Genomic DNA, 72,089 nt, shown 5'->3' with positions numbered 1-72,089 from the left:
TCACTGTGACATATTTGAAAAACTGCTTAGGTTCTATCAATCACCTAAACTGTATACAACGCGAAAGAAAACACAAAGAAATGACACAAGACGTGCTTTAGTGTCAGGTTCCTGTCATCAAAATGGGAAAACAATGTTTAGTTAAATTGGGCTGTAATGTGCATGCCTTAAGAGCTATGAGCACTTGTTCATCTTCTATGCTATGAGAGGCATCTCTTCTATTTGAAGTTCTTTGCGTTCCATATTTGTGGATGAGATACTATGGCCCAACACAAGAAAAAAGTCTAGTAAACATGGGCCCTGAAATGTGTACCCAAGGAGCTAGCAGCACTAGTTCAGTAGAAGAGATGCGTTTCACACTACCGAAGAGAGACAAGTGCTCATACCTGTTGAAGTTTGAAGCGTATGCCCAACGTTTACTGGATTTTTTCTTGGTTTGGTCCACACTACCTTCTCCCAAAATTTGGAAAGCGAAGTCCTTACAGTAGCAGAGGTCCGTTTCATAGTATCGAAGATGAACAAGTGTTTATAGTTTTTATAGTACGCAATTTCCTGCCCACTTTCCCTCGATTCTTTTTTCTTGTTGTGCTGTAAGGGAATTGCCCCAAAAGCTTTACGTCCTCTTTTGGGACACCCTTTATACTTATAGTGTTGGGAAAATGAGAGCACATATTTCTATTGAAGATTGAAGACAGTGTGCTGAACGACATTACATCAGTATTTACTTCGTTTGCTGCCTAATAATTATAGCTATTACAGTAGCAAGCTTTTAGGTTGGTTAGTACCAATATGAGACTGCTGATGACAGGAAGCAAGTTGCCTAGACGTGTCGAATGGACGGACATGTCCGGGTATGGAGACAACCTCATGAATCCATAGACCCGGCATGCCGGCAGGGGATTGTTCAGGCTGGTAGAGGCTCTGTAATAGTGTGGGGCGTGTGTACACGGAGTGATACGGGAACCCTGAATTGTCTAGATGCGACTCAGACAGGTTACACGTACATAAGCACTGTTTCTGATCAACTGCATCCATTAATGTACATTGTTCATTAGGACGGACTTGGCCAATTACAGCAAAACAATGTGACCATACACACGTCCAGAATTGCTACAAAGTTGCTCCAGAAACACTCTTCTGAGCTTAAACACTTCCCCCTGTCACCAAACTCCCAAGATATGAACATCGTATCTAGGATGCCTTGCAATGTGCTTTTCAGAAGAGGCCTCTTCGTACTCTTTATGGACAGCCCTGCATGGTTCATGGTATTAGACAGGTGTATCAGTTTCCTTGGCACTGCATAGTATAAATTTACGCTAGCATAAGCAGCAAGACTGTATAATAATACTCAGCTGTTCAGAATATTACATTGCCATTAATGAACAGGATAATAAGAATGCCAACACAGCTTTCACAAAAGGAACTCTGAAGTACAGCAAGATCAAGGTAAACAGTGTCACCAAAAATATATGCGAACTACTGGTAAAGTTATTGATTGATCTCTTGATACATCAGGACTAGGAGACTCTTCAGGTGCTTGGACAGTAGTGAATGATGCCAAAATATCTCAGAAAGATCCGGAACTGCTGAACGATACAGCGTGACCTAGTTTCAAGTTCAGCGACCGAACAGAGGACCACGCAGACTCGCCCGCTTCGTAGTCAAGTTCCGTTCGACCGGCCACGAAAAACCCAACAGGGAAGGAAATGCATAGGGAAAGTTTGTCACTCGATGCGCAACAACTAATTGGGGTTAAGACTAATGTAATAGTGGAGTGGCTACGTGGCATACAATAAAACATCGGTTCACTGAAATAAGGTTAAAGATAGCGTACAGAGATCAGATGTAATGAACTTGAACTCCCTAAACGATTTATCATAGAATGCCGCAATTTAGTTAATCGTGATTCACTCACTTACAACTGATCACATTTTCAACCCCAAACCTGAGAAACAATATGTGCTAACACACGAACACACAAAAACCATATCATAATTCGTAATAACGCCTACTTTCGCGATAATGCGAACGGATTAAAATATTAAATATAATATCAGGTGAGACTACCTAACTTAGTATAGTAAAAATTAGCTATCATTTTAGAACACAATTGTAAATTTTAAACCAAACTCTGAAAACACATAAATGACCATATTTGATTATTATCCTGGTTTACTGTAGAGCCACACGACTGTCAAGAGTGATGAAGTTAAAGGAATTCAAAGCATACCTCACTAAATCTGTTGTATTGAATGTCACAAACGATAATCGCCCATAAGAGGAGAGACCATAATCAAATATTTTAAGCTTCTGAGCAGAAGAAACAGATTAGCAAATATGTCACCTGCTTCCCGGTCGACAAAATAGCTGAAACAGACTAAAAGTATAACATAAAAATGGCAGCACATGACAAGTAGAAACTTAATAGCGAGATAAATCACTTGACGCCACTATTCGGGAACAGGCAACATATGGTTAACAACCTACTACAAATGTTGCGATTATGTTAGAGGTAAGTTCACTGCGGTTGTTAAGTACAGAGGCGAGGACATTTGTCGCTAGATACAGAGGCAATCACCATCACCAATACGAGTGACTTATGCTCCACATGTGGCAGTCTTATTGAAATCAACGATAGTTCTTCAGTAAAGTAAGGTACCACCCGCACAGCCTGCACTGCTGCATTCACGGCAGATAAGCAGCCGCCCTTTCTCTCTGTCCTCTCTCAACCATGGAGCGATCGGCCTCCCATCAGTGCCGACTGACAACTCTCTTCTTCATCGCGACCGGGTCTAACTTCTAGCTTCACCCCAATCGCCGCCAGACCGCGCCATCATCCGTCCACCATGCCCTCGTGAACAAACCATGTACTTAGGTGAACAACTGATAACCAGAGAGCCCCAATGGATCAATGCAACTAACTGAGCACATGAAGAAACTGTTCTGCCTACGACACTTATCAACCCGCATGGTGGCGCTAGGCGTATTGTCAAAAAAATGTGAGATGATCCAGACGTCATCATTCACATTATGCATCGACATAAATTCCATGTTTATCCTTTGTCAGTGCATCATCCACTCCAAGAACATAACTTCGAACTTGTCAGTTTGCTCTACAGCGCCGGGGATAAGTTTCTTTCTTTCTTTTTTTCTGAACGTGTGCCAGTTATCGACGGGACAACGTCAACGAACAACAGCAATGGAAATTTAGGCAACATGCACTATTGGGTAGTGGAAAATCCACGTTGCTTTCATGAGGTACAACACCAACGATCCAGCAGCTTACACATATGGTATGTCATTGGAAATTCGGTTGTGAAACCCTAATTCGACCTAGGGAAGATAAATAGATGACTTATTCAAACTATCTTAGCAAATTTCTAGACGTTCTTCTAGAATAAGTACCACTGGATAAGACACAGTGTACGTGTGGTTCCAACAAAACTGCTACCCAGCTCATGCTTCACGTGTTGCAACACAAATACTAAATGAAAAGCGTTCTCACCGTTGGATACGACGGAATGCTGCACTACAATGTGCGGAAGAGTCCCGTGATTTGACTCCATTTCTTTCTGTGGTGAGCACAACAAGATGCATGCTATTATTAAATCCCAACCGAACGAGACGATAATAGCCGTGAGACCGCCACAGAAAGCAACGGCATATAATCCAATATATTTTCAGCTGTTCATCTATCTCTCGAATGGCGATTGCAAATGTGTCTGGTAGTTGATGGTAAACAATTTTTGCACATGCCTAAGTAAAGCGTAAAGCTACGTTCGTTAAGTAAAGTAATCGTTTTAGGTGATATACCGTCAGTCATTCTGAATAAAATATTAACTGGTAGTTTATTCAAAGTGTATTCCGTGTAATTTTGATTTCGAGTGTATATCCAGACACATTTGCTCTACAGCAGCTGTTTTACCTTTAAGAAGCATTCACGTGTCTCCAGCCAAAGATAGGTCATTTATTACCTTGTTTTTCTTTTCAAATCTGAGAAAGTAAAGGTTTCCCGTACACGGGGCTTATGAAGTGTTAACGACCGATGTTTCTATTTATACTCTGATAAGTAAGCAGCAGCGGGGAGGATTTTGTGTTAGCAACCCCCTGACGTAAATCTAACTCTGTGCACAAAAACTTGGAAACGTACACACATTTCAAGCAGTTTTCCTAAGCCCTACCCTATACGCCAGAAACTGGCATATGCCGTAGTTCCATATGCCAAAATCTTAGCTGACCCTGTATCTATGTCGTATAGAATATGAAGTTTTATGATAGTAACGTAGGCCCGTCTTGCTGCATGTAAAACCATAAAGACGGAGCCTTGTATGAGAGCTTACAGGTAGTGTTTACACCGCAGTAGCCGACTCTGGACGCACCGCGTTCTAATTTTAGCGCATTTCTCCTCTGCTTTTGCGAAAAATTTCAACGTCAATACTAAGAATCACTATATCGCTATAATTTTCTTCTGAAAAGCTTTTGAAAACAGTTACTCACTTGCCACGATCAAGTCAGAAGAACGTTCTGACTTATTACGAATGATACTGATGTATCGGTATAATTTTCTTCCCAAGAGCTATTGAATACAGTTACTCGCTTGCCACGATCGAGTCAGAAGAACGTTCTGACTGATTACGAATGATACTGATGTTTTGCAGAGCCAATTTCTGTACATTTGCAAGCGGAGATGTGGTGTTTCAACTGGGTGTGACCATCTATCCTCAGATCATTCTCCGAAAATTCTGGACATTTTTGGTAGCACGCGATGCAAGTCGTTGACATGTATGTCCATGAGATATAGAGTACGCCTAAAGGATGACACTTGTTCAACGTATATTCTTTTCTCTGAAGCTTGTCCACGTTCCGGTGCCTTAATGAAGTACGCTCAATACACTCTTCCAGTACATTCCAGGTTTATTGTTACCTGTTAGTAAAACATTGTATGAAACTCCTTTCCTGCGGCTAGTCAGAAACAGGTGCTGCTTTTGCTGTTATGGTCATGATCTCAACGGGCAACGACTATTTTGGTCGATACTGCTTAAATGTACATATTATGGCTAGATAATTTGTTTCGGCCGTAACTGATGCGCAAGTATCTTTGACATGAACCATGATGGTACATTATTTTGTAAGCTGATGTTAAGAACAAAATCTCTCCATGCATCTGATACCCAGTTAGCGGATTCTGGGGCTGTAATTCAGTGGTGACTACCATAACAATTTCGTTAGCGTGTATGTTCTTACAGGCAATTACCTTTTTCACTATATGGTCAAAGGACTGTTTCATTGAATAATATCCAACAAGTGCCAGCGTGCAAGTATATACCCTCAAAGAATTCCTCAAAGTCATACTTCAGGTACCAGGTAAGGAATATGCAAAAAGAGTAGTAGTCAACATGCAACCTTGTGTAACAATTGGAGAACTTATGAAACTTCCCGCCAGATTAAAGCTGTGTGCCCGACTGAGACTCGAACTCGGGACCTTTGCCTTACGCGGTCAAGTGCTCTACCAACTGAGCTACCGAAGCACGACTCACGCACCGTACTCACAGCTTTACTTCTGCCAGTACCTTGTCTCCTACCTCCCAAACTTTACAGACGCTCTCCTGCGAACCTTGCAGAACTAGCACTCCTGAAAGAAAGGATATTGCGGAGACATGGCTTAGCCACAGCCTGGTGGATGTTTCCAGAATGAGATTTTCACTCTGCAGCGGAGTGTGGGCTGATATGAAACTTCCTGGCAGATTAAAACTGTGTGCCCGACCGAGACTCGAACTCGGGACCTTTGCCTGTCGCGGGCAAGTGCTCTACCAACTTTTTTTATTTTTTTATTTTTTTTTTATTTTTAAAAGCCTAATGCTCTACCGACTAAGCTATCTTTCTTTTTTTTTTTTTAATGAAAGAAAATTAGCTCTTCCACTTCAGGCTTTGGCCCCTGTCACCCATACTACCCCCAAAAACCTATGTAGCCTAAAAACAAAAACAAAGCTAGTGCCACCGCCACTTTCATCCTAAAGGTAACTAGGACGGCCGATCGCCACCACTTCAGGTTCCGCCAACGAACAAAAATTAAATATGCCTCTGAACTTTGTATAAAAAAATAAAATAAAAGGAGAAAGGAAAGGGGATAATACTTTATTATACTTTATTTGTTGTTAATTTTGTTCTTATTTTGTTCTTGTTTATTTATTTGGATTCGAACGCAGGTCTCCTGCCCACTTTTTTTCTTTAATCGTTTTTTTCTATTTATATAGATATCGATGTGCGAACAGTCATAGTTAATCGAGCCTGGAAAACTAAAACAGAATGAAGACGCCATCGAAGATATGAAACATAAATAACGTGAAAAGAAAGCTACCATAGTGAGGCTTCCCAGCGACTGCGCCCACTGATACGATTGTTCAATATATGCTCGTTTGCAGTTCGTTCTGACCTCATCTGCCACTGGCTGGAACATTCCAGCTGCACGGCGGGCTGTGAAAGGCACTCCATAGGTAGTTTGCGAAGCACTGTCGATATCTGGTATGCCCGGAAATAGCATGATGTCTTTCTTGCAAATAGAGCCAGAAGTCAAGGAAATTCTTGTGTCCGTCACGACAGAGGTAATGGACTGCATGTCCACGTGTCCAGGTGACAGAGTTGGTTCGGGTCTTGGGGTAAAATGTCTCATCCGGAAACAATAACGTGCGTGAAGGTATATGCTCAGGCCTAACTCGCAAGAGATAAGCCAGCATATGGCGCACTAGGTGCCAAACCGGTTCCGTCTCTCCACAGCTGAGGCGGTGCTCGTCAGAATCTACTGTTATTGATTGGCGACTCCATAGTGTCCTGTGCACTACGACCAGATAATGGGTATACTTGAAAGGAGAGACAGCATTGGTCGTATATTTTTGTTTATTATCGCAAAATCGATTTTCGGTCACTTAGTGACCATCTTCAGTGCTATAAGTTAAAAATTTTTTCACATTACGATCAGAGAGTATAAAACAGAAAATCACAATTACGTCTGCATATGAACATAACACTTGTTAGGAACATACCTGTAATATATAACTTAAATTAGTAAGCACTGGTGTCAATAAGCTTACGGCGATCACATGGACTGAGGTCGCTGTTTACATGCACTTGTTCAGCAGACCTCGGTGTGACGGGGCTTGACACGCTCTCTATGTGACATGTGTCACGTGAAGACATAGTATTACTGGTTTTGCGAGATATTACCACTAAATACCTCTTGTGCATTTGTGAATCGTGCAGTAATTCAAATTTAAAATGTACGTACAACACATAACAGACGAAGGGGGAAGGAAATATCTAAAATACATTGGCGTACTGCTTTTTTTTAAAAAAAAAAAACAAACTTATAAAACATAAAACAGATCGATGATAAGTTGTCAGAGTGCAGGACATATAAAAGAGCAAAAGATAATGAAAAATAATAATAAATGAATAACATGAAATGAGGTGTAACACAGGTTTTTAAAAAACATAATATCCACCATCTGGCGTGGGAAGTTAGAAGTACAACGTTCGTGATTTACGTAAAATGTTACGTTAAGACTAAGGAGTCAAATATATAAAAAATAATAACAGTACGAAACTGCCATTACTTAATAATTAAAATGCCGCGAAACACAATGTTCATTACAAAAATGTTTGTAGGTGTGGATAAACAATTTTGTTATCATATTTAACCGACATGCTGATGTACGTCTCGTTTGTCCCTTTTGGGCAAGCTAGCAGTGTTATAACAATGATTATAGGCTTCCGCATAAGCACTGGGTCAGAACCCATACATACATGAGATCAAATATACACGGTTGCTTACTGTAAAACATAGCCCCATCATTTGGCATGGGAGGTTAGAAGTACATCGTTCTTGATTTACGTAAATACTACGTTAAAACTGAGAAGTCAAATATATAAAATAGTAATAGTCCGAAAAAGCCACTAAGTAACAAGTATTACTATTTCATATATTTGACTACCGTAGGTTGCAATCCAGTCCAAAGCCGCGGCCATGTCGTCAGCTCCACGTATGACGATCATCAAATTATCCACATGTGCGGTGCAACGATAGATGGAGCCGCCGAACTGTATCCCAGTGAGCTTGTCTCGGAGACCACACAACAAAGGTTCTAAGGCCAATGCAAATAACAATGTTGATAATGGACATCCCTGTCGTACTGATCGGCGGATCGGCATGGGTGCCGTCGGTCTTCCATTAACAAGAACTCGAGAAGTTGCACCATGTAGTAGGCATGTCAACACTGTGATAAAGGGGTCGGGATATTCCATGCGCCGTAGAACGGCCGTGGCGAAAGTGTGGCCCACACGGTCAAAAGCCTGGCTAAAGTCGATAGACGCGAGGGCTGCCAGCAATCGTTTCACCCGTGCAAGGGAGATGAGATCTCTACAACGACATAACTCAGTTCTGATGTTGTTGAGTCCCCCCAAGGACGTCTGATCGCCGGACAAGACGTGCAATAGTGTGCCGCGAATACGTTCTGATAGCAGCCACGAAAAGATCTTGAAGTCGCTGTTCAATAACGTTAAGGGACGATAATCGCGGACATGATTCCATCCCTTCGGCTTATGGATGGGGACAATGAGACCTTCCAAAAATGGTGCAGGCAATGTTATATCCGGGGACATCAATTCCTGGCAAATTTCAATCAAACGCGGTAGCAACAGTTGTTTAAAGGCTCGGTAGAACACCAATGGTAATCCGTCGATTCCTGGTGATTTATGGGGAGCACCACCAATGGCGTCGAGCACTTCCTCTGCTGTCACTTCTCCCAGTAAAGTCGGGACCATGTCTGGCGGAACTGTACCGTGGACATGTGCTGAAACGGTGTCTACCGTCGCCATATCAGGGAGCACTGCAGAATAAAGTTGAGCGTAATGCCCATAGAAGGCTTCTGCTATATCTGCTTGTTCTACCACGTGTCGACCGTCGTCCGTTATCATGTCGGTTACCAGTGCCCTACGGCGACTCTTGCGTTCTAGGAGCACGTGGTGCATAGATGGCCTTTCAGATTGTATCATGTATGGAGCACGCGACCGTATAACAGCGCCTTGTAAATGATGGCGTGCTAAGGAACGATCTGCGCTTTCGCGCGATTGACTATGATCTGCCTGTCAGGCGAGGGCGCCATAGCGAGACATTCCCGTAGGACGGTGTAATAAAAGTTTTCCGTGCTCCTCCTCCATGCCGCTGCTTCCTGGCCGTAAGCCATGAAGGTGCGTCTAAGAGCAGGCTTCGCACATTCACTCCACCAACTGAGGGTCGATCGGTAACGACCACGACGCTGTAAGGACGCGTTCCACGACTCTTCGACTGCACCTTTACATGCCGGCTCGTCCAGATGGGCGACGTTCAGTTTCCAGGGGGGCCTACTGCGCCACACACGTGCAGGTTGGAGGGCAATGGTACAAATATAGGCTGTGTGGTCGGTGAATGCAGTGGGCCAGAGCTCTGCTCCTCTCGTCGCCGTCGAAATGGTGCTTGTGACGTAAATCCTGTATAACCGACTTGATGAATGGCTTGTATAATGGGTGTAACCAGGAGCTGGGCCATGGACGTGGTGCCACGTGTCAATCAGGTGGAGGTCACGCACTAGCATTTCCAATTCCGCACACGGGACGTGATGTGGCTGCTGATCAGACGGAGATAATGTACAGTTAAAATCTCCTCCGATCACCATATCGTCTATGTGGCCCATAAATAGATGCGTAATATCTTCCGAAAAAAAGCGGGCCCGATCTCTCCGTCTCCCTGATCCTGAAGGGCATATGCATTGATGAGTCGTACACCGTTGACAGTTACTGCCATGGCTCTTGCACTCGGTAAGTACAGTACGTCCGTAGCCGCCAAACCGTCCCGTAGCAGAACAGCCACACCACAATCGGTAGAAGAGGCGTGGGAGATGTGGGCGGTATATCCGTAGAAGTCAGGGAAACTAGCGACACATACTTCCTGTAAGAGGGCCACGTCGATTTCCGCCGCATCAAGCATGCGTTGTAGCATTGTCAGTTTGTGTGGTGCCCTTATCGCGTTGATATTGATTGTGGCAAGGCGAAAGGTGTGCTGCCTAGCCTCTTCACCTAGGGTAGACGCCATGGCAATCAAAGCTAACCGCAAGAGATGCCGGACCCACCAAACCCGTTACAAATTATGAGTCTTTCACGCTAGGAGTGGCATCCCCAATGCCGCCCCCTCCCATGTCACCCGTGCCCTCTTCAGGAAGTTCCTCAACATCGTCCGACCACAGAGGGTGCAACACGTAGCTGCGTAGCTGATCGGCACCTAAATCTCTCTCACGTACGTCGTCTTTGGCAGAGGTAGACGGAGCGCCATTCATCGATGCGACCTGCCGCGTTTGTGGTGCAAGAAGTAACTGGGCACTCGTAGTATGGGCAAGTGAACCGTCTACACCACTTAGATCCTCAGCAGGCGCAGCATCCATGCCGTCTGATGAGATGTCACCTTCTTGACCGGCCGTGTGTAGGAGGCAATCGTCAGAAGGGGTCCGCCGACGTCACTTGCGTCGTCGAGGCGAACGTTGCTTTCGAACGTGGACATCCGTATCCGAATGTGGGAGGCAATCCAGCGTCGTATCACCTTCCGCTAGAAAAGTCGCGGTCGGGACAATGTTCGCGTCCACGTCCACAGCGTTCTGAATGTTGTGTTGCGTCTGGAGTCCGTGGGACTGTTGCTGCTGTTGTTGCTGTGGAGGGGGCGACGTATGGTTTGGCACCGAGGATCCTTTCTGTTCCTTCCTTGGTACTTCTGACGTCGATGGACGTGTCTGATCGCCCATTTCGTCCTCAACTATGGTGCGCATCGTCGTCTGAGCGTACGTAAGGGGCAGGATTGTCGTCCCCGTCGGGGAAACGAAGTCCACCACTGGTATTTGCGTAATTCTACGTTGTAAGCAGCTCGATCGAACATGGCCTTCCTGCCCACACCCGGAACAGGTACGCGGTTGACCGTCGTACATGATGATTGCACGACAGCCACGGATGTTCTAATTGGACGGCACATGTTTCTTGAACTCAAGTTTAATTTGGCGCACACCGTTGTAGACCTCATACGTCGAGAAAGTTTGCCACTTTTCTGCAACGTGGCTGATAACATTGCCATATGGTCGGAAGGCGTCCTTGACAACTTCCTCTGGGACCTCGAAGGGGAGCTCAAAAACCATTACAGTCCTTAGGCCCATGCCTGGATGATCCACCGTCACTGCACCGATATGACCGTCAGAATGTTTGAATCTGAGAGAGTTCGAGTACTTAGAAACCGCTGTCGCGCAGACCTCGGCACTGGTCATTTTAACATAAACCACGCTTGCCTTTATAGAAAAATGTATTCCGACGACAGTCGCCGGATCTAAACGTAGATCGTCGCGTATGAACTGTTCTATTTCATAGGCTCGAGGACGCGCGTGCTTTGGTTGGAAAGTAATTTTGATCGTATCGAGGCGCCATGTGTGTGCCATAGTCACACTGAACTTGGAACAAATACAACTCGCGCCGCGAGAAGGTAAACACAAGCAAGCGCTCACGGTCGCGCACGGCGGGGCGCACCGGACGTCCTCGCCCCACCGCAGCAGAAAGCAGACTGAACTGAAAGAAAGGATATTGCGGAGACATGGCTTAGCCACAGCCTGGGGGATGTTTCCAGAATGAGATTTTCACTCTGCAGCGGAGTGTGCGCTGATATGAAACTTCCTGGCAGATTAAAACTGTGTGTAAATATAGAGAGAATTTCCTTTGTAGTTGTAGTTTTTCATTGTGGTACAGTAAATCAATTGTTGCATGAATGTAGATTTGCACCAAGTATTCGCAAATGCGCTTGCAATTAACTATATACTATTTTCAGTGCTATGTTAATGTGTTTTCTTATTTTGCTCTTCAAATTCTGCTTTTCTGTGTTGTCGTGTTAAATATTGTGACAATAATGGCGTGTGAAAAAAGTATTACTAGGCTCCAAAGTAAACTGACAAATAACAGTGAAGGCGAAAGCAGTGTGTTAGCGCCACCGTGTAATGTATTAACTAATTTTCAAACTAGTAATTTGGTAGTTGTGCATAAGGAAATGGAGCGGGCGGCAAATAATGGTGTAGACAGTGAAATAATTAGTGAACAGGGAAGCATTATCGATCGATCGGTAAGCAACAGCTTGCCTCAGGAATCCGAAATGACAGAACACAATATTGCAAATTCTGTAGACTCAGGTTTTGGGTCCTCACCGTTTTCTCAAATAAGTCAAGACACATTTTCCGCTCGTCAAAATGTGAATGTTGCCGGTGCAAATGCACTGCCGAAAAGCATACAGGAATAGATTCCAAACACTAATACATTATTATTGCAATTAATGCAACAAGTGAAACAAAATGAGACACAAACACAGCAACAAATGGAACAAAATCAGGAACAAATTAAAGAAACACTTCAACAAACACGTGAAGATTTAACTACTGAGTTACATAAAATCGAATCGAAATGTCAAAAAGTCTCTAATGACGTAAAAACACAAACTTGTGAGCATTTCCAACCTATTTTTTCGCGGCATGAAAATACATTACAGAATCACGAAGCAGCCATAAAATAACTGCAAACTATTGTTCATGAAAATCATGAGATCTTGCAAGCTAAGATTGACCCAGTTGCATCTACCGATTCGGTTACGCAACATGCAAAAACTCAAGAAAACTTAAAGTACACATTAGATACGATTTCAACACAAATGGACACTCTGAAACTTGGTTCAGAAAAACTCACTGAGGAAATAAGTTCACTATCGGCGAAAGTAGCCGAACTTTCGGATCAGTTCACTAACTTATCTACAGAGGTGGATGATAATCTAAATGACACAAAACCGGTAGTCTTTAATGACACAGAAGAGTGCGAACAAATTAGGAAATCCAAACAAAATCAGAATCAAATTAACACGCAACGCCAAAGAGAAATCCGGAAGGACAAGATCAGTTGACACAGGTAATACAAGAATTACATATTTCAGAGGACACTCGCGCTCCAATACGGGAAGAGGGACATAGAAATACTGAAAAGCCACAAAATAATAACACAGGGCACTTCGGAAATTATGAAAGAAATTGGCAAGGTACTCCGAATTTTGAGATGGAACCGCCGAAACGACTTAATAATGACCGACATGCGACTCGCCGACATGATGATTTTGACTATAAGCTGTTTATTACTACACGTAAATTCAAAACATTTAAGAATCTGGCAACGACATTCATCCAAAAGCGTGGCTTCATCAATTCTCTCATTGTTTTCTCCCAACTGGTCATTGGAGCACAGATTAGAATTTATGTGTGGCTACTTAGAGAATGAACCAGCTGTAAGAATGCGATCGGTCATTCACGATTGCCACAGTGAAGGAGAATTTTACCATGCCTTCCTCTCAACATATTAGTCTCAAGCCACACAAGACCGAGTAAAACATAGCATCATAATGATGAAACATTTCGAACAATCTGAATTTTCCAGTCTTGTGAAATATTTTGAAGACATGTTGCACAAGAATCAGTACCTGTCAAACCCATACAGCCCCTCAGAACTCATCCGCATTTGTTTAATCAAATTGGCTGAACATTTACGACATATTAATTTGGCAGGACGTTGCAAAGACGACATTGCAGCTTTTCAGGGATTCTTACAAGAATTAGAAATTAACACTGGCAATCGCGGAACGCGAAAACGGGAGCACAACAATTACAGGTCACATCCATCACAATTCCGCGATGACAGAAATAATAGATGGACACGACAAGGCTATTCTTACAACGTAAATCGTGACCAAAACAGACACCACCCGTTTGACAACCGTTAGCAGAGTACTAATAATTACAGCGAAAGATCACCTCTCCGCGGTAATGAGTATCACAGAGACAAACAGAGAAACAGACAATATGGGAACCAAAATAATTATTATGAAAGGAGACAGAATAACTTCAGACGCAACGGTCCAGCGCGCAGTTACGATTCAGGGAGAAATTCTCCACCACGTGACCGACAAGAAAGAAACGATGGAATCTACCGACAAGACGACAGACGATATGATCGTAACGACAGACCTGAATTGCATCAGAACTGGCGGGATTCAAACTAGGGTGGGGCCCTCTCGACAAGGTGAATTTGTAGAAGTTAGGTCTCAAATCCCAATAACGACGAGCGCCAAAAAAAAGACAAACAATGACTTGCACCACAGGCAGCCACGTGCGCCGGCTGGCTCAGAGGAAAATAACATAGACGCTAACCCTGAGAAAAATTTTAGCATTCCTTACCGACGTATACAACATGATAATTGCGTTGAAGCTGAAACTCTGCGTACTAGGAAGCGTAAAGGTTGACACCACATTTCACATGTAAAACCGTTTATTGAAAGATAATCTGCAATGTTTGAAGTTAAATATCCAGAAAAGAACCAAGAGAACTTATTTAAACAGAAATTACGAATGCATTGTTATAATGAACAGACGACACAGTGTTGTTATTTGTACATTCTTGCTTGTTCGTTGCACGATCACGTAACGACTATAATGCTCACATACTTATAACATATACCGGCACTGCTAATGAGATTTTCATGCAACATTTTGGTTTCCTTGAAAAGACACTCTTTATTTGAAGTACTTTCTGTGGGATAAAAGATGACTTAGTATTTGGTTTCTTTGACAGCTACACAATTATATGACGGCGCTACAAATGTGTAACACAATTTACATTGTTGCTTCTGTGCTGTATCTGTTATATATCCGCACCGTTTTTCTGAATTCTTCTGGAAAGTAAAACATGTTTTAATAGTAACTTTTGTGGTATAGCTACGATGAGACAGCCTTTTTCGTAGCACAACAATACATTACATTATAGTATTTTCTTGATCACGGTTGTTGTTTTGTGGTCTTCAGTCCTAAGACTGGTTTGATGCAGCTCTCCATGCTACTCTATCCTGTGCAAGCTTCTTCATTTCCCAGTTCCTACTGCAACCTACATCCTTCTGAATCTGCTTAGTGTATTCATCTCTTGGTCTCCCTCTACGATAATTACCCTCCACGCTGCCCTCCAATGCTAAATTTGTGTTCCCTTGATGCCTCAAAACATGTCCTACCAACCGATCCCTTCTTCTATTCAAGTTGTGCCACAAACTTCTCTTCTCCCCAATCCTATTCAATACCTCCTTATTAGTTACATGATCTCCCCACCTTATCTTCAGCATTCTTCTGTAGCACCACATTTCGAAAGCTTCTATTCTCTTCTTGTCCATACTAGTTATCGTCCATGTTTCACTTCCATACATGGCTACACTCCATACAAATACTTTCAGAAACGACTTCCTGACACTTAAATCTATACTCGATATTAACAAATTTCTCTTCTTCAGAAACGATTTCCTTGCCATTGCCAGTCTACATTTTATATCCTCTCTACTTCGACCATCATCAGTTATTTTACTCCCCAAATAGCAAAACTCATTTACTACTTTAAGTGTCTCATTTCCTAATCTAATTCCCTCAGCATCATCCGATTTAATTTGACTACATTCCATTATCCTCGTTTTTCTTTTGTTGATGTTCATCTTATATCCTCCTTTCAAGACACTGTCCTTTCCGTTCAACTGCCCCTCCAAGTCCTTTGCTGTCTCTGACAGAATTACAATGTCATCGGCGAACCTCAACATTTTTATTTCTTCTCCATGAATTTTAATACCTATTCCGAATTTTGCTTTTGTTTCCTTTACTGCTTGCTCAATATACAGATTGAATAACATCGGAGAGAGGCTACAACCCTGTCTCAGTCCTTTCCCAACCACTGCTTCTCTTTCATGCCCCTCGACTCTTATAACTGCCATCTGGTTTCTGTACAAATTGTAAATAGCCTTTCGCTCCCTGTATTTTACCCCTGCCACCTTCAGAATGTGAAAGAGAGTATTCCAGTCAACATTGTCAAAAGCTTTCTCTAAGTCTACAAATGCTAGAAACGTAGATTTGCCTTTCCTTAATCTTTCTTCTAAGATGAGTCGTAAGGTTAGTATTGCCTCACGTGTTCCAACATTTCTACGGAATCCAAACTGATCTTCCCCGAGGTCCGCTTCTACCAGTTTTTCCATTCTTCTGTAAAGAATTCGTGTTAGTATTTTGCAGCTGTGACCTATTAAACAGATAGTTTGGTAATTTTCACATCTGTCAACACCTGCTTTCTTTGGGATTGGAATTATTATATTCTTAGGTCTTTCAGTGCTCTGTCAAACTCTTCACTTAGTATCGTATCTCCCATTTCATCTTCATCTACATCCTCTTCCATTTCCATAATATTGTCCTCAAGTACATCGCCCTTGTATAAATCCTCTATATACTCCTTCCACCTTTCTGCCTTCCCTTCTTTGCTTAGAACTGGGTTGCCATCTGAGCTCTTGATATTCATACAAGTGGTTCTCTTCTCTCCAAAGGTCTCTTTAATTATTCTGTAGGCAGTACCTATCTTACCCCTAGTGTGACAAGCCTCTACATCCTTACATATGTCCTCTAGCCATCCCCGCTTAGCCATTTGGCACTTCCTGTCGATCTCATTTTTGAGACCTTTGTATTCCTTTTTGCCTGCTTCATTTTCTACATTTTTATATTTTCTCCTTTCATCGATTAAATTCAATATTTCTTCTGTTACCCAAGGATTTCTATTAGCCCTCGTCTTTTTACCTACTTATTCGTCTGCTGCTTTCACTACTTCATCCCTCAGAGCTACCCATTCTTCTTCTACTGTATTTCTTTCCCCCATTCCTGTCAATTGTTCCCTTATACTCTCCCTGAAACTCTCTACAACCTCTCGTTCTTTCAGTTTATCCAGGTCCCATCTCCTTAAATTCCCACCTTTTTGCAATTTCTTCAGTTTCAACCTGCAGTTCATAACCAAGAGATTGTGGTCAGAATCCATATCTGCCCCTGGAAATGTCTTACAATTTAAAACCTTGTTCCTAAATCTCTGTCTTACCTATATATAATCTATCTCAAATCTGTCTGTATCTCTAGGATTCTTCCGGGTATACAACCTTCTTTTATGATTCTTGAACCAAGTGTTAGCCATGATTAAGATATGCTCTGTGCAAAATTCTACAAGGCGGCTTCCTCTTTCATTTCTTCCCCCCAATCCATATTCACCTACTATGTTTCCTTCTCTCCCTTTTCCTACTGACGAATTCCAGTCACCCATGACTATTAAATTTTCGTCTGCCTTCACTACCTGAATATTTTCTTTTATCTCGTCATACATTTCATCAATTTCTTCATCATCTGCAGAGCTAGTTGGCATATAAACTTGTACTACTGTAGTAGGCATGGACTTTGTGTCTATCTTGGCCACAATAATGCGTTCACTATGCTATTTGTAGTAGGTAACTCGCACTCCTATTTTTTTTATTCATTATTAAACCTACTCCTGCATTACCTCTATTTGATTTTGTATTTATAACCCTGTAATCACCTGACCAAAAGTCTTGTTCTTCCTGCCACCGAACTTCACTAATTCCCACTATATCTAACTTTAACCTATCCATTTCCCTTTTTAAATTTTGTAACCTAAATGCCCGATTAAGGGATCTGACATTCCACGCTCCGATCCGTAGAACGCCAGTTTTCTTTCTCCTGATAACGACGTCCTCTTGAGTAGTCCCCGCCCGGAGATCCGAATGGGGGACTATTTTACCTCCGGAATATTTTACCCAAGAGGACGCCATCATCATTTACTCATACAGCAAAGCTGCATGTCCTCGGGAAAAATTACGGCTGTAGTTTCCCCTTCCTTTCAGCCGTTCGCAGTACCAGCACAGCAAGGCCGTTTTGGTTAATGTTACAAGGCCAGATCAGTCAATCATCCAGACTGTTGCCCCTGCAACTACTGAAAAGGCTGCTGCCCCTCTTCAGGATCCACATGTTTTTGTCTGGCCTCTCAACAGATACCCCTCCGTTGTGGTTGCGCCTACGGTACGGCCATCTGTATCGCTGAGGCATGCAGGCCTCCCCACCAACGGCAAGGTCCATGGTTCATGGGGGGGTTGATCATGGTAAGGTACGTAATAACTACGATATCTATACGCAAAGCATTTCACTTTCGTTTATGATGTTGTGAGTACATTGACTTCAGCAGAACTTTGCTTACAGAGGACGATAACTACGACACATCTACAGAATTATCTTACAGCAAGACGCACTTTTAGCGCTACAGGACACGCATTTGAGTGATTAATTTTGTACTTAAACAATTTATTTTTCAAGATTTTCGAATTACAACGATACAAAGGTTTTCCGTGATACGTTTCATTCCATTGGCGTAATCTGTAACACCTGAGGGTATAATTACATAAATCCTCAGGGGGTACACGCCTACTTTGTGTACCATGTGTTTGGCAAGCATAAGGAGCCCTAGCTAATATGGTATTTGCTTATACAACTTTACTACATCGGTACCATATTTCTCTAACACATAATCACACAGCTATCTGATCATTTAACAGAGAAACAAAATTTTTTACTACGTCAGTGACACATGTTTACGCAATTACACAGTTGGATAACTTCATACTTATAAAATTGGTTTTCGTCTGTACTTTGTGAACTGTTCATATTTTTTCGGAACCATTGTGATACTGTGAGAGCTTTGAATGATGTATTTGGTAAAGCATCATGATTTTTGAAGTACGTTTGAGGTAGATGACTTTATTGAAGGTCTTGAAATTATTGAAAGAAGCTGCAACGATTCTGAGAGGTGATTGATCTGTTATGATGTTATTATTATGATGATGATGTGTATTACGCTGTTGAGGTATGTTTATGATCAATAAGCTGAGAATCGTACTTTAAGAGTTATGAAATGTGTGTAAATGCGTGAATGTATCACAATGCCGGCGAAAATTTTTTGGACACTGTTATATTTATAGGATTTTGTTTCTACACATTTGTAACCCAAATTCTTGACCTGTGAAATTTTTATATGAGACTGTCACTGTAGTGCAAACTGCTGTCCTAAATATTTCTGTAAGAAAGGTAAGTGACCTTGACGTAATGTGTTTCGGGCGCCCAGCTTAGAGATAGTCGTCTGACAAAAGAAAGCCATCAGGTGGGGAAAAAAAGTGGCGTTTGTGTCCGCTATTGACATTCCTTTGTAGAAAGCATCGCAAATACGACACGCTGAAATTTGAATACATATGATTACATTGTGGAGCTCCTAATTTATGATATTTACTAAAATGCCTAATGAAATGATGAGAAACATTTTACATCTATTGTCGCTCTAGTTGAGAGATTGCTCATTTTGTGTAATATCTAGTTTCTAGCTGCACTGCAGCATTGGTTAAAATAAAATTTAATACATGTACTAATATCACTATCTTCTGTCTACAGTCCCAGTAAAGAATAATTTTATGATCTACTTCCAAAAAAAAAAAAACGACATTTTCACATCGCAGGAATTGCATACATAATTTTTGTCAGTGACTTGGTAACTTGTCTGCTAGAGTAAGTTACAGTGATGCATCACTCTAGTGTTAAGATGTGACATAGGTATTTAACATGGCCATTTTTACTGTAATATTTTTTCTGCTTGAGCTTTGTCATGATTAGATATAAGTTATAGCATTTGCTGCTGCTGTTTGCCAGGCATAGTGTTACTGAATTTGACTTTGTATTACTCTGTTAAGCCAGTTTTACTAAGGATTTATTTTTCTTGTTTGCTGCACAGTGCCTTATATTAGTTGTAATATTGCAATTGCTTTGACAATTTCCGTTTTTTTTCATTGCTGTTTGTGTTAATTGTTTTGTGCTGCTGCATTGCATTGTCCCTTAGTTTATGCATCTGGTCTCAGTAGATTTAAGTTAGCTTAAGATGGGGTAGGCTATATAAGAGAACGAGTTGTGATGAATTGGAAGAAATGCATTGAGAAGCTATAAGAAAATGGTTTGGCCAAAAAAGTAGTGTACAGTGGAAAAAAAACTATTTTTGAAAGAGGATGTGAAAAGAATACAGGAAGCATGCTTGGGTAGGATTTTTTTGGTGGAAACAAATGTTGAAATAAGAGGAAAGATCTACGGAATGAAGTTTTGGGTTGGACTGCAGTACCAAATGTCACAATGAAAACAAACCCTGTCCTGTACTTCTGTGTTATTATGCTATGTGAATTTGTGTTATCCCTGTCTTTATGTGTTTAGCTAATATGAGTTATGTTGTAGAATTTTTCTAATAATATGTTATTTACTTTGTAGAGATGTTTAGACATCATTAATTCTCTTCTGTTTCAATACTGATGTATGCAATTAAAGTTTCCATAACTATTCTCATTATTTTATTTATTTACTTATGTCATAAATCCTGTAACACTTTTGTATATGTCTATTTCTATTCTTTTGTAAAGCCTGTATTACTACAAATGTTATCTGTACTATTATGTTCTTTAATGATGTATTTTTTACCTTTGTAATTGTATTCTTATGTTGCAAATTTATAATTGTGTAGACACCAGTTCTTCAAATTAAGTTACATTTCACTGCACACGTTTCTGTTGGTCATAGTAATGCACAATATGTGAGAAGTTGGGACTGTTAGTGTTTGCACGTGTGTTGATAATTCAGCAAGGGACTGATTAACAGCACTGCTGGCTCTAAGGGCAATTCCAAAAACTTTGTGAGTGCACAAGTGGTGCTTTATGGAGTTGCTATATTGTCAGCAACAAATGGCTGCTGGCCATCCCTACAAGGACTACAGTGGGTCTGCATCTTTGATGGCCCACCAATACCATTATTTCTACAAGGACTACAGTGGGTCTGCACGTTTGATGGCCCACCAATACCATTATCTGTACAAGGACTATAGTGGGTCTGCGTCTTTGATGGCCAACCAATACCGTAATCTCTACCAGGACTACAGTGGGTCTACTCTGTGATGACCTAATTACCAATATTCTTCAAAACTTCGACTGACTCTGCGGTGGGTTTGCTCTGTTGTGACCCAATACCTGTCTGCATGTCAAGAGTCAGCACTGTCTTTCTGTTGGAAGGACAACACTACTTCTTCAAGACTGCATTGAGATCCACTACTTCCGTGTGCATTGTCTTTTACTGCTCAGACTTTGAGAAACAAAATGCAATTTTACTGTGATGAATGATCAGGACTGTCTTTATGGACTGTGAGAAAATTTTAGATTTTGACCAACATTGTATCAATAAGTGTGTACATGTGATTTCTTTGTTATTGTAACTTTGAAAATTTTTTTAACAAATATGTATTGTCAGTGCACAAAACAATTTGTAAAATTTTTTGTGGAGAGCATGGGGGCTATGTAAGTAGGCTGTTTAGGTTTTCTTATTGGTAACGCCATGTAGCGCTCTGTATGAAAATCACTGGCTGTGCTGTGTGCAGTCTGTGGCTAGTTTGCATTGTTATCTGCCATTGTAGTGTTGGGCAGCTGGATGTTAACAGCGCGTAGCGTTGCGCAGTTGGAGGTGAGCAGCCAGCACTGGTGGATGTGGGGAAGTGAGATGGCGGATTTTTGATAGTGGGTGATCTGGACGTGTGTCCATCAGAAACAGTACATTTGTAAGAAGGGATGTCATGAACTGCTATATATATATATATTATGACTTTTGAACACTATTAAGGTAAATACATTGTTTGTTCTCTATCAAAATCTTTCATTTGCTAACTATGCCTATCAGTAGTTAGTGCCTTCAGTAGTTTGAATCTTTTATTTAGCTGACAGTAGTGGCGCTCGCTGTATTGCAGTAGTTCGAGTAGCGAAGATTTTTGTGAGGTAAGTGATTTATGAAACGTATGGGTTAATGTTAGTCAGGGCCATTCTTCTGTAGGGATTTTTGAAAGTCAGACTGCGTTGCGCTAAAATTATTGTGTGTCATTTTAAGCACAATCATGTATAACTGTTCAAAGGGGACGTTTCAGTGTATAATGAGCATACACCACTAATCGACAGTTGAGCTGAAGAACGATGAAAGTAATAAGGAGTAGCAGAAAAGACATCAGTGATAGAGGAAGTAAAATAATACTGCTAACTTGTAAGAAAACTAGCACTTTACAGGTGAAGCAAAGAAAACTAGCACAGGCAAAGAGGGAAAGAGGGCGCCCCTGGAGAAATTAAGCTTACTATTATCAAACACCAGATGGAACTCGAGGAAGAAGTTTCTGAGAGTGTACATTTGTTTTACTGCTTTCCATGGAAGTGAATCATTGACTGTGGCAAAAGGATGTTTAAATTGTCTGAATTATGAAATGTGGATATTTCCATAGGATTGGTGAGAGGATGAAGGTGTGAAACACATTAGCTAGAAGGGGCAGGATGATAAGACGTGTTGTAAGATATCATTGAATAAATTCCATGCTGCTAAAGGACGCTGTAGAGCGTAAATACTGCAGTGAAAGAAGAGATTGAAATATCTCAAACAAATATTTGAGAACACTGGGCACAAGTGCTACACTGAGATGAAGAGTTTGGCACAGGAGATTAATGCGACTGGTGATCTAAGAAAAATGAAGTGATGAGCTATTCTAGTAGACGTGTTTACTGACCCAATGCGTCAACATTAGAACTATTTTCAAACGGAGCAGAACATGAGTGACCTATGAATTCAGAAATTTGGCCGCAAGAGTCTCGGAGAATTTAGATGTGTCCAGTTCCAAAGGGATCTATGTGTTTGAATAGTACAAGCTTCAGAGCAGAGAAGGCCCAATATTCGCTCTATTAACTGGTAGGAGCTTTAAGTCTGTGTGTAGTACAAGACGAGCTAGTTCTGAAATATCCCTATGCACTAACTTCTAATGTAGCTCTAGTACAAACGTCCGAGATTGCGAAATCCATAGGGACGCAGTACGATTCAATATACATGGGTTTTGCTTCAACTGATCACAAGACAAAAGAAGCTATATTCGTGAAATTGTTGTGAGAAAAGGGTTACTGATCAGTGTGATAGTAAAGTAGGGTTTATAAGCACGATTGTCAGACTTTATTCGTATCTACACCAAAAGTCTCCAAGACAACTTTACCCTGTCTCTCCTTTTAGCTCTGTGCTGACGAAACTGAGATTATGTTGTGATGTTGACCTAGACGTATTTTTACAAGCTGAAGTTCCGTTTATTATTTCCTAGATTTCATGAAAATGTGCTTTCCACTCAGTTTAAGAAATTTTCTAGACTTGGGTGGTATAGCTATTTCACCTCTATCAACAAAGTCGGTCAAAGTGAAATTAGCTGCCAGCCGTTGTGGCCGAGCGGTTCTAGGCACTTCAGTTTGGAACCGCGCGACCGCTACGGTCGCAGGTTCGAATCCTGCCTCTGGGCATGGGTGTGTGTAATGTCCTAAATCACCTGATACCACTTCATAACTACTTAACCCGGAGCAATGAGCATGCAGTTTTTTTCTGAAAGCTGTAACTGACACGGAGTGGAAAGGTTTTGAGGGTTATAATTTGTGATCTCTCTGTTACCGTTGTCGTTCTTAGTCACACCGGAAACTGGTGGCGCGTTGTTATCAAACGTTTCTGCAGGCTATCAGTCACTCTAGTATGTTTTTTTGTTATTCGGATCCGTTCCTAATAGTTTTATAAAGATTTCCTCAAATTTTAGCCCACGTTTGAACGAAATGATGGAAGCAAGATTTAGGAAAACTTCATTTTGGATAATCAGTGCTCTGAAGAATACCTTGTAAGTTTCTGTTAGATCAGCCTGAACAAATTTACGCGTAAATGTAAATTCTACAGAACATATACTGAATAAATTAGATCTTCGCGTGCGTCCAACATCAGTTGACAAAGCGCAGAAAACCACTTTTAATGACGATACAGGAATAAAGGAAATAAATACCGCCTCCCTTGTACCAGAACTTAAGTGAATATCTTACTTGTAATAAAACTTTTACCTGAACTATGTTACAAAATTCCGCTGTGATCCTCGTACACGCTTTTAAGGAAGCTTTTCGCTACGCTAATTATATGTTGTGTGTATTCATATTAATTAAATTATTCTCTATGTATGTTCGTTTTGATTTTATGTAATGATAATTACGTTAAAAATATCCTCATGAATTTAATCTGTATTCATTAATACGATTTTTGCTACAATGTAATTACATTTCCACCGAACAAATAGTTATTTCTCAATGTATACGAGTATGCCTTCGCACCTTCATCTGACAAACAGGGAATTGCATATGAGCGTTTCAGCTTTCCCTTCTAAAAACAATGAGACATTAGGGTTTTATGACGTAGTACTGTGTGAGCAACGTTCGTTTAGCGGCTTACACGCCAGTTGCTTGTTAAAACGTATTTCCCTTTCCACAGACGTTTTTTTATTTCTCTGTAATTCCAAGGTCCATAAACTGCAGTTCTTCCACATCGTTAATTTGCATACATACATATGTATTCATTACGGTCGTTAAGCTTGGCAAGAGTTTCTTTATACGTTGCATATTCGATTTCGATAACTCTGAAGTAATTATATAGTACATCAATTTCAAATTCACTGTTATCTAATTTCAATGTATGTGGTATAAACCATTTAAAGGATGTAAGTTTTATTAGCTATTACGGTTGAAAAATGTGTAAAGGTTTTTCTATCGCTACTTTGCTTGAGTAGATAACAGGTACTGTTTTATACGGAATTCTCATAACTAATCGCTGCGTAAGTTAACGGGTCTTTGAGATTTTGATTCTATGACTTTATTGGTTACATTAGAGACGAATGTACAATTACTATGATTTTCACATTTCAAGAAGGTGTTGCATTATCACTAATATAGGACATGTGGTTATTAAGTGGGTTTAGCCATTTATTAATTTATTAATAAATAATGAAGGAAATTCTCAAAACCTATCGATGGGGAACAGAGGTGTTTGGGTGAGGTTCCTGTTGATTATTTTATGTCCCAGTGTCCTCAAATGAATTCTAAATCTCTCTATAACATTTTCACTGAGGGATGTGCCAGGCTTTGTTGACGGTACAAGCATTGGACAGGAACATTACGTTTCGACCATTTGATAGTGCAGTGTACGATGGTGGAGAAACAGTGTTCCATCGAATTCTTCCATAAGAGATTTACTATTTTCAGAGTGTTGTGCTACCTGTTATAAAACTGACATTTGTTATTTACAAATTCTACATTTACACAAGTTGTTTCAAGAGTGAGGGTCAAAAATTCACACATGCAGAGCACAGGCCAGAAGTAGCTAAATGACGCCAATTAGCAAGGGTCTGCAATTCAGCCGTTGCCCTGGTATCGCCTTGATACGTGTAGGTAACCAGTTGTAACCCCCAACCCCAGCTTTGAGATTGACTATCTGTTCGTTTAGGCATGCGCAACCACTACCCTTTTCTCCTCCGTACTCTGTGATGGGCGGGACTCACTGCCAGTTATTAACATGAAGGCACTTTGGACAGAGGTTAAATCAATCAAGAGTACATTGACATGCACTTCACGTGTCTAAAAGCGAATGGCAGTGCCCCTGAAGCTTCACGATTATGTGAAGACGCTATTCTCTCCGCAGGCAGCCCGACAGGCGATCATTTAGCCGGTTACATCAGCACCTTAGAGAAACATTGAGATTTGCACACCGTGTACGAGAAGGTCAACCCTTATCCACAACAGCCGATGTTGAGGAAAGGGTGTTGCGCATTGTACACGAACGTCTGAGTACTTGAGCAAGGTGAATTGGTACACAAGAACATGTCCTAGATCAAAGCAATGTGTAAAGGATTATACGTTGGCAAGTACTGTGTCCATATCCTCTCCAGCGATTGAGAGCCATCAACAATAAAGACATCTGTCTAAGATAGGATTTCTGCCAGTGGCTGCAACAACAGCATACCCTGAACTCGCTGTTTGTAAGCAGGATACTTTTCAAGGATAAGGCTGCATTTAACTGTAAAGGTAGTTTTGACTACGATAACTGTCACATATGGGGCGATGTCAATCCTAATGCAGTACACGTATCTAGAAATCAGCAGTTTTATTCGTTGAAGGTCTGGGCGGTGCTCCGGACCACACTACCACAGAGACGAACCAAAAACAAAATGTTCAAATGTGTGTGAAATCTTATGGAACTTATCTGCTAAGGTCATCAGTCCCTAAGTTTACACACTACTTAACCTAAATTATCCTAAGGACAAACACACATACCCATGCCCCGAGGGAGGACTCGAACCTCCGCCGGGACGAGCCGCACAGTCCATGACTGCAGCACCCCAGACCGCTCGGCTAATCCCGTGCGGCAGAGACGAACCGTCCAGCAGTTTATGCGAGTTCTGTGGGCTGTACTTCTAGATATACATGATGATATCCCAATGAACCAACACCTGAGCATGTGGTTCATGCATGGCGGTGCTTCAGCTCATATTCATTTACGAGTACGACGGCTTCTGACTCGCACGTATGGTCAACATTGGATAGGTACAGGAAGGCCTGTGGAATAGCCTTCAGGGTCTCCGGATTTAAAACACACGTATTTCTGTGTGTGGGGTCTACGTTACCAAGTTCAACTCTCCTGAGGAATTGCGTTGGCGGATTGAAGCACCCTTCCAGCATTTATAGAATTCCCCACGACTGCCTGAGGGTATTCGCAGAGAGCGAGTTCTGTGTTCCTTTCAGACGCACGGACAACATTTCGAACACCTACTTTGTTTTTAGAGATGCCATATGTTCCTAGACAATGATAATACGCAACGGAAAATGTGGTGTTTCTCGACAGCCGTTGATTTCTGAACCCACGTTTATTGGAGCTTTTTAGCTACTTTTGGCCTGTTCTTTCCATGGGTGAATTATTGACCACCACTTCTGAAACACCGTGTATAAAGCTTTTGTCACGGATTAGATATGCTAGCTGCATGCATGTAATTAACTTACTTCGTTACTGCACTGTATTTCCAAATAAATTATAGGTTTAGGACTAGAGATAATAATAAAATTACTTTATACGTTACTCTCCAGCACGAACAAAATTTAAAAACAATGATATGCTTACAGTATTGCTGATAACCCTTAAGGCAGTTTCAGTCTGTTAATTATTAATGACGCTTGAACTGTAGACGTAGTCTGGAAGGTTTCCAAGCAGGAATGTTACTGCATTTTATCTGTAGGGAAAATGTATCGATCAATGCCTGAACTAATTACGACTGGTGGTATCTATGCTTAACGTATAAGTAAAAACTTTTCCAGCATGTGTCAATATGAATAAGCAAGTTCTCTTGAGTTCGATATTATGTCTAAAATACTCTTCACGAATATAGTCGTCTTCCTAATACACGCAATTATCCGGTGATATAAGCTATAATTCTTGAAAGGAGATACTCAACGTACTAAAATATAACATAATCAGTGATCCGCAGTGATGGTTCTTATACGAATAATTAACTTAATTTCAGAACCTCAGTCATGTGCACAGTACGAAATCGTTAACAGTAACTTTCAAAATCAGTAGTTAGCGCGTTTTTCCTGCTTGCATCGCATATTGAAAGCCTCACCGTCACTGCAGCTGACGCTATCATTCATGTCTTACCATAATTTGTCATAACCTATCACCTCGAAAAGTGGCTACAGCATTTTCTGTACATGAATAAGACAATAAATCTTCTGAAATGCACAAGCTGTCGACGGTGGTGGCTCAGCAGACATTAACTGCTGAGGGATTGTGCTCATAGATATCTTCTAAAAGTGCACAATATCGGTTCCGGAGCAATATTGCAGTAACGTATGAACGTATAAATACGGAGAAACCATTATGTCTCAGACACCGCCACAATTCCATCATATTTATGGCCTGAAAATAGGGCGATAATAGATCCCCATTGTGTGACTCAGACCGATATTTCTAGAAAACCGCGGAAATCTTAAGCATCCGAGGATTATTGGACTGTCAGCGCTTCGGTATATTCCCGTTTTAAAGCGCACAGACTACGAAGACCGAACTGTGAACCGTATGTAAACGTTTAATATCATCTCTTCCACTGTTTTCATAGGTCTGTCCCTTCTGCCTGAGCCTAAAAGCTGAAGGTATGTTAATAAAGATAATGCTGAATGTCTATCATCCTGCTGTTGTTAGATTAGTATCCCAAATGACTATCATCACACTGACATGGAACAAAATGAAATGTACACCCACTTTTACAGTCGGTAAGTTGCCTTGCGGTGTGTGGTGGAGAATATTTTAGTACCACAATTATTTCTTCCCACTTGTGTTCCTTTAGTGGATGATTCCTGGAATGGCTGCCGATAAGATGGAGAGTTAGCCCTCACTTGTTTTCTCATCACGCCCATTTCACGAGAAGCATATGGGATGAGGTAACATGTTTCGTGACTCTTGACGGAAGGTGTCGTGTCGAAAGTGTAACTATAAAACTCGTCACAATGTTTATCGAGTCTCTCGATGGGTCTGACAACGGATTTCGATGAATATACCTATCAGGCTGTAGAGCTTACTATACGATGTACTGATGAATTACGTTTGTCTGCTTTATTACTCCTACCTGGTAAGATTCGCAGGTGGACAATACTCAGGAATCATTCGTGCCTGTGTTTTGCAAGTTACTTCCTTCAATGAACAACCAGTTACATGTGGTTTGCTTCAGTTAAGGTGTCTCCAGATAGTTGTTTCTAGATACTTTACTTTTTTGGTTCTGTGTGGAGTTACAGCCTCTAGAAGTTTTAAGAAGGAAAACAAGGTCCGTAGTAGGCTGTGTTTTTCTTTTTATTTTTTTAAATTAGATGTGATATCGGCCAATTTCTACTGTCGCGTCATTATCAAGCGCATGTGGATTAGCATCACATGTCTAATCGCGTAAGATGTGTCACCTCATTAAAATTCCTGTACCTCACTTGACACCCCATTTTACGTACTCCACATCCATTATAACACGTGACTGAAAGCATGTCTTTGCTTCTGCGTGAACATGTGACAGTATATGTACGCTTATACGTACTGATATGTGTTCATGAAAATGTAATGACATACTTTCATCGCTTGCTGGTTCACACACATTTTCGTTTTCATGTCACTTGATTCTTGTTTTGAAGAGTGCGCGTAATTTCATATATCCAAATGTGTGTGAATTTCTAGGGGCCAGACTTATGAGGTCATCGGTCCCTAGACTTCCACACTACTTACACTAACTTAAACTAATTTTTGCTAAGAACAACACACACACTCATGCCCGAGGGAGGACTCGAACCTCCACCATTTTATACCTGAAAAGCTATTTGTCCGTTTGCAACGTTTACTTTTATCGTCTCTTTGCACTGTATGCTGTCACAGTAATTGATCACATATGCCTGCTGTGTGTTTTATAATGAAACACATTTCATTCAGTCGGTATATGGGATGATACTATCGTCTATATAATAAATGCACCGCTGTTATAGCCCACTTTACGACAGGTATACATGGTACAGTATTGTGTGTAGCGCCTATACTTCACAGTCACTTATAAGGGCAGCAAAATGAAAACGAGACGAACGGAAAAAATTAAATAGTCTACTTCTTATTTCATTAATAATAAGCTTATCCCGCTGAGACAAACCCGTCAGTGCCTTCACCAAAAGATTTTGCGGTTGCCTACGGAATCATGATTGTATACATGTGTACATCTATTAGTCTGAAGCAAATCAATGGCCACAAACGTCTTTCTTCAGTGCACCAATATTATGGAAATCGCATGCCAAGAGATCGGGACTGAATGGAGGATGTGTAAGGGATTCCCAGTAAAACATCGGCATCGTAACTGAATCAGCCTCGGCAGCATGTGGGAACGCCCAGATATTGCTAAGTTTATTCTGATTACACTGCGGAAGTGTCGGTAGGTAGTCCTAACTGATCCCCCATACAGTCCCGATCTCTCTCCAAGCGTTTTCCATACTTTTGGTACCCAAGGACGTCGATATAATGCGCGCCTGAATACAATATTACGATTTCGTAGGCACCACAAACATTTTTTCAAAGGAGTGATTGACTGTGTTGTCTCACAGTGGGATAAACGTATTAACTACTCTGACGATAAATTTTTAAATAACAAGAAGTTTATTTACTTTATTGTCGTGTCATCCATAGATCGCGATGTCAAACCAAAGTCGGCAACGGACATTGATACAATAGACGTTAGCCAGGTCTCGCTGCAACCCACATCGATGAATGGGAGAGGCTGAAGAAGTCACGTCCTCTCTCTCTATGAGCAGCACACTCACACAGAGGCCAATATAGAGCCGAGCACGGTAACACTCCACCTAGCTACTCCGTCATTATCATCGACTAGGATCAGTCTTACTCAAACCTCAGATGGACACGTACCTTTGTGAATGCTGAATATTGAACTTCAAGAGAGCAATTTGTTAATTAGTGCATTAAGTGTTGGTTTAGTAGTTAATGACAGATGTAAATTATCAAGCACTACTATGGCAAAGGACTGTATCGAGTTACGTGAATCGTTGTCATTCATGTAAGAAACTGAACTCATATTTCATGTGTCGTAGCGCAGATGAACCATCTCCCAGCGATCCATCTCCAAGCGGAATGAAAGACTCCATAGTTAAGGCTGGACGATTCATAACAGTTACAGCGATTACTTTTGAGATAATAGTTAGTTTATCTACTTTTTTTGTCCTGACTCTCTTTCATTTGATTTCCCCTTATACTTACAGGAAATATGAGCGAGGTAACAGAACTTACATTTTTTTTTTTGCTTTGAATTACCGTACAATTCACCAATGAAACCCAAGATGCAGATGTATGCCACACAGTGGGTTGCTAAAAGTCATGCGAAGGCACTGGCCACGCGTAAGTCGTCCGCCTCTGACGTCTATGTGACGCATTTGTCTCCATACAGTCGTTCTAGATATGCGTTCCCCGCATCCCATGTGCATACTGGCGGCGGTCTGACCTGCAGCAGACCGGTAACCACTCCATACGGCTCTGCAGAGGCGACCTGAAGTCAGTTTGTCCCAAACTTTTAATGTTAATAATTGGCAATCAATGCTGTACAATCGCAATAAAGTCATAAGATGTTCAATTGACTCTTTTATTAGAAGATGTTGCCCGTTTCGGGATTACACCCATTTTCAGACATCCCGAAACGCGTAATATGTTCTAACAAAGGAGTCAATTGAACATCTCATGACTTTATTGCGACTGTACAGCATTGGTTGCCAATTTTTAACATACAAATGATAGCATGCCTCAGCCGGGATTTTATGTCTTGTATATCACCCACACTTAAGTTTGTCCTGTGTGGCGATTTATGCGGTTTGGGACGTTTTTAATTCACATATGTCTTAAATACATTTGGTACATATACTACAAAAAACCGGATTCTAGTCTACTCAGCCATTATCAGAGCTAGATTTAGAGGATATATCTTCAAAACGAATAATTTTCTCCATTGTGACGTAGAAGCTTGAAATTTGGTTCAAAGTTAGGTGCCCTGCGACCACTCTTGAAACAGGTGTCAGTACATGTTGAAAAAAAGACACAAGCTCCGAAATTCATATGAAGATGTCACATTGTCACCAAATTTCACCACAATTTTACCTAACGCCACCATGGATGTGTCACATGATGGGAAGGGTGTCAAACCCCACCTTTCCCATATTTCGCCTCTTATGTTGATGCATCTGCGATAGAGGTCAGAACGACACCCAGCATTGAAACTGTTGTGTAGGACTTCTTACACTACAGTAAGGGAAGGTGAGCTACATAGCAGTGAAGCAACTGTCGTCTTAGGAACGCTGGACAAGAGAAGAAATGATTAGTGAACGTAATTTCACAGTAAACAGTAGATTCACTTAAGTTTTATATCTCTGAGCGTATGAAGACTGATTGCAACTAACGCAACAAAAGATAGACTCCATCTGATCCAAAAGGTACTAGAATGAGGCTTACTGTACCAAGAACAAATGATGGTGCCTGTGGGATGAGCAGCTGCATATTGCCATCCTTTATCTCGGCGGAAGCGGGTGTTCGTGGTACGGAGTTGCTGGAGGCATGGCTCAGCAGGCGCACAACATTGGGTCCAAAATACGGACGCGACTCCTGTTGACATCAGCCGTAAAATTGTAAGTCCGTTACCGACAGTGACGCCAGTGGGATGGTATCGATGCGTGATACCACAGAAATCAAGCAGGTTTCTTATGAGTGGCTGAGGGAAACACTTCAGACAGAGTTGTTATTCCACATGTTGTGTAGTTGAAAACGACAGTTTATAATTCGATGAGCAGCGGGACGACGTTCGTAACAACCTTTGTCGCTGTGGACACCCCCAGACATTTCAACGCCCTCTCCAAGGATATTGTGGGGCTGTATCCCCATTGAACGTGATTCCATAAGTCTGGAGTGCAGCGCGACCATAACTTTTGTTCTCGTGTTCAGTTTGGAGACACTAGGTACCGTTCAAAAACATTCGACGAAGTATGAATGTGATCCAAAGCACCACAGTATGCTGGCGCTCTTCCAGCCCTCATCTTTCCCGCCCTCCTGTGGAGGAAGCAGATGGAGATTGCGACATCGACATTGTTTTTGTTGTTGTTGTTGTGGTGGTGGTCTTCAGCTCTGAGACTGGTTTGATACCGCTCTCGATGCTACTCTATCCTGTGCAAGTTTCTTCATCTCCCTGTACTTACTGCAACCTACATACTTCTGAATCTGCTTAGTGTATTCATCTCTTGGTCACCCTCTACGATTTTTACCCTCCACGCTGCCCTCCAATGATAAATTTGTGCTCCTCTGATGACTCAGAACATGCAGAACATGTCCTACCAACCGATCCCTTCTTCTAGTCAAGTTCTGCCACAAACTCCTCTTCTCCACAGTTCTATTCGATACCTCCTCACTGGTTATGTGATCTACAGATCTAAGCTTCACCATTCTTCTGTACCACCACATTTCGAAAGCTTCTGTTCTCTTTTTGGCCAAACTATTTATCGTCCATGTTTCACTTCCATACATGGCTACACTCCATACACATACTTTCAGAAACGACTTCCCCACACTTCAATCTATACCCGATGTTAACAAATTTCTCTTCTTCAAAAATGCTTTCCTTGCCATAGTCAGTCTACACTTTATATCCTCTCTACTTAGACCATCATCAGTTATTTTGCTCCCCAAATAGCAAAACTCCTTTACTACTTTAAGTGTCTCATTTCCTAATCTAATTTCCTCAGAATCACCCGACTTAATGCGACGACATTCCATTATCCTCGTTTTACTTTTGTTGATGTTCATCTTATATCCTCCTTTCAAGACACTGTCCTTTCCGTTCAACTGCTCTTCCAAGTCCTTTGCTGTCTCTGACAGAATTACAATGTTGTCCGCAGCTCGTGGTCGTGCGGTAGCGTTCTCGCTTCCCACGCCCGGGTTCCCGGGTTAGATTCCCGGCGGTGTCAGGGATTTTCTCTGCCTCGTGATGAGTGGGTGTTGTGTGATGTCCTTAGATTAGTTAGGTTTAAGTAGTTCTAAGTTCTAGGGGACTGATGACCGTAGATGTTAAGTCTCATAGTGCTTAGAGACATTTACAATGTCTTCGGCGAACCTCAAAGTTTTTATTTCTTCTCCATGGATTTTAATACCTACTCCGAATTTTTCTTTTGTTTCCTTTAATGCTTGCTCAATATACAGATTGAATAACATCGGGGAGAGGCTACAACCCTGTCTCACTCCCTTCCCAACCACTGCTTCCCATTCGTGCCCCGCGACTCTTATAACTGCCATCTGGTTTCTGTACAAATTGCAAATAACCTTTGGCTTCCTGTATTTTCCCCCTGCCACTTTTAGAATTTGAAAGAGAGTATTCCACTCAAGACATCGACATATGCGCCAAGAAAATGGCAAAGACGAAACCCCACCTCCAGTTCGCAGCGTACTCTGTGGCACTGCATCCCTTTATTGCGAATTTTTAAAAAAAATGTACCTTTACAACGACAACCTCTGATGTAGGCGCCAGCTGCCAGGCAACAGGTTGACACATCTCCGATTATAGTTGTGTTCCTCCTGGCGCCTAGTACTATTCAGAGGTTGACCCTGTGAAGGTACGTTTTTAAAGTACGCAGTCAGGTGAGCGTGTACCACCGAAAGAGTTGCCGAATACGACAGGATTACAGGAAACATTATGTCATTTTATTCACGCAAGTGTCAATGTTGCACCCGTCCCCCTCGCCCCCTCCGTCATCATGCCACAGGAAGGCGTGAAAAGTGAGGGCTGAAAAATCATGAGAACCCTTTGGTGCTTCGGATCACTCACAAATTTCCTCGAATAGTTTTGAAAGGTCGCCATTGGTTGCAACCTGTACACGAGAGCAAAAATTGCGGTCGAGCTGCACTCCAAAGGCGTTCCGTGGGGATGGGGCCCCATAATGTCCTTAGAGAAGGGCTGTATCGTCTGGGGGGTTGTCAGCAGTGTTAAAGATCCTGAAGAATGAAATTCTGTTAGTCGTCACACTGATATATGTAAGAATCAATGGTCCCAAGGAAAGGGCTGGTTTCGTTCTTGTCCTTTAAGCCATGCACTTAGGTATTGTCGTGTCGATTCTGAACGGCGGTAAGCCTGAAACGTATTCTTCGCACACCCACAAGAAAACCGCGTGATTTCAGCGCTGGATATCGCAGTCCTGACGTTCATCGCAGAGGGCTTCAAACGAAAGGTCGAATGTGAGTCGAAGGGTTCTGACGACTTTCCCATCGTGTTACACGTTCACGACGGAGTTGAGCTGATTTGTGTTGAATGTGCCATATTTAATCCACCTTATACATCGTATGGACTTCTTTACTGCATGCATAGACAACGTCAAGTTTGTAGCGTCTCCGAGCCCGAGGGTAACGTCTCTGTACGCCATGTTTTTGAGTATTACAGGGGAAGTTTCTAAGCACCTTTGAGACGAATTCAAACTTACGCGTCGCAATAGGAGACAATTACGTGGTTTCGAGTAAGTGATCCTGAAATTAAGATGTGCATTATAAAATGCGCCATCTTGTTATGAAAGTAATACTTCAAGGCGTTATCAAGCCTCACTGCTGTCGCAGATTCTGACCGGTATGAGTCAATGGTTGATGATCCTTGTTTTATTACAGCCGTAATAAGATATCGGATTTTTCAGTGTGGTCCACGAGAAGTTGTAAGTTTGCTAACGGGTAGATGTGCTCGTGCCATCTAACTCATGTAACCGTACCCACGTGCTATACCATTTGATTCACTATGGAACGTTGGCTGATGCAGGAATGTATTGAGTATGTGGATAATTTTTGTCGTACTAGAGCGTTGCCGCTGTCCAAAGCGCAATGTGTCGTGGGAGCGACTGCCATTCCCGTGTTCTAGAAACGAGGACAATATGCAAAACAATAAGAGCATGGCTTGAGACGGGTTCTTCAACCAGTATGAAGCATAAACGGCTTGAAATGACCACTTCGACGCCTCAAAATAACTAATGGGTCCGTGCAGCTCTGCAACGAAGCCTACAGCAATTTATCCGTCGCCATTCCAGAACAGTACAAATCCCTCGCATTTCATCGCAAAAGATTTTGAAAAAACAAAGACTTAAAGTTTCATCCTTATAATCTGTGAGTGGCTCAACAGGTACAAACGGGAGATAAAGTGAGTAGCCCCTATCACTGCACAACTTTACTCTGCGAAATTGAACGGAATGACGGGTTTCTGACAAATCTTGTGGTATCTAATGAGACAAACTTTCATCTGAATGGCTCTGCCAGTAAACAAAACTTCCGGTAGTAAACGTATTAAAAACGCAGTTCATTCATGAAAAAGCCAACGATAACCCAAAAGTAGTCGTCCAATATGATATAGGACAGTCCGTTGGAATTGTTGGACCATATTTTTTGAAGGTAACGACGGGTGGTAAACGAGTATCAACATCTAGCTATATGCGGCCATGACTGATTATTTCTTCATTCCACAGCTCCAGGGACAGTCCGTTCTAAACGCGATGTGGTTTGAGCAAGATGAGGTTGCTGCGCCTTCGGCCCGTGCTTCAAGGACCACACTGAGGCACCATTCACGGGCAGCCGAAATTACATGATTGTTCAGCCAATGACTTCTTACTATGAGGCCGTCTCAAGAGCTACACTTTTCGTTGCGTCTCCACAGTACTGATGAGTTCAAAGCCACAACCAAGGAAGAGATAGAGGGAATACCTCAAGATGTGGCTGAGAATGTAATGAGCAGATTCAAAGAACGTCTTCATCCATGCACCGCCAGTTATGGAAGCCGTTTGAGTGATTTATTTCTTAGTAAATGAACTTGGTTTTGGCTTTTCCGTTATGGCAGTGTTTGTCGAACGGTTAACTGCAAGTTGTTCTGGTGCAAATATGTGCTAAGGCTCATATAAACTAAATGAAAATACACTAGTTCCCATGAACCACCTTGTAGTTGTGATGAAGACTCATTACAGTCCAAATTTAACATGAAACGATAGTTACATACATCTACGTCTACATCTACACTGTTACTCTGCAATTCACACTTAAGTGCCTGGCAGAGGGTTCATCGAACCCCTTTCATACTATTTCTCTACCGTTCCATTCTCGAATGGCGCATGGGAAAAAGGAACGCCTAAATCTTTCCGCTTAAGCTCTGATTTCTCTTATTTTATTATGATGATCATTTATCCCTACGTAGGTGGGTGTCAACAAAATATTTTCGCATTAGGAAGAGAAAGTTGGAGATTGAAATTTCGTAAATAGATCTCGCCGCAAAGAAAACCGCCTTTGTTTCAGAGAGTGCCGCCGCAACTCGCGTATCATATCAGTGTTACTCTCACATCTATTGCGCGATAACACGAATCGAGCTGCCCTTCTTTGCACTTTCTCGATGTCCTCCGTCAATCCTACCTGTTAAGGATCCCACACCGCACTGTAATATTCCAGCAGAGGACGGACAAGTGTAATGTAGGCTGTCTCTTTAGTGGGTTTGTCGCATCTTGTAAGTGTTCTGCCAACAAAGCGCAGTCTTTGCTTCACCTTCCCCAAAATATTATCTATATGGTCTTTCCCGTTTAAGTTGCTCGTAATTGTAATTCCTTGGTATTTAGTCGAATTGACAGCCCTTAGATTCGTGCGATTTATCGTATACCCAAATTTTATCGGATTCTGTTAGTACCCATGTGGTTGACCTCGCACTTTTCTTTGTTTAGTGCCAATTGCCACTTTTCTCACCATACAGAAATTCTCTCTAGATAATTTTGTAATTGGAATTGATCGTCTGATGATTTTACTAGAGGGTAAATTACAGTGTCATCTGCAAACAATCAAATGGGGCTGCTCAGATAATCACCTACATCATTTATGTAAGACATGAGCAAGTCTATGACACTACCTTGCGGAACGCCAGATATCACTTCTGTTCTACTCGATGATTTATCGTCTATCACTAAGAACTGTGACCTTTCTGAGAGGAAATCACGAATCCAGCCACACAACTGAGACGGTACTCCCTACGCACGCATCGTCTGATGATTTGGTATTTAGTCGAATTGACAGCCCTTAGATTCGTGCGATTTATCGTATACCCAAATTTTATCGGATTCTGTTAGTACCCATGTGGTTGACCTCGCACTTTTCTTTGTTTAGTGCCAATTGCCACTTTTCTCACCATACAGAAATTCTCTCTAGATAATTTTGTAATTGGAATTGATCGTCTGATGATTTTACTAGAGGGTAAATTACAGTGTCATCTGCAAACAATCAAATGGGGCTGCTCAGATAATCACCTACATCATTTATGTAAGACATGAGCAAGTCTATGACACTACCTTGCGGAACGCCAGATATCACTTCTGTTCTACTCGATGATTTATCGTCTATCACTAAGAACTGTGACCTTTCTGAGAGGAAATCACGAATCCAGCCACACAACTGAGACGGTACTCCCTACGCACGCAATTTGATTAATAGTCGCCTGTGAAGAACGGTATCAAAAGCCTTCTGGAAATCTAGAAAAATGGAATCGATCTGAGATCCCTTGTTGACAGCACTCATTACTTCATGGGAATAAACAGCTAACTGTGTTGCACAAGAACGATACTGCAATGAAAGAGGCCTGTGTTTACAAGAAACATTTCTAATTTTCGTGTGGCTGAGCGGTAACTTCATTATATATATATTAATATGTACTATATAGAAGGAGTGGCTGTAAGGTATTTATTATCTTTTTTTTTTACGTCTTGTAGGGACTCTAAATTTCTTGCTTGATGTTTAATGGGAACATGTCTAAACTAACAACATATAAAAGCTCATTCCGGGTATCGGAGTACATGAACTGATAACTTCCCTTTTGAATTTAGTGATGTGGTAATGTAGACTGCAGTATTTCTGGAGCTGACCTTTAATAAATGATTAGTACTAAATATCATTGAACAGATAATGTTATGCGAATTAAGGGAAGAGTTTCAAAGTTTCTGGAAGAACCTCCGCGAGAGAATATTTGTTATTAGTTTTGGCTATTGGCCGCAATGCTTTTACGTTGAATGTGAAAAGAAACAAAAAGTGAAATTGTTCGGTAAAAAATGAAGAGTTACGCGTTGAAAATTATTAGAAGAGACCGGAAAACAAGCAAATGGCTCTGTGAATACACCAGTAAGGACTTAATTCTGGAGGACGGATTGTCTTGTGTAGCACCGAACGTATAAAAAATGGACGAAGCATGGCATTTGCTAGATTTCGAGTTATGAAACAAGACTGAGATGACAACCCAGTGGTAAATGGGTAGATGGTATTTGAAATCACTCGACAATAAAACGGACGCATATAGCTGAGGGTGGTGAATCACGGAAAAGTGAGGCCTTTGTCATTGACGCTGCTGCCGATGATTATCATATTGATGGTACTATGTCATTAGTAATCATTATCAATATCACTTGTTATTAAATTCCGTGTTCTGTTAAATAGATGGCTGTAGGTGGGGTTCACGATGACACACATTTGATGCGGTTCTCCATATTGAATTTCCTTTAGCACAGTTTTCTTCACTAGCCCATACCAATTTCCGCGATCAATGGCTAATCTGTTCCAGTTTTTAGCGTTGTTTGTCGTCGATCAGTCATCGTGCAAAATATTTCCCTAAATTGAATACCGCACAGCTACAGTGAAACCTTTTGCCACAGGTACTGACTTACAAAAACAGAAACACACTCGGAAACGACAGCGAAAACTGTGGTTCAGAAAGATGGCAACTACAAAACGTACAACTACACCTATATCACCTTTGATTCGTCACAGGTGTAATTAGATACTGAAAAGATTTACAGGTATTTGTCATGGATGTGTGCTGAAACAATAGTGCATGAAAGAAAAGAAAAAAGCAATAATGTTTCTCAGGGCAATGTTTTCAAAGGATTTCATGGTGAAGCAAACCTAGACATAAATATTGAGTTTCCAAAATCTCCGAAGTGATCGCACGGAATTATTTTTTATGATAAAACATGTGCATACTATCAGCGATAAGAAAATTCGATTAGTGATACTTTTAGTTCAAATTGTCCCAAACTGCCGTTTTCCATGCGTCTTTCAGTAGCTAGACATTGCAACGAATAACTGATGCTCAATATGTGTTAGGAAAATAACGCACACATCTTAGCGTGAAATCGTTCCGAGTGCAGTGTATGAATGTACGCACAGACTTTGCCATGCAATACATGAGGCGAGAAGCTAGAACTTGGAGTCTGCTCTGTCGTGGGAGAAACACGACGAGGAGTTGTGGGAGAGGGTCTCGCGGTGAGTGCGGTGCGCCGGCGCAGATGGGTTGGCAGCACCGGGAGGCGTGTGGGTGACAGGAGAGGAGGCGGGAGATAGGCCCTTGCGGTGGCGCATCAGCGCCCCACCTGCGAGGGCGCCGCTCCCTGGGTGTCTGCGCGATGCCAACAGCCGCTGCACCTGTCCGCGTCCTCCCTGGTGGGCACAGCGGGGATTCGGGGAAACTCCCTCCAGATTCTTCTGCGTATCTCACTGAGAAGGGAAATGAAACTGTGGCGGCAGGCTGAAGAGCTGAGGTCTAGGACTTGTGGCGGGTGTAATGGTACTTGAATTACATAACCATTACGGCACCTCACCTCAATCTCTCGATACCACCAATATTCTACTGTGTTTCTGTAAAATAGTTAACATATTTCTGTGACAGCATTCAGATTTGATTTCATTAATGTAGAGGTACTTTGATACATCGATATGTTTATATTGCAATGATATTATTCTTATGTGTATTCTTTCTTTTGTCACTACGATCTTTGACGTACTTGTAACTCTGATTTTTGGGCGCGTAAGCGGTTAATAGATAGTCAAGTCTTGGTCGTCATGTTGAAAAGACGCAAATTGAAGTCAGTTTATGAAATGTGAACTTTAACAGTGAGGAAGATATTTTCAAGTATGATATATATTTATAAATTGTGAAGTGATGTTGCAACAAAAGTAATAAAAAAGAAGTGCAACTTAAATTCGGAGTGCTGATTACTTTTTTAAATCACCATTGTGCTAACTTGCAAAAGTTTAATCTTCAAGAATGGTTTATGAAACAAGTCTATAAAACTTTTGAATATCGCAGAATAACACCTAGGCGTCTTTGCATCTTGGAATCATCACTACCTAGATTTTCGACGATTGAGGCATGAGTTCAGAACGAGACCAGCGGGACCAGCGTGGGAAACACGAAGAGATGAGTGCCTAGTTTATCCATTATTTCACGAAATGACTTTGTTAACTGTGCGCTAATGACACCTGCTACATAATATAACTTTGTTGTTTCCCGAAAATGCAATAATTAGCAGCGTGAGCAACACTACAATCATAATTAATTTTTGACCTTTGTTGTGGTAGGGTTGTTAGACGCGGTAGCTTTGTTCTTCTCGCCGTCTCTCCATCCTGGGGAAGTGCCGGCAAAACTTCATCTGCAAATACGTTTTCGGATACCGCGAAAATGATCTTATAAAACTCAGGTTCATCTAGTGTACAGAAAAGCTTATTTTCGCAAATCAGCACTGATCTAGAAAGCACCACTAGCTAACACATTTTTCCCTTTCCTTGCACAATTTCTGTGCGAATCATGGATACAGCTCAGCAGGCGATTCCATATTCCTACATTTGTGGACGTTTGACACTGCAGACTGTTACCCAAGGTCCGACAGTAAGGAATTGCTTTCCAGATATGAGAGTGGCTTGTAAGTAATGGAACCCAGTAGGTTGACCATGACGAGAGTGTTAATCAGCGACAAGTGTATCGTCAGCAGTGCCCAAGAGAAGTGTGATAGGACAACTCTTGTTCTCTTTATACAGTACAATGAGTTGGTTAGAGCAATATATGGGAAAGTGTTCTCATTGAGTGTTTTGAGGAGGATACAGGATGATTTTGAACTTGTATTAGGTGTTGCGAATGATACCTGGCTCTGTATGCAGAGAATGTAAGTTAATGGGAATGAGGAGGAAAAACAAGCCTGCATTGTTTCGATACAGTATTAGTGGAGTGCCGCTCCACAGTCAGTTGCAATGTCGCAAAGCGATATACACTGAAGGGATAAATTATCTGGTACTCCTGCCTTGTATCGTGTAGCGACCCCGTGAGCACGCAGAAGCGCCGCCAACAGGAGGTGGCATGGACTTGACTAATGTCTGAAGCAGTGCTGGAGCAAACTGACACCATAAATCTTGCAGGACTCTCCATAAATTCGTAGGAGTACGAGGCGATGGAAATTTCTTCTGAACAGCACGTTGCAAGCTATCGCAGATATGCTCAATAACATTCATGTCTGGGGAGTTTGGTAGCCAGCGGAAGTGTTTAAACTCAGAAGAGTGTTCCTGCAACCACTCTTTAACAATTCGCATTGTCCTGCTGGAATTTCCCAAGTCCGTCGGAATGCGCAATGGACATGATTGGATACAGGTGATCGGACAGGATGCTTACGTACGTGTCACTTGTCAGAGTCGTATCTAGACGAATCAGGAGGTCCCATATCACCCCAGCAGCACACTCCTTACGCCATTACGGAGCCTCCATCTGCTTGAACAGTTCCCAGTTGACATGCAGGGTCCATGAATTCATGAGGTTGTCTCCTTACCTGTGCACGTTCATCCTCTCGATACAATTTGAAACGAGACTCGTCCGACCCGGCAACATGTTTACAGTCATCAACAGCCCAATGTCGGTGTTGACGCACCCATGCTAGGCGTAAAACTTTGTGTCATGCAGTCATCAAGGGTACACGAGTGGGCCCTCGGCTCCGAAAGCCCATATCGATGATGGTTCGTTGAATGGTTCACACGCTGACACATGTTGATGACTCAGTACTGAAATATGCAGCAGTTTGCAGAAGGGTAGCACTTCCGTCACGTTGAACGATTCTCTTCAGTCGTCGTTGGTCCCGTTCTTGCAGGATCTTTCACCTGCGGCAGCGATGTCGGACATCTAATGTTTTACCGGACTCCTGATATTCACGGTACACTCGTGAAATGGTCGTATGGGAAAATCCCCACTTCGTAGCAAACTCGGAGATGCTGTGTGCCATCGCTCGTGCGCCGACCATAACACCACGTTCAAACTCACTTAAATCTCGATAACCTGCGAGTCTAGCAGCAGTAACCCATCTAAAAACTACGCAAGACACTTGTACCATATATAGGCCGACCGCAGCGCCGTATTCTGTCTGTTTTCATATCTGTGTATTTGAACGCGCTTGCCTATACCAGTTTCTTTGGCGCCCCAGTGTATAACGGAATGGGCATGTAAGGTCAGCTGTAGGGAACGTTAATTGTCTATTTCTAGTCATTTGGAAACTTTTAGGAAACTGTAGCTCTTCTACAAAGGAGATCGCGTATAGAGCACCAGTGTGACCTATTCTTAAGAAAGCAGCGACATAATTCAGAGGCGTGCTGCTAGATATGTTAACCGTAGCTTCGCATAACACATAGCTATTACAGAGATGCTTCGTGAACTCAAATGGGAATCCCCGGAAGGAAGACGACGTTCGTATCGAGAAACACTCTTGATAAAATTTCAAGAACGATCATTTGTGGCTGACTTCATTAGCATTCTGTCATCGCCAACGTACATTTCGCTTAGGACCACGAAGACAAGAAAAGGGGAATAGGGGCTAATACGGATGCGTATAGACTGTCGTTTCCCCCATTTTTTCATTTGCGAGAGGAATAAGAAAGTAAAGGACCAGCAGTGAGTGTTGCAAGGTACTGTTACATGGCGCCTGCCATTGTGGCGGAGTGGTTCTAGGTGCTTCAGTCTGGAACCGCGCGACTGCTACAGTCGCAGGTTCGAATGTGTGTGATGTCCTTAGGTTAGTTAGGGTTAAGTAGTTCTAAGTTCTAGGGGACTGATCATCTCAGATGTTAAATCCCATAGTGCTCAGAGCCATTTGAACCAATTTTTTATACATGGCAATTTATCCCCAAACCGTCATACAAAATATTTCATAATGTAATATGCACATCTCCGTAGCAAACCTGGTCAATCGTTTAACGTTGCATGACAACTGCAGACAATATTCAATACTGTCAGCATTGCTCAGGTGATTACTTCTTCTCTTCCTTCCTTTTAGCCCGCATCTCGTGGTCGTGCGGTAGCGTTCTCGCTTCCCACGCACGGGTTCCCGGGTTCGATTCCCGGCGGCGTCAGGGATTTTCTCTGCCTCGTGATGGCTGGGTGTTGCGTGCTGTCCTTAGGTTAGTTAGGTTTAAGTAGTTCTAAGTTCTAGGGGACTGATGACCATAAATGTGAAGTCCCATAGTGCTCAGAGCCATTTGAACCTTCCTTTTAGTATGGTGAGGGAACCTATCACTTTTTGGAGCCCTGAAGGCTCTCTGACTGGCTCGGGTAATATATAATTTTACTTAGGAGAACCCGGAGGTATCATACACGACTTCAGACCTGAAACCTGTCCTGGGGAGCAGTTAGAATACGCAGAATTCGCTTTGTCCAATCTCAGCGCAGCAGGAGACTTGGTTGGCCTACCGACCGTAAAATTCTAATGTGTGAGATCTTAGAAGCAAGCACAAAAGATTGGTCGTTTAAAATTCCAGTAACAGACACTCTGCCTCACAATAATTATTTCTGCAGAAGGTATGCTTTCCTCACTCAGGTCTACGTGTAAGCCCTATTGATGGGTCAGGGTTATAAATGGTGCAATGGATTTGCTGACTCCTTCCCCCTAACACATCACCAGTGGTTATCCATGAAATAAGATCCGTGAGCGTAGCAGTGTGTTTAACTTATTTACAAAATTATTATTGGTCGGAAGTCACAAAGTCTACTGCAACTAGCTGGCGGACTTCCTGCGCTGGCTGAAACAGCGTAGTTTCGAAGAGGTGAGTGGGAGAACAATTGCTGCCGGTCTATCGATCACACGAAACCTGCTGCCAGGAGATGAAAGAGAGTATCTGCTTGCTGCCAAGGCATCATACAGAAGGATGTCTCCATATTTAAACTAAGTACAGAGGGCGAGCTGCAGTGTGAATTTTCAGCCGTTACTGATGCTTTCTTCTACATTCAAACCATGTAGGAATGGTAATACTGAGCCAGCGTTGCAGTCGTTAATTCGGGGGGGATGCTAGGCTTGTTAACTTCGCAAGTGCTTAGTTCCACAGGTCTTGTGTTCTCAGGTAGATGGTTGCTTCCATCATGCGCTTTAAAAATTCTTCTAATGTTTGGTTTGTTTCAGCAAATAATGTTTTTGTTTGTTTCTGTGTGATAATTAACGAAATTGTAGTGGTCGCTACTCATTTTTTAATGTTTAGATGCGCCCCTTCTCTAATATATCAACATGTGATTTGATATCTGTATTTTCATGCTGGCTTGGGCCACCCCTAGTAACTTTCATTCAGTAAGACTTTTTCGTTGAATGACAGCGTTTTCTAAAATTTGCATGATCATAAGTGGAGCTATCTGTCCTGTTGGTCACCATGGATCGAATTTATTGCATCTTAGGGATATGCCAAATAGCTCGACTGACACTTGACATAGGAATGTGGTGACTCCTGTCCAGGATTCATTTCTGAACTCCCGGTCTCATTTATGGAGTCAATATTATTGGTCAACAAAACTTTCCTTTCAATAATTTGCTAATTCATCACAGATTAACTGAGAAAGTAAAGATGAACACCTTAATGATGAAAGAACTTAAAGAATTTAATTTATTGGTAAGTTGCTCGTACTGTACCAATTTTCGCTTCTCTTGCAGGAACTGCTGGTGAGTGATATCAATCGTTGTTCTGAGATCCTCGTTGGATTTTTCGGGGATATATCTTAATGTGTTTCTGTTTTTGGCAGTATTTTATTGTGTTTTGTAGCATTTCTATGGTAGAAAATTGATTGTTAGGGGGAAGAGCTTGAGTTTTACGTCACTTATGCCATGGTTAACCCTTGCTCGTGCATGTAATTTAGAGAAAAGGAGTGCAACTGACAGGGAAGAAGGGAGTCAGTATGTAACTGTAAACAGCGCAATTAATATGGAAGTGGAACATGGCACTTCAAACGATACTGAGATTAGAGAAAGTTGTGAAGTAGTTTGGACAAGTCATTAGTGACGGATATTGAATTAAATAATTTACAGAGCAACAGGGGACTATCAGGAGCTGAACCGTTGTATGAAGAGAATGTGACATTATCGGAGGTAAGCCTCCATAGCCACTGATAGCAAGGACATGACAAAAAGTGTTACTGATAGCCCATCAAACTCTTCTTCCCGTCACCTTTTTATCTACAGATTTTCTTAACCGAAATGTCCTTACAGAACAACACTCGATACGAGAAAAACGACCATCAGCAGATAAGACGAGAATCGTTTTTCAAAAACACCCAAGAACGACTTAAGAAGGTGGATGAGCGTTGCAAAAAGATGGAAGAACTTTTCAAAATCAGAGACGTTAATTTCAAAAGGACATACGAAAATTTCAAAATGCAAGACGAGAATAATGAGGCCCGTATGAAAAAGATGGAAGGCAATGCAGGAAACGCAGTGATCATTTTGGTAGGTTGGAACAGCAGTAAAGGGTGTGACGAAAGGGCAGGCAATACCCAAAAAGTTCGGGAAATAAAAAAACGTCCGAAGGGCACGGTACTTCAAGAAGTGAAGGATGCGGCCAACTAATCACGACAGTACATCATGTCAAAGAAAGGAAAGACGAAAACATGGGCGATGTAATTTAGGTTAAGAAACAAATACAGGAATTATCGTGACGTAATTATGCGGGTTCGGATAGGCCCATGTGGGTAACCTTAAACTACCAGGTGGAAACAAAAGTTTTGTTCCAATTTAAAGAAATAATAGCCGATATCAGCTTCCGCAGTTGTGAAACGCTACTAGATCAGTTTACAGGGAAACAACATAGCAGTGGATCAGCAAACAGTACACGGACTGACGAAACGTTAAAGAGTGAAGAACGTAGGTGGTAAGAAAGGAGGAATTGCGCGAATTAACAGGATACCTTTAAAATGTATGCAGCTATTTCTTACCGTCACCTGTGAATGTCCAGTTACCTTAGCAGGTAGGAATAGTTTATCAGCCCATCAAAGAGAATGAAATTGGAAAACATTTTGTTTCTGTTGAGACGTATACGCTGTTTCTCCAAAGGGTGAAAAGTTTGCATCCCAAATTTGGATCGAAAGTTCCAGTACATACTTCCCACCTCATGTTCTGTTGGCCATAAAATCATTTTCATTTGCACACATCTGCAGGAAGAGGCAGTCACAGCTTTGTGAGTGAGTGTGGCGAAGTGCACAACCTATGACGAGTCTTAACAGGCATTTCTGCACGACTTTTGGACTTAAGAGAAGCAGTAGCGTGTGAAACTAATCCTTTTCATGATGGGGCTTTACGTAGTGTCACAGGTTTGTAGTCCAACGCAGTGTTAAAAAAACATCTGTGAAATGAAACCAGTTCTTAGATGCTCCGTTTGAGCAGGAAGAGGTAATACGGGTCTCTCCCCCACCCCCCAAAAAAATGCCTAACCCAGTTCAAAAATACTTCACATAAACTTCATTGTATGAGCAATGCTGGTACATTTTTGCATTTACTTGACGAACTTGGTTACAATCATGAAGCTGATGTTAGAGAATCAGTGCACAACATGGACCGCCTAATATGGACTGTTGAGTGGCGTCCGTTCCACAAAAATATTAACAGGTGGTATAGGAACAACCCTCACCCTTCGTGGGCACCATGATATCAAGCAGATGATCAGCGAAATTATAAAGGCTGCAATGATCATATAACGAGAGAATACAAAATAGTAGTAGCATGCAATCCAGATCTGCGAAGGAAACCGTGAGATAATGCCAAAGAGAGAAATAGGAGGAGAGATGACATCTTGCGTTGATGGGTGTTCTGACGGATAACAGCGTCGTACTTGCACAATATTTCGGTAACGTGGCTCGTTACCTTCATCAGGTGCGACCTGAGACTACTCCTCGAGTGCACCTGGTTCAGTATTTATGCCTGTGACCTTCCCCCTTCACCAGGCGCGCCCTCTGCGGTCCGCGCCCGCTCGCTGCGATCTTCTTGAGCGTTGCCGTTCCCTTTTCCGTCCGCTGCAGTCCTGGGTGTTCTCTTTGCGGTCCGCGACCGCCAGAACGATCCTGGGTATTCCATCTTCGGTCTGGTGCGTTTGGAATCCCGTTTATGGTACCAGGCATTCCCCCTGGGGTTCTCCCCCGCTCACTGGAGTGTTGCCGTTCCATTTTAGGTCCGCTGTGGTTCTAGGATGATCCCTCTGCGCTCGACGCCCGTCAGACTCGACCTGGGCGTTCCATCTTCGGTCTGGTGCGCCTGGAGCTCTGTATGTGGATCGTTCTCCATGTCCACACTTCCGTTCTTCTATTTGTGAAGTGCTGCAGCTGCCCCCGTTGTTTCTTCAACTATTCCAGAGCAGAATCCCAGGCTTTACTTAGCTGGAACCCCGTGTCTCGGTTCATGAGAGTATCGGTCCCTTTTATCTCACAAATTCTGGGCGTCTGAGCTAGAAACTTGATTTCATAAATCATTGTATGATCTTGCTCTAGACAGTGTTCAGCAATGGCTGATTTTGTTGCCTGTCTTAATCGGCCGTGCCCCTGATGTTCCGTGCACCTGGTATCTTCTCTTCTTGTCGTCTGGCCAATGTAGGACATGCTACACTAGCAAGGTATATTATAAATCCCTGTTTTCCGTAAACCCACGTCGTTCTTAACACTTCCCACCAGTTCCCCGATCTTCCTGGATGGACAGAAATCACACTTGATATTGTGTTTGCACAGGATCCTACTAATTCTGGCAGAAATAGGACCAGTATAGGGCAAATGCGCCACCTTCTTTGCTTCATCTTGCACTGCTTCTGGAACTTGTGGTGTAGTGGCTGGTTCGAGTGCCATCTCAATTTGTTTCAGTGTATATCCATTTTTGCAGAACACTGTTTTAAGATGCTCTATTTCTGTCAATGACTTTCTTGGTCTGACAGGGCACGTGCTCGTTCTTCTGTGCAGGGTGGTGACAGCTGCTGGCCTGCACATATACGTCAGGGTGTGTGGGTTTTCGATACACACTGTGGCCAATTGATCCATCTGCTTTCCTTTTTACTAGTACATCCAGAAACAGTGGCTTGCCATTCTTCTTCCGTTCCATGGTGAACTCGATATTCGGGTTGCACGAGTTAGGATGTTCCAGAAACTCATTGAGCTTGTTCTTCCCATGAGCTCAGATCAGAAGGTGTCATCTACATACCTGAAGAAGCATGTTGGTTTATATCTGGCTGTCTCTAATTGCCTCTCCTCAAAACTCTCCATGAACATGTTGGCAACCACAGGAGACAGTGGGCTACCCATAGCTACACCATTTTCTTTTATATATAATGTAGAAAGGTAATACTTCAGTGTTAGTACAGACAAAGTTGCTTTAATGATAAATGGATGTTTCGTTATGTTTCATTTCCAATTGTTACCTAATTCAATTCCAAAACAGATGTGGTTGAGTTAAACATCTGAATTGAAACCATTCTGTACATGAATTCCTATTCAAAATATTATCTATTCGCTTCCTTCTACACGTACTAGAGTTTTTAACGGAAATTTCCGAACACCGTATATATTCTTGTGTGATGTGGTGCTTGTACTTTCTTGATTGATTGAGATACTCCTAGTTGTTCTCCTTCAGTAAGACGTTGCCGTTGCATGACATTGTTTATCAGAACTACATGGTCTTACAAGGTTCTGACCACCCCTCTAAGGAGCTGAAATTATAGCTTCTTAGGAGTCTGCTAAACAGCTCAGCAAGCACCTCATAGTACCCTCCGCCACGCACCTTATGATGGCTTTCGGAGTTTGATGAAGACGTGAATATCGATGTGTTCGTCCGTGAGCTTCAGATAACAATTCATATAAGAACAAATAATCGACACACAGGTTGGTGTCATGTTTCTTGCCTACCCGAAAACTTCTGACCCAATTCCGCAGTACCATGAAAGAAAATATGACCTTACGAGAAATCGGACCTGCGTTGTCGTTAAGAGGAAGGGTTAACTATTTGGACTAAATCAGCAGACAACCACCCGCGTATATTTAAGAATCGAACTCCCATGTATGAGACGTCATATTTCGTGAACTGTCTGTCTTCCACCAATCACGTAGAAGAAGAGCTCGTATTACGTTTCTAGTAATTCCGTGTTGACAGGGCTCTAACTCTAATGACCTCTGACGCGCTCCGACTGAGTGAATGAGATAATCTGAGAGAGTAGCTTGGCAAAATGAACGTAATATAAGAAGGATGCTAACTGCAAGTACGAGTTTACGTTTACGATTGAGTAAATCTCACATTGGTTTTATGAGATGTGTTTATGCTCTTATAATCTGTAATTGCTATTTATACCGACGCCATGTCTATGACTGCATAATTTCGTAAGCTTAGGGCAAAATTATTTTGCTAGAGGCAACAATCGTGCAGCGCAGTAACTGAAATATGCGATGGACTATTTTACTTTAACCCTGGACATTTCCTGCCCCACTGCGACATCACATGGTTCATATCAGATTAGTTACCATTGACGTAACGGGTTGCGTTTTTTGACCGTTGCTAAGTAACAGTCTATCTTCAAGATCGCACATAGGCGTAAATATGACATTGTAGCCGCTACAAACGCACACGATTAAGTCTCTGGAAATAACAGATGGACGCTGATACGATTTGATACTAGCAGCTAATTGGAAACACGAACTAGCCGGTAAGTATTAACCGTTCCGTAGCATTACATAGCAGTGTTAGCTAATTATCGTCATAGATAGCTTTAGAACTATCGTCTACTATGCATTCTCTTTCAGCTACTCGAGGCCTGGCGAGATTGTATTTCGCTTCACTTGACGGGTCGTCAGGCGTTCCCTGCAGCTTGACTAAAGTTTATCTGTCAGGGAGAAATTAAATATTTGTTTTCTATAGTTTTTTTCTAATTATTAATACATTATATGGCACATTAGGACGCACATTCTTCAAAAGGCTGGATCCAAAGAGTATCACATCGGCGAACCTTACCGACTGAGATCGAACGATGGTTAAGACATGGCACTACCAATTGGGAGTACCATGTTTGGAATCACCATCCAACAATTGATTTATGTTATTTGTAGTTCTCGTAAGTCGCTTAAGGTTAATGCTAAGTCTGTTCTTTTGAGAAGTACTCTATCGATAACCTACCCGATCCATTCCCAAACCTAGTGTGATATCCGACTGTAATAACCTCCTCATCGACGAGAGCCCCCCCCCCCCCCTCCCCATCATCGCACAACGTGTACTCTGCATAGAATGGCTAAAGGCTTTCCTACAAGATGCTTGCTTTTATATATCTGCGGTGATGTTCGAACTAGATAAAGTCGTAGTCTTCTACCCACAAGCATTAGAACTTCGTGACCTGTCCCGGCTTTATAGGAAATACTGGACTGCCTGATTGATCCCCAAGGATTTTTCAGTCTCCTAATCTGGAAGGGATTTATTCCTCTTCGAACAATAGCTCCTTCTCACAAGGTACATAAGAGTGGCGTCTTCGTTGTAGCTTCAGAGCCTATACGACATTAATGGGTGTGTCTATAGTGGGTAATTTCCAACAATGATTGCCTATCGAAGTCGTTTGGTCCAAACGATACATATCGAACGTGTGACCCTAAATCGATCGTGCGACTCTGGTGGCGGGCGTTATGAGACTGTTTACGGTGGTCACGACAGAAACTTCAAAAGAAGAGCATTACCAAAATACTTGTAATTTCAAAGGAGACGACATACTTAGTCGTCGTCGGTGTTGTCGTCAAGTGAAAGTCCATGTGGTGTGCACGCTACGGGAAGCATTCCCTTTTTGCCGTAACCTGGGTAAACTCTGCCAATATCATGCAAAAATATGAGTAGAGTGTCACATGCGTTAACTTTTCCTTGCAAACGCAAGTTGTGGAAATAGAGGTACTGAAACAAGAATAGTTCGTCTCTTTGTCGTGGACGCCCTTTTCTTTTAATGGACGACTTCACAGATTTCCATAGCCGTTCGATGTTCCGCGTGTGCACACTGGGGCATCCGAAAACACCAACTCTACAGAATGGTTGACGAACTCGTAGTGGAATCCCTCTGCTTTGAGTGTCTTGTAGGACAAAAACGCGTCTGTAATGAGTTTTTTTACTACCAGGCAGTATGAAGTGCTTATCAGACACACTAAAGTGACCTTGTCTCTGGACAAAATTCTCTCAACGAAACACTTCCGGGACTCTCGTTCAATTCCACCAAATATCCAAATATGATAGATTTCACTCTTTGAAGATCGTCCCCTATGGTTCTTCCTTCTTGCTATGTGAGATTCGTCCACTTTCACAACTTTACTCGGTCCAACAATTGGTACACTGTTCCTCGTCACTACCATATAACACACGTCTCTGCAAAACCCAAAATAGTCGCACACGGTATTAGCAGATAAGTCAGTTTCCGATGCTCTTGCCTGCAAGGTGTGCTCTCGAATCCAGCAAGATAGAAGAATTACTCTGGCCTGTATGAATAATTTGGAAGAGTCGAACCATGTATTCTTCCTGATACTCGCTCGTTTTCCGCACTGTCCATAATGAAATTGTACCGGTATGTCAGCTTCGAAACTCTACTTACGAAGTTTTACACACTTCGCACCACCGCAGTCTACACAGTTCCTCGTTTCCTCGTCCGTTAGTACTCCATATTTGCGACAAAATCTCAAACAATTTCCTACGCTGGATAATCGTAGAATTAGATTTTTCCATATGAGAGAAGCCGCAGAAGATATGTCAAGAACACCAGACGTCCAACACACTACCGACATAAATCGTCTGGGTTTCCCTTGCAGCTCACAAATAATTCGCGGAGGTACGAAATTTAGAGAAACTGAGGGAACGACGGAAACCAGATAAAAATGACGGTCACGAATAATTGATTTGGATCGCGCGATTTCGATAGGCAAACATTCTTGGAAATTACCCTATAGTGTACTGACATGTTCTTGTTCCATTATGATGGAAAAAGGGAGGACAGTACTCAGTGACGGCAAGCTGCCAATTCCTCTCCAATAGTACCAAACGGAACGGCTAGGATTAACGTCTCCACGGATCACTACAGTGTCATATTCTCCTTCGGAGCCTGTTTGCATATTTTTGCAGTCGCTTTGAATATCAGATGTTTTCCCGTAAATACGCGAGCTCCTTCCTACTTGACAGCCTTTTTTTTCCTTCCTGTGATTTATTTCTTGACGTTTCTTGCCCCTAACAGCAATGTACGCTGACACACTTAGAAGCTTCAAGTCTTTGTCGAGGAAGCATAGAGAATGTAACCTTCCCACGTATGTTGTACTCGTCAGTTTTGAAAAGCTGTTCCATAAGGCAGATAGAATACTAAAAGAAATTTTACGAAGACATGGATATACTTAACATCTTATATCAGCGCCGGCCGGTGTGGCCGTGCGGTTCTAGGCGCGTCAGTTTGGAACCGCGTGACCGCTAGGTTTAAGTAGTTCTAAGTTCTAGGGGACTGATGACCACAGATGTTGAGTCCCATAGTGCTCAGAGCCATTTGAACCAATCTTATATCAGCAGCAAAGAGCCCAAATTTAAGCACAGAGATAGATCAGCAGAAAGGAAGCGAGTAGCAGGTATTAATTACAAGTCAATGTAGTCTTCCTTCGACACTATTAAATATACATAATCAGATGAAACGAGTCATGTGGCAAAGCAAACTTGCAACACAAGTTATTATCCTAGCACAAAGCGAATCTGCTAATAAGCTGCTATTTGCTGACGACCAGCTGTTTGTAGATAGACGATGGATTGCAAATCCATGTATACAATTTGTACATGGGCTCAAAACAATATAATCTAAACATTTCCGTTAACAAAACAAATGTAATAGATTCCTCAAGGAGAAACCCTCTAAGAGCCAAAATAATGATCAATAATCACCTAATTGACCTAGCTTCTAATTTTAGCTACCTTGGATATAATATAACTTTTGACGACAAGATACAGATTTTAAATTAAATTAGTTTCAAATAAAATGCGACATCATTAGAAGAATTGTAAAGAACACAATTTGGAATGACATCCAGCTCGGATTCTGTAAAGCAGTGGGTGAATGGGTGCCCATATGCTGCTTTAAAGAAGTAAGCAAAATCGAAATGAGTGTTTGGCGTCGTTGTACGAGAGACCCTTACGGGGCAGGTCCGGCCGCCTTGTTGCAGGTCTTATTACATTCGACGCAACATTGGGCGACCTGCGTGACGGATGGGGATGAAATGATGATGAAGATAACACAACACCTAGTCCCTGAGAGGAGAAAATCTCCGACCCAGCAGGGAATCGAACCAAGGCCCCTTACGACGGCAGTCCGTCAGGCTGACCATTCAGGTATTGGGGCGGACAAGGAAATAGGTCATCGATAATGACAGGGAGATATAGAAGCCCCGTATGAACAATGGAAATGAAATTTGTAAGATGTCTAAAATGATGTTTTAAACGAGTTTCATTTATAAATGAAAAGATTAAAGAAGAGTTGCAAATATATATCCTAAACTATGAAATACAACAACATAAAAATGGGAGAACCGTCTATAGCGTATGAGTGAAAGAAGGTTACCAAAAATTGCAAATAGGTACAAGCCAGTCGGAAGAAAAAATGTGGAAAGACCAAAAAAAAAAAAAAGAAGCTTTACATCTATGTATTCTCCTCAAACCACTGTACTATATAGTGGATGGAGGAAGGTAGATTTTGCCGACGTTATTTTCTATCCCATTCCATTCGTTACTCAAGTAGTTGGTTACGTACCAAATATTCAGTGGACTTTCAGCTGTTTCTTATTTACTCCCATGAAAGAAAATCCCCTTACAGCTATACTTTTTATTTTATTTTGATGTGGCATATGCAGGCTTCCTTTGAAGGAACGGCAGTTATAGTACTTGCGGCATACGATTCGTGGAGGTCTCCTAACAGGGACCTGAACATGAGACAATGTTCTCTTAAAATCGATTGTGCGTACATTAGATCAATATCGAAATAAAATGAAGATACAGCTGTAGGAAACTTGTAATTCATTGAAATAAATATTAGTAATACATTGTACTCACGATCCCTCAAGCCTATATGAAGCAGAAGTAACAACCGCACAGTTGCTTTCGATAGGGAGGATCTACTAACGTTAGTCCACAACTATGAAGAGGAAGTACAGGGTGTTTCAAAAATGACCGGTATATTTGAAACGGCAATAAAAACTAAACGAGCAGCGATAGAAATACACCGTTTGTTGCAATATGCTTGGGACAACAGTACATTTTCAGGCAGACAAACTTTCGAAATTACAGTAGTTACAATTTTCAACAACAGATGGCGCTGCGGTCTGGGAAACTCTAAAGTACGATATTTTCCACATATCCACCAGTCGTAGCAATAATATGGCGTAGTCTCTGAATGAAATTACCCGAAACCTTTGACAACGTGTCTGGCGGAATGGCTTCACATGCAGATGAGATGTACTGCTTCAGCTGTTCAATTGTTTCTGGATTCTGGCGGTACACCTGGTCTTTCAAGTGTCCCCACAGAAAGAAGTCACAGGGGTTCATGTCTGGCGAATAGGGAGGCCAATCCACGCCGCCTCCTGTATGTTTCGGATAGCCCAAAGCAATCACACGATCATCGAAATATTCATTCAGGAAATTAAAGACGTCGGCCGTGCGATGTGGCCGGGCACCATCTTGCATAAACCACGAGGTGTTCGCAGTGTCGTCTAAGGCAGTTTGTACCGCCACAAATTCACGAAGAATGTCCAGACAGCGTGATGCAGTAATCGTTTCGGATCTGAAAAATGGGCCAATGATTCCTTTGGAAGAAATGGTGGCCCAGACCAGTACTTTTTGAGGATGCAGGGACGATTGGACTGCAACATGGGGCTTTTCGGTTCCCCATATGCGCCAGTTCTGTTAAAAATAAGCTTCGTCAGTAAACCAAATGCTGCCCACATGCATATCGCCGTCATCAATCCCGTGCACTATATCATTAGTGAATGTCTCTCGTGCAGCAATGGTAGCGGCGCAGAGGGGTTGCCGCGTTTGAATTTTGTATGGATAGAGGTGTAAACTCTGGCGCATGAGACGATACGTGGACGTTGGCGTCATTTGTACCGCAGCTGCAACACGGCGAACGGAAACCCGACGCCGCTGTTGGATCACCTGCTGCACTAGCTGCGCACTGCCCTCTGTGGTTGCCGTACGCGGTCGCCCTACCTTTCCAGCACGTTCATCCGTCACGTTCCCAGTCCGTTGAAATTTTTCAAACTGATCCTTTATTGTATCGCTTTTCGGTCCTTTGGTTACATTAAACCTCTGTTGAAAACTTCGTCTTGTTGCAACAACACTGTGTTCTAGGCGGTGGAATTCCAACACCAGAAAAATCCTCTGTTCTAAGGAATAAACCATGTTGTCTACAGCACACTTGCACGTTGTGAACAGCACACGCTTACAGCAGAAAGACGACGTACAGAATGGCGCACCCACAGACTGCGTTGTCTTCTATATCTTTCACATCACTTGCAGCGCCATCTGTTGTTGAAAATTGTAACTAGTGTAATTTCGAAAGTTTGTCCGCCTGAAAATGTACTGTTGTCCCAAGCATATTGCAACAAACGGTGTATTTCTATCGCTGCTCGTTTAGTTTTTATTGCCGTTTCAAATATACTGGTCATTTTTGAAACACCCTGTAAGACTCCACTTGAGAGATGCATATAATCAAATTAAGTGAAAAAATGGTTCAAATGGCTCTGAGCACTATGGGACTCAACTGCTGTGGTCATAAGTCCCCTAGAACTCAGAACTACTTAAACCTAACTAACCTAAGGACAGCACACAATACCCAGCCATCACGAGGCAGAGAAAATCCCTGACCCCGCCGGGAATCGAACCCGGGAACCCGGGCGTGGGAAGCGAGAACGCTACCGCACGACCACGAGATGCGGGCCAAATTAAGTGAAAGAAGATTAAAGGAAATTCTGCTGAGGAGATAACACAGCAGAGAAATTGCTCATCGAGGAATCCTAGAAACCTATCTCCTGCAAAGAATAAAAACTTAGAGAAGCGTGTGACAAATTACAGCAGACAGACTCAGAGAAAGAGCTTACTCAAAAGTGCACACTTAGCGACGCCACACTGCTGTAATAACTATCGACGTTCAGTTCATGAAGCACATATGCGTGGCTCAGCTTGAATCATGGCCGCTTTAGCAAACATATGTACACTAACCAACTTGTATATGTTGTACAGAAGACATCACCCACTCATAATCGGTAGCACAAAACAGCATGATAGTACAAATATTGTTTTGCGACGTGACAGTTGCTGAAATTGGACCATCCACTGCCGGTTTTACTGATATACGTTACCATAGGAAAAAGAACTATAACCGTACTGAAACTAGTATAATTATGTTATTAGGCTAATTCTTCTTTCCTGCGAAAGCTTCGTCTTGTATTTACCCGAAGGGTAAAGGTCTTCGCCTCCCCTATCCCCACCTCCTTTCCCTTACACCGCTTGGCATCTTGCAGAAGTCCGTAACCGTCTTAGACTTCCTGCTTTTCCATAGAACGTTATTCTGGTTTCAACGACACGAGCGGAAATTTAGGAGGTTCCTACGCCGTTTGGTGAGAGTGCCTTCATTTATATCGAGTTCCGTAAGGATGACCATGAAACGAAATACGTCTTTTTTGTAGGCAGAGAGATTAGCAGATATCACAGTTTAGATAATGCTCGACTTTTACTACAGAGCCTTTTGAACTATATCATGCCATCTTTTACACTCGGCGACGCGAAATCTCTGAACCTTTTTCGTTTTCTCTCTGTGCTTTCCAGAGCTTCTGTGCTGCGTATACGTACCACCTTACAGGACAACGGATGCATGAATCCAGTCACTCTCTCGCTGATACTGTTACTAATGTGCTTTTCCTATAAGTTCCTGGATACGTCCTCTTGTAGAGGAATATGCACCTCTACTTGTAGCATTTCTGTCTCCTCGGACTATCTCAGCGTAGCTATACATAGGGACATACTATCACTGGATTGTCAGTGGCAATAGATTCTGGAAGATGAAACCCCTAGTGACGGCTTTGACGACTCCCTCCCATTCGTCCCGTCGCGAGGAGACGATTTTAAGTATACTACGTATACATCACTTCTTTTCAGACTTAGACATCGGTTACGTGGTGATCCTACACCACATTCCTCTCACGATAGCGAACCACTGATGGTGTGATAATTTCTCACCGATTGTCAGTTTTTAACCGCATGTACTTTAATGTGTGTTTTCATCTGAGCTATCCGTGATCTTAGCTGATACGGCACGGACTACAGAACACCGTACCAACATGGCGAAGGGGATTTAACATTAGACACCAGTTGTTCGAGAAACCTTTACGGAACGGTCCCTTCAGAAAGGTGCATTGATGTTTCAGAGCCACACTACCGTTATTCAGTATAGTTTTACCGATCTAGTAATACTACATAGGGCGGTCTGTGTCTGTGATCTGGGCGCTTATGTCCACAGCTGTATTTCTCTCTAAAGCCCCAGCAAAGAAAACAATATCTGCCTTTAATAGTAGAATGAATTTAGTGTAGCGTGAAATTAATGACTCCTGACTGCACTGTATTATTTTTTGTCAAATTAATAGCGGTAGCTGTTATAGACCTTTACAGATAACCAAAATATGCCCACTTATCGAAATCATTAAATTACGTGGAGACGAGAAAAATAATAAAAGGGAGCGAAGCTGAAATACAGAACTATAAATTGTAAAATCCTCTCAGAATTTTCATTGGCTCCCTTGTTTCCATTTAAACACATTTGTCAGTGTGACCCTAAAAAATAGTTCCGATGTTAATTAGAGGGTATTAAAATCTGTGGAAGTTTAAAATTAATTTAATTATTGCTAAGTACCCAAATGTGGTGCACTTCTCGGATCTTAATTCATCTGAGGAATTCGCGCTGCTCTTGAAGAAGTCTGGGACAAACGAAGTCGTAAATCACTCCCGAGGCGCAATCAAAACGGAACTTCTGGAATTTTTCCTCGCCGTTTTAATTACGCCCTTCTTGTGGGGAACTAATTTCGTCTGCGCTCTGCCGCCAGTCGTTACTCACGGTCTATGTTAAGACTCGAGTAGCGCTGCCTTTCAGCGAATACTGCGCCTCACTGACGGCGGTGTGGAGGTATTCTGCTGAGACACTGCTTTTCTGTGTAATCTATTGCTGCGAGGTTCGACGGATCGTGTCAGTAAATACAGTAGTAAGCTTACCAGACGTTTGTCTCGTCCGCTTTCTCTTAAATTTGTTACTGGCACAACGTTATACACTAAAAATATAAAAACTTCAGTATACAAAACTGACTCACTGTTATCCCTTGAAAGCTTGAAATATCTTGTTGACAGTCTATAATTACGTTTCTTAGCTTCTTTTCTGTCAGTCAACAGACGAGGTCGCTTTTGCGCTGTGCGTGTTACTTCACGTTACCACTTCACTATCACATCGGGAACAGTGGATCTAGGGATGTTTAGCAGTTTGGAAATCTCACTTGCGGACGTATGACACAAGTGACAGCCAATCACCTGACCACGTTCGTAGTCCGTGAGTTGCGCGTAGCGCTTTATTCTGCTCTCTCACGATGTATAATGACTACTGAGGTCGCTGATATGGAGTTCCTGGCAGTAGCTGGCAGCACAATGCACCTAATATGAAAAACGTATGGTTTTGGGGGTAACTGGGTACTTTTGATCACATAGTGTATTTCTGTGACAGTTCTGATCAGGTACCGTCTGATACTAGGTTCCTCCTTCTTGTGGTGCCTTTGTCCCACATCTCAACAGAATCGACGTGATTAATGTTCGATTTGGTATAGGTAATTTAAGGGTGTCGAGATTCCCCTCCTCTCACCACCCTGTTACCCTAGAGACGTTATATCTGTACCTCAATTGTTTTCATAAACGTTATCCATATAAAAGGGTGTGAACATTTTTTTGTTCGCGAATCGTGTAACTGACCTGACACTTGGGTATGACACTTGGGTACCAGCCAGGTATTCACCTATTAGGATATGCAAAACTGCCAAAAAACTCACCAAGGCTGGCCTGCATATTGACCTTCGCCATTAATCCACTGCGCGAATTTCATCCAGGGTAGGAGCATATGCTCGAACCCCCAAAGCAGTGTACTAAAACGCGTGACTGTCTGGGTGGGTGTCTGACACTTGAATCCTTTCGGTGATTTTCGACTCATTCAGTTCCACATTAATTGCTCTCGACTGTGTTTGACGTTTTGCAAGTCGATAGTCTCTGTGAATCTTGAGCATGGATTTCCACATAGCTCATTACAGTGCCAGTTACTAGTTCGTTTGCATGGCAGCCTACCAGTTCTTCTTATAAGCTGACGAAAGCAATTATGTATATCTGTATCAGTTGTTGTAAGTTTAGGAGTTATCTCTGGAGGCTATGCTTCTTATTTTATTTCCCTAGTGCTTTACAGCCCACATATAATTCATGTCATTTAATTCGCTCCTTGTACATTTCTAGCTTTCGTATTTTGTGCGCAGTTTTGTATGTATGTGTATTTATAATCCGTAAAGTACATATGTCGCAGTGACTCGACTTTCATATTCATTCTTTAGAGGGGTGGGGGGGGGGGGGGTATTATCATTCAGAGATTTTGCAAGCGTGGTAACCATTGTTTGTTTACGGGCGTCCCCTTTTCTTCGTTTTTAATACATTGCTCCAAATATTCACTTGGGTGTCGGAGAAAATGAGAAGCAGTATGATCCCTGGAAGGTGCAGCGGGTCAGATCCTTAACTGACAAGTATGTCCATTTCACTACCGGAAGATTGCATAACGTTTACCACAGAAAATCGGTGGAGGTATTGCGTAAAGGCTTCAGATGGTTCACATATTGTTTAATTCGGTCATGTGAAAGACTTCCGTCTCAAAAGCGCCTATTAGAGAAACACTGCACTATCACCAACAGGTGGCACTACTACTCACATTTTCTTTTAGAAATGACCTTTTAGACCAGTGATCGATTTTTACATCAGAGCTTTTCGTCTTCCATCAGGCCACTTTGTAAGTATTCCAACACGGAATCTCTGAAGCTATTGTATGTCTAACTCCCTCAGTAATTTCCAGAGCCTCACCGTTAGAGGTAGTTTAGTGGTTAGCACTAAGGATATGCATTCGAGAGGAAGACGGTTTAAATCCCCTTCTGGGCATGTTGATTTTGGTATTCCCTGAGTTCTATAAATCGCTTAAGGCACGGCCGATGTCTTTCCCCATCATTCACTGATCTGAGCTTGTTCTCCGTCTCTAATGTCCACGGTCTGGACGGGACGCTAAACGCTAATATTCCACCCTACCTTTTCTAGAACCTCTGTGCGGTGTACCCGTACCACCCTTGAGTACAACAGGTCCAGGAATGTATTCACTCGCTCGGTGACATTGACACCAATATTTCTTTCGTGTGGATTACTGGACATGTGGTCGTTTCGGGGAATAAAGCTGTTGGTACTACTGCCGAAGTTACAACCCTACCACCCAGGCGTTTCAGCAGTTCCATCAATTCGGAAGCGCTCATCTTTAATCTAAACGGGAAGATCCTATCACTCTAAAAGGGAAAATGTAATATTTGAGTTTAAAGTCCCGTCGCCTGTCTCGAATCACTGACTATGCGCCATTTTTTAACACAGCGCCATTTTTTAGCTCCTTACGCTTTAATGTGTGTTTCAGTCTGAGGAATGCGAAGTAACAGTAGATAAAATCAGGCTGTAGAATACGTTTCACTCTTTGCTCGCCGTGACAATGTGACGAAGAAGATTAAATTTCCGAGCATGGAACCCACTGTCCTAGAATCTCTTACAGAGTGCCTCCTTATATAAGCAGGATTTGTGGTCAGTTTTACCTTATCGCTATATTTCTTGCTTTAGACGTGCGCTATTGTTATTCAGTACACTTCTATCCAGCTACTAGAGCCGTTGAGACTCCTACGCGTTATCTAAATTCAAGAAGCATAATGTGCTTTCCCTAGATAAACGACCCATCTTAAGAGTTAATTTGAGCCCTTTTGGTACGCCAAGCCCTAGCAAACAATAAGACATACAAATGTGCCGTAATTATTGGTAAAGGTAATAATCTATTATCTAAATTGAAAACCAGCCTAGCTTTTGCACGATGACTGTGTTATGCTATAAGAAAAAAAGAAGAGAAGAAACAGAGGTCCGGTGGCTGATAATCGACGGAAAGGCTCGGCTTCCACGAACAGTGCGGCAATTACAAGAGTCGATCGAACGACAATAGAGGCCTCTGGCTTATAACGCGGCCGCGCTGTCGGCACAGCCACGGCAAACAGGCGAGCAAATTAGTAAACACGGCGCCGAGCGGCGCTCTGTGCCATGCACTTGTTGGCTGACGCGCGCGTCACGGGTGCCATTCAAAGCGCGACACACACACTGCGGCGACCACACAGGGCCCGCCGCGTGAGCCTATGAAGGGCATGCGGCGGGACCAAACACGACCAGTCGCAATGAGAGAGAGAGAGGGGGCCTAGCTTTGGTATTCCAGCTGGAGACTGAATGCTCCAGGTCACTTCCAATTATGTTTTAGTAACACATTTAGTTCAAAGGTACGTTTCTTCTCTTTACCTTGCAGGAACGTCTGATACCGGAAGGTTGTGTGTTTGTGGTGTTTGTGGCATTACAGTCTTCATTCCTTGCCGAGCGGTTCTAGGCGCTATAGTCCGGAACCGCGCGACCGCTGCGGTCGCAGGTTCGAATGCTGCCTCGGGCATGGATGTGTGTGATGTCCTTAGGTTAGTTAGGTTTAAGTAGTTCTAAGTTCTAGGGGACTGTTGACCACAAGTCCTATAGTGCTCAGAGCCATTTGAACCATTTTTTTTCTTTCCTTCCTTACCACTGAAGTTGCAACATGAACTACTATAGCAACCACGATTTTTTTTTTTTTTTTTGCGGTATGGTAGAGCAACTATTCATAAATGTTGTCAAGAGATAAACAGCGTTGGCTACAAAATAGGCGTTATTATTTTGCATTTTTCCAATAAAGCGTTTAGCCTTGTATAAGGCATCTTCATATTGGCCTACAAAGAAAAGTACACACATTGATTAAAAATGGCCTGGTCCCGGTTCTGTAAAACTTTGGATTACCACGTAAAATACTAAAACCAACTTATTGGCATAAGAGTCGTTAAACACTTATGGTGCCGTCCATGCATGTGTCTTAGCAGGCAAACACCGTTGTCAATAGTTTAGAACATTGCCTGGTGTCCATCAAAATAAAAATGAATGGATGTAATACCCGAAAGAATTCAGAAGCCAGCGACTGCTCTTGTCCATCGAAGCCAGCAATACACATAACAGAAAGAATTTAAAACAACTTACAGATCTAATATAGTGTTGAGTACATGGGAAGTTGCGTTTAAAATACATAAAAAACCTCAGCGGTTATTTGCCCTTGTCGAGTTTCAAGACTTCGCGCATTGTCTTGTTTGAAGGCAAAAAAAAAAAAAAAAAAATGAGAAAAGCAACCTAACGAACATAGATGTAGCCAGACGACATTCAGGTCGAGTAATCTGCTTGTGGTTCTAAGTTACGTAGTGACAGATAACTCTTTTAAAAGGAGTCGACGAGGGCAACTACCCGCTGGGGATTTTATTTACTTTAAACGTGACTTTTCAAGACCTAAAAAATTTTTAATATACAGGGTGATTCAAAAAGAATACCACAACTTTAAAAATGTGTATTTAATGAAAGAAACATAATATAACCTTCTGTTATACATCATTACAAAGAGTACTTAAAAAGTTTTTTTTCACTCAAAAACAAGTTTAGAGATGTTCAATATGGTCCCCTCCAGACACTCGAGCAATATCAACCCGATACATCAACTCGTTCCACACTCTCTGTAGCATATCAGGCGTAACAGTTTGGATAGCTGCTGTTATTTCTCGTTTCAAATCATCAATGGTGGCTGGGAGAGGTGGCCGAAACACCATATCCTTAACATACCCCCATAAGAAAAAAATCGCAGGGGGTAAGATCAGGGCTTCTTGGAGGCCAGTGATGAAGTGCTCTGTCACGGGCTGCCTGGCGGCCGATCCATCGCCTCGGGTAGTTGACGTTCAGGTAGTTACGGACAGATAAGTGCCAATGTGGTGGCGCTCCATCCTGCTGAAATATGAATTGTTGTGCTTCTTGTTCGAGCTGAGGGAACAGCCAATTCTCTAACATCTCCAGATACTGTAGTCCAGTTACAGTAGCACCTTCGAAGAAAAAGGGACCAAAAACTTTATTGGCTGAAATGGCACAGAAAACGTTCACCTTAGGCGAGTCACGTTCATACTGAGTTGTTTCCCGCGGATTCTCAGTGCCCCATATACAGAAATTGTGACGGTTGACTTTCCCGTTAGTGTGGAAAGTTGCTTCATCACTAAACACAATCTTTGAAGCGAAAGATTCATCTGTTTCCATTTGAGCAAGGATAAAATGACAGAAATCGATTCTTTTAATCTTATCAGCTACAGACAGTGCTTGAACCAATTTCAGACGATAAGGTTTCATAACTAACCTTTTTTGTAGGACTCTCCATACAGTTGATTGTGGAATTTTCAGCACTCTGCTAGCTCTGCGAGTCGATTTTCCTGGGCTGCGAACAAATGCTTGCTGGATGCGTGCTACATTTTCATCACTCGTTCTCGGCCGTCCAGAACTTTTCCCTTTGCACAAACACCTATTCTCTGTAAACTGTTTATACCAACGTTTAATACACCACCTATCATGAGGTTTAACACCATACTTCGTTCGAAATGCACGCTGAACAACTGTCGTCGATTCACTTCTGCCGTACTCAATAACACAAAAAGCTTTCTGTTGAGCGGTCGCCATCTTAGCATCAACTGACGCTGACGCCTAGTCAACAGCGCCTCAAGCGAACAAATGTACAACTAAATGAAACTTTATAGCTCCCTTAATTCGCCGACAGATAGTGCTCAGCTCTGCCTTTTGTCGTTGCAGAGTTTTAAATTCCTAAATTTGTGGTATTCTTTTTGAATCACCCTGTATGTAAGTTGTTTGAAAAAATTTTCTGATTGTGTTGGCGGATTTGATGGACATCAGTTGGTGAATTCTGAATACTTTCGGCTATTACATTCCATTCTTTTTTATCTTATGTGACACCATGCGATGTTTAAAGAACAATGAGTTTGGTTAATAAATACGGGTACGTCATTCCATGCTGCTTAGATTTTATATTAGAGTACATTAATATTAGTGGGTGCCAGTTGGCTACGTTCAAGTCTCTCAACTACCCATGATCATATGTTTTCATGGTTGAGAGGTCTGGACAGCGTGCTGGCCAATGCGACAGTCGAACATTCGCTATATTGAAGCCCGCCAGGACATATTGAGCAATATTCGAGTTTTTGTTATCTTTTTGAAAGATGACTCCACGAAGATATCAAAGATGACACAGAAACACCAACCTTAACACGTCAGAAATGCAGCTCCCGATGTTCAAATTAGCGTTTATGTGATGTAGAGACGATAATGTTTTGTGTTCGTCTAGCCATACAGACACGCAGAGTACTGGACGTCATAATGGTGACAAATTCATTATCGCTTTCCTCATATCTCCAACATATCGATACATAAGTCGTGCTGCTACAGATAGAACTTGGTCTCATCATAAGAGACAACATCTTGCTTCTAGTAAGGCCTTGTTGTTGCTGGGAGCAAGGTAGACCGCTGCCTTGTCAGGGGAAGCCAGAACCATGTACTGCGGACATGGTAAAGCGAACCTTTTTCTGAATGAAGGTACAAAATGTGGCTGTATGATCATCCCCACCTCAGCAAGCAGTTTGTAAGTCCCCTCTGCAGATTAAACTCGGGGGCCGTTGAGTTCTGTTTTCCATTGAACATGGTTCCCATGGACCAATCACTTCCCAAGGGAAAATCAGAAAGTCTTGGCCCCTATTTTTTATTTGCCAAAGTAAGGTACATAAAGATAATGACAAATATACATCCGATTCAGCGTACCTTACACCATTTTTCCACGTGGTCTCCCGACCGGTTATACATTTGTCCCATCATATCACTAAATTTGAGATGCCCCCCGGTAGAGTTCGTCTGGTCGACTATGGAACCGTCGTCGGACTGCTGTCTTCGCTTCATCGTTACTTCTAAGTCACTGTCCTGCTAGCAACTTCTTCAGCGGTCCAAAAACATGGGAATCACTATGGGCAGTGTCTGGACAGTACCGTGGATGGTCCACAATCTCCCAGTGAAATGCCCGGAGCTTTCGGGCAGTTCTGACTGCTACATGTGGTCTCGCACTGTCGTGCAGCAGAATCACGTTGTCCAGCATTGAGAATCCCTCGGCGCCTCCCCTGATGGTAACCCTCAGGCAAGACAGTGCGGAACAGTAACTGCTGGCACTGATGGTTGCACCTTGTGCCACGAAAACAAACAGGAGGGGAGCACGGCTATCCTAGAAGGCCATTGACATCACCTTTCCAACAGATGGCATTGAAGAACTCGGATGTTTCCACACCGTGCTCAGCTGCTTGGATTCCGGCAAGAAATGCATTATCTACATTTCATCGACGGTAACAATGCGGTCCAGGAAACCTTCACCCTCTTTGGAGCACCGCTCCAGATGATTCAGTGAAGACATCATTTGCTAGCATTTCATCGTATCATCCAGTTGCTTAGGCACCCACCAACACGAAACCTTCTGGTACCCTAAGGAACCATGAGCGATTTCGTAAGCAATGCTGTATGATATGCTAAGATCCCACGAAGCGGCCATGATCGGCACACGCCGATCTGCTTTCACCATTGCATCCACGCGGGATATGTTGTCGCCAGTGAGTGACGAACGGTGTTGTCAGTCAGCGACGAACGCGTTCTCCCCAATCGCTCATTTTCATGCAAGACTTCAAGGGATTTTCTAACTCACAACACCATCACCTACATAACGTTATGTAGAGAGAAGTGACACCACCAGCAGTCGACCAAAGGTGTAAACGCCCAGAAGATGACCCCTACGTCGGGTTGAAACCGGTGGGCGGTGTAATAATAATAATAAATGTGATTAAGACTGTTTTTCAATTATTGATTAATAGTCCTAATCGCTGCTTCATCTCCACAATCATGTTGTCCAAAAATCTGATGAAATAATTCTTTATATATTACCGGTTCAATCAACACATCCTCTCCAGAAATCGCAACATTATTTACAGCTGTCCGCGTGGCAACACTCTCACTAAGGCATCAAATAAAATAAAAGCCATCCCGAGTCACTACTGTCAAAAGTCAAACGCATTATAGACTAAACGGGAAAACGACCTTACTCTGTTAATTCCTCCTTGTACACCCTCATAGCTGTGTTTCACAATTTTGTGTTAAGTACATTGTGCATCATTTACAACTTCACATACACTGTTGGATGATATCTTATTAAATTTAGATCCTACTGCTAATATCTTTAACTGTAGGCACTCATGTTGATCTAGCATGTTTTTCAGTGTATACTATCCACTTTCAGTTACAAAAATGGTTCAAATGGCTCTGAGCACTATGGGACTTAGCATCTGAGGTCATCAGTCCACTAGAACTTAGAACTACTTAAACCTACTTAACCTAAGGACATCACACACATCCATGCCCGAGGCAGGATTCGAACCTGCGACCGTAGTGGTTGCGCGGTTCCAGACTGAAGCGCCTAGAACCGCTAGGCCACTTGGGCTGGCTTTTCAATTACGAAGTCTATGTTGTCTTTTCTAAGCCGTTTGAACCCAACTTAAAGAGGCAATGTCGCTGCTCAAGATCATGGATGTGTTCGGCTTAAACTGGCGGCTTCATCCGTTTATTAGAATTTAGACGGTTGAAAAACTGAACGTGCGTCTTTCTAAGCGCATACAATGTTACAACAACTTGCGGGAATGCAGCCCGATCCCACCTCCCAAAACCGCGGATATTTTGCCACGTGAACACTCCGTAATTTTCAAGACACAAATGAAACGATAGAAGTATGTGTAAGGAAATTACAGTCCTCTGTTTGATTTATGTGTACATCACCTTAGCAACACGGCGGAGTTCTTACGAGGATTAGAGAAAATCTTGTAGACAGGACAACCATAGCTCTGAGTAAACATGTAGCGGATTGGAACGCCGCTTCAGCTGTATTTTTTCTGCTTATTATCTGATCCTAACCGGTTTCCTGGCACTGAAAACCACATCCTCAGGTGACACGTAACTGAGTCATAAGAGCTAAGTAGTTCGGAACTTGCAACCCAATGCTTGTTGTCACAGCAAATGATAAAACGCTAAATGATGACATATCAATGAATCTAAATCAACCGGACATAGGGATACCAGTCCTAAATAGTCGCTGGGACCTCAGCTCAGCATACCCGCATTTGCGGAACACGGAACGCGACTTGGTGCTGTAAAATTACTCACTATGCGATTGCGGTCCTTGTTTCGGGAAGACGCATGTTCGCTTCCGGGTAGCCTATTGTTTGACGGCACTTCGGTGACTTGCGCATCGATTATGATGAAGACAACGCGCATATCCAGTCCCGAGTGATGAAAATTCCTGACCCGGACGGGTCGGGAATCGAACCCGGCGTCCCATAATCGAGACAGCAACGCTATTCACAGGACCACGATTTGCTGACAACATGCACAAACATTACCACTGTCATGAGGTTCATTGAGCAGAGCACTGGATGATTCTGAAGTTTCTTCGGCTTAAACTGCAGGTGTCTCAACAGCTGGAAGACATTGATGAGAAAAACAGACTCGCTGGTTGCACTGACATTAGTGAAAATGATTAAACTAGAACCTCTATTTGGCTAGTAACTACCAATTTCTTATGTAGCAAACTATTTGTTGACAAGATCTGTTAATAAGCACAAACGTCCAGAAATGCATGACGGTTACCCGAAAAGTATAAGGCGAATCCAAAATTTGTTGTATTATGTGCTGTTGACATGAGAGTGAGTTTTAGTCTCTATTTTTGTGAGCTTGACGGTGGACATAAAGCGACGGTGAATTGCCGTCACAACTGCAAAATGTTAGAGAATTCCCTCGTTCCATAATTGCTGAATGGTATTTGGTTTCAGAATCTCTGTAACATGTTTCACACGGCACGCCAAAATGTAATAGACACGCAGACAACCGTTTTATCAAACTTAGGCCACGGGAAGTGCCAATCGCGCTCACCAGATTTAACAGTTCCATATTTAATCCTCCTGCATTACGTGAAGGACGCGATATTGGCAAATGATTTGCAGACAACTGTCGAACTGAAGAAAGCCATTCACTGTGGTGCAGTTCCGCACTGTGTCTCAAGGTGTGTTATGGAAGCTCTCCGCGACGCCTACAGGAATTTATTGAGGCTTACGGGGGACATTTATAGGAAGCTACGTTCCGGGCGTAGTGATGAATACTGACATTTGTTATACACCGCAGCATCTGTCAATTTATGTACTCGTGCTTTATGATGGTATTAAATTACTACTTTGGACCGTCGACCTAGCCACAGAGGGGCAGCAGGGACAGACTGACGTCGTGTCATCCTCAGCCAATAACGTCATGGAGATGCTGCATGAAGGAGCGTGAGAACAGCACAGCCGCTCTCCCAGCCGTTGTCGCGTTAGCAGATCGGTGCTGCTACTACTCGGTCAAAACGTTCCTTAACAGGTATCACGAGTCTGAGTCCATCCTATTCCAGTTCCCCACCAAAGTATAATACCTGGCAGGGGTGGGAATCAAAGCTGGGTGCGTTGCATTCGATTACTTCTTGCGTACATCATAATTGAAGTCAGTGGTGGAATAATCGTGTTAGTGTACTTTTGGCCTAAAATGGAATTTTCGTACCACTGCACTATTCAAAATCTGCAAGCCTGAGAAATTACCACAGTAACATAGGGAAGGAACTTGTCGACGTCGGCTACTTGGTTCTAGGATCAGAAATTTTCAGGTTTTGCCTTGCAACTGCACTAAACAAAAGTTACATTCTGGCATTTGAAAGGAGTAGAATATAATGCAGATATTTCTGCAGCGATATCTCTGTACACATAATGCCATGCTGAAACAAAAGGGCATCTATTTATTTTATTGAATTTATATAGTACAGCAACTTGGGGTGGGAAACGCTTGTCGAAAATACATCGAAGATGTTCCCTGTGGCTTCTCGTCCACCTAAAAGAGCTGTTTCGGTGTAACATGAACAGCGCTGATACTGAGATATTTACTGTTTCAAAGTACAAGTTTGTTTAATACTTCACCGAAGCCAAGCCTGTAATTCGCTGTTGAGCATCATTTGACGCAACTTATCTATTACGCTTCCGTCATTCGTGAAACCGAAACTACGTTGACTGTGTAAGAAACCTTATAAAACCCCTCTGCCTTTTAAATCTGAGAAATATGTAACAAACCAGAGAAAGACGTTCCACAAAGACGGAAATTGGAAGAGATGATGTAAATGTACAGACAAAATCATGATAACACTTTCTTAATATCTGTTATGATATATTCAAGAGAAAGGGTTTCACAAATTGAGCAAATCAATAACTCGTGGTCCACCTGTGGCCATTATGCAATCTGTTATTCGTTTTCACATTGATTGATTGGTTGTTGGATGTCCTCCTCAGGGATATCGTGCGGAATTCTGTCCAGCTGGTGCCAAGGAACGTCAAAATCCCAACTTCATTAGAGGTCAGTGGTAGTCGTCACAAGAGGGGCCTTGAGCACAGCCCCCTTTCGCTGAGGTCCTTGTGGTCAGTGAAGCTCCAGTTGCACGTAGGATCGATGATAATGATGCATCCGGCGCTCTGAGTGATTCTCTGTCCGTTGTTCAGTTCTCATGTTCTGCTATCTAAGTCGACCGTATATCTCTTGACGTTCTGTTCGGCTATGGTTCATCCGCTCCTACCAACTTCATCGAATAGTGACGTCACACATATTGAAATGTCGAGCCCTTCGCCGATTTCTACAGCCTTCTTCTTTGTACCCAACTACACGTCCTCTCCCAGATGCTGGGATCTGCGTATATTATGCACGGGCCTATCTGCGATGCATTGTTACTGTCCACCTGAATTCACGGAATGAAATTCGCTAAGACTTTATGCCCTGGAATCGACCTGTCTGCTGTACACTATCCATTCCAGTTGCACGGCGAAAATGGGTTCCTGCGTCACACATTCATCAGTCTGAAGCCAAAGTTCACAGTTTTACATTTTCGGTCGATAGCTGTACGAAAATCAGTTTGTGACCAATTTGCATAACTGCTTCGTGGTGCGTCGTTTTCCTTTTTGTCTTAGAGTGAAGACGTCATGGCCGGCCGGAGTGGCCGAGCGGTTCTAGGCGCTTCAGTCTGGAACCGCGCGACCGGTATGGTCGCAGGTTCGAATCCTGCCTCGGGCATGGATGTGTGTAATGTCCTTAGGTTAGTTAGGTTTACTTAGTTCTAAGTTCTAGAGGACTTATGACCTCAGAAGTTAAGTCCCACAGTGCTCAGAGCCATTTGAACCATTTTTGAAGACGTCATGAAGCTTCCTAAGACGTGTGTGCCAGACTGAGACGTGCCACTTTACAATTTATTTCCTGTGACGTCAAGCTCATTAGAAGCATAAAGACAATCAACTTATTATACTTCCACATCTGCGAGTTTTAACATGGCATTAAAGTTTTTTCTTAATTTTTAAGACTCCTGTTAATATGTAACAACCTGTAAAGTGCTAATCGTTGTTGTTTGTTTAGTTACATGCTAATTCACTTGATACCACATCCAGTTTTTAATATTCAATAAATGTCTTATATTCGAAACTGTAATAATCTTTTACTGTGTGCTGGTGGCGTAAATAGAGGTTGGAAAAGTACCATAATAATTTTTTTACTATTTGTAGACAGTTTTTTATGTGCTTTAGTCGATATTGTACAAACATGAATTACCTGATTTATGCACCATTGCCTTCACTTTGTTGTTATTTATAGTTTATGGATAAAATACACGCCGCCCAGTATGAGAGACAATACTCTATCTTTTTATTTCGACTGGAAAGATAGTAACTGTGGTGTCACCACCAGACACCACACTTGCTAGGTGGTAGCCTTTAAATCGGCCGCGGTCCGTTAGTATACGTCGGACCTGCGTGTCGCCACTATCAGTGATTGCAGACCGAGCGCCGCCACACGGCAGGTCTAGTCTACAAAGACTCCCTAGCACTCGCCCCAGTTGTACAGCCGATTTTGCTAGCGGTGGTATGTCTACATACGCTCTCATTTGCAGAGACGACAGCTTAGCATAGCCTTCAGCTACGTCATTTGCTACGACGTAGAAGGGCGCCATATTCAGTTACTATAAGTTATATCTCCCATGAATGTATTCTGAACAGATAATATTGTGAATCATGTATCGTCAAGAGCGACGTTCATCATTAATGAATTAAAGTTAAGTATGAAACTAATTACGTCCGCTTTCTGAATTCTTATT

Source organism: Schistocerca piceifrons, chromosome 7, assembly GCF_021461385.2.
Source record: "Schistocerca piceifrons isolate TAMUIC-IGC-003096 chromosome 7, iqSchPice1.1, whole genome shotgun sequence".
NCBI lineage: Eukaryota > Metazoa > Arthropoda > Insecta > Orthoptera > Acrididae > Schistocerca > Schistocerca piceifrons.
Note: the sequence above shows the minus strand (reverse complement) of the source record.